Raw genomic sequence first — 70705 nt, forward strand, 5'->3', positions numbered from 1 at the left:
TTCTTCACCACATTTGCTTATGCACCCATTTGTCTTCAGTGATCGTCTCATGGAAATGAACAAACAATGATATGATATTTTGTTCTTTGATGCCTGATAACTGATCCCTTCAACACCTCGTGACTGTACAGGCTGGTGTGCTTCTTCCATGTGGTCTTTGTTGCTTCTGAGCTAGATGACCGCTTATTTACCTTCAAGCCTTTAAGATCCCAGATGCTATATCTTTTGATAGCCAGGCACCATCAGCTTTCTTCACCACAGTTGCTTATTCACCCACTTTATCTTCAGCAGTTGTGTTGGGAAGGTGAGCATCACAGAATGCCAATTTAATATAAGAAAGTATTCTTGCATTGAGGGAGTATTTGAGAGGCGGCACAATGTCCTCTGCTACCTTAATACTAAACCTATAAATATATGCTCATTGATCTATTTCCCCATCCTGCTATATAAATATATTTGCATATGTACATGTCTTTATCTAGACCTCTATAGATGCCCTTTGCCTCCCAACCCTTTCCTCTATTTCTCTTGACTTTCCTCTTGTTCCACTATCATGCTCAGTCCCCACCAAGGTTTCAGAAATTCTTCTTGGTTACATTACCCTTGATCATGCCCAACCAGGCCCCCCACACCCTCCTCACCACCAATTTGGATCACTTGTTGTTCCCTTGTCCCTGGGTTTGTTAACACCACTTCCTTTATCCCCACCTCCCCCTCTCCCATGTCCCCCTGGAACTGTCGGCCCTGTTGTTTTCTCCTCCAGATTGTTCATACAGCCTATCTTATTTAGACAAACCTGTGGAGATAATAACATGCACCAAAATAAGACAGAGCAAAACCAAACAACAATATACAACAAAACAACAACAACAATAAACCATTGACAAAATACAACACAACAAGAAAGAAAAGCTTGTAGTTAGTTAAAGGATCGTATGTTGGCCTTTAGGAGTGTTTTCCAGTCCAGCCTGTTGGGTCACCACGCCCTGGCCCCAAAGTCCACCTTCAGCATTCCCTTGAGACCTTGCCGCTCCATTCCCTTGTTGTTCTGTTGCACCCCCTTAGTGTTTTGCCTCAGTGTGGTAGGATCAGATCAGGTGCAATTCTCATTCTGTGTCTCTGATCTCCTGTAGGGCTATGAGTCAGTGAGGGGCGTCATGTCTCATAGTGGGGCCAGCCATGTGGTCCTTTCTATGGACTGGCTGCTCTAATTGGGAACATCATCCTCAAGGCCTGGTGGGCCAGGATGTGCTCCACTCTCTCCTCCTCCCCCTTCATCTGCTCCCGTGTGCTCTGATCAGATATGTCCCTCTCCCAGAGCTGAAGATTCAGTGCCGTCCTTTGAAATAAATTCTTCTGGGGGAGGGGCAGGTGTCCACTTAGTATTTGGGATTGGGGCCGATCCCCCAGACCTCTCCACTGGTTCCCTACTCCACGCCGGCATGTTGCATTCACATCTTAGTGCCCCCTCCCATTATTATGACAGGTTTTGATCTGAGATGATGTGGGAAATTTTCCCCTAACATCAACCCCCATGCTCAGTGTAGACAGAGCTGCATTAATTAATAAATTAATCTGTACAAAACAACAGCTTATAGATTGCAGCTCACAGTTGGACAATACTCGCATGAACTCCTCATATCAACAGTACCTTAAAGTCTAGGTCATTGGATAAATTATTGATGCTATCGATGACTTATAGCCTCAAGGGATGATGGACAGTATTTTTCTCTTTTGCTTCTTTTGTTTGTTTTGGGGGGTTGTGTTATGTTTCATTTGTTGTTGTTCCTGTTGGTTCTGGCTTTGGTTTCAGTTTTCATCATCATGTGACCTCCAAAGTAAACCAGAGCCATTCATACCCTGGGGACAAGCAGATGGATTCTGGGCTCACCAGGTAGCTCTAGTGCTAATCCAAAACCAGATAGTTCTTACAACACGGTCCTACTCAATACTCACCTTCATGAGGAGACCTTGAACATAAGAGTGCTACACCAAAGTGTGGTCAAGGAAACAGATGGTGCCCACCTGTCCATTGGCATAGTGTCTGGGATCTCAAAGTCTTGCATTCAAACAAGCAGCCATCTAAGGAAGACGTCAACTAAGTCCACATTTAAGAAGCACACCAGCCTGTGGGATCCAAAGATGACAATGCAAAATCCAAACGTGATGAAGGGAAAAGGATGAGAGATTAAATTGTGAACACCCAGTTTGTAGAAGACTATGGAGGATGGTGGGAACTCAAAATCCATCTGGAGAGTGTCCGGTCTGATTTGGCCTCTGGCAGATCCCCTCTAGTCACAGGCCAGGGGCTGGATCAGCTTTACTGCCGGGCAGAGATGATCGTAAACTTTTTTTTTTTACAATAATTTAATCACATGAAAAAGTCATACAATTATCGTCACTGTCGGTTTTTTCCTTGCACTCATTTTTATTCATGTATTTACTTAAAAAAACATTTTAATAGGGGCTCATACAACACTTATCACAATCCATACATATACATACATCAATTGTATAAAGCACATCTGTACATTCTTTGCCCTAATTATTTTCAAAGCATTTGCTCTCCACTTAAGCCCTTGGCATCAGGTCCTCCTTTTTTCCCCCTCCCTCCCCGCTCCCTCATGAGCCCTTGATAATTTATAGATTATTATTTTGGATGATCGTAAACTGGATGGTGAATTGAACCAGGTATAGCATGACACTTGGCCAGTTGGCCCCTCTCTTAACCCAACCTGAACTTGCTCTATGTTCAAATTTTTCCTAATTGTAGCAAAACAGAAATTTCTTCTCTGGATATTTAAATATTGCTAGTGCTATTTTCTTACATACTTAGTTACTTACTGTTTTTGTTGTTATCTTTATATTATTGTTGATTTCTTCTTTCTGGTTTGTGTTGTTTTCGTACCTGATTGTTTCTGTTAGGTCTTGCAGTGTAGGAAGCACAGAAGGAGTGGATGTACAGTGACAATAACTGATGCAAAGTTTCCTGGGTAGGCGGGGTGAGAGGGGGAAGAACTGGGTTGCCATCAGTGGATGTAGAAGGTGGGAGGGAGCATTAGGGCAGATTGTGATAATGTATATAAAACTCTTTAAAAGAGGCTTAATGATGGACGTGCATGAGATGTGAATGTTTTATCAGGAAAACTGCTAATAAAAGAAAAGGAAGGAAGCGTCTTTGCTAAGGGAGCACTGCGTTCATTTAGATGGTGGTGGGACAATTCCGAGAGGGATAAAAGTAATGGTTGTACAACACGAACAGTGCAATCGAAGGCACTGAGTTATGTACACGTAGAAGCTGCAAAATTGGGGAATGTTTTGTCGTGTATGTTTTTGCTGAAATTGAAAAAATGTATGAATAACAATGAATAAGGGGGAAAAGATACTGTTCTAAAGTTGATGGTGGTAAAGACTACACTTCTTCTTGGTATGGTTGAACTATTGAATTGTCTGGCATGTGGATGAAGTGCCAATAAAATTGTTAAAAAGGAAAAAACTAGCACTGGATGATTTCTGAGTTTACCTCCTTAATTATCTCAGCACACCCGGGTGTATCCAGATGCTCTTATCAATGGAATTGAATTTCTCTTTCAGATATCTTTTTGAATCTGTCCACTTGTTGTTTCTCTTGCTAAGAAGAGCACCACTCACCCTGCACCAATGGAACGGTTTCTGTGTGTGCAGTTCAGAGACACCGACTATGTTCTTGGAGTTGTGCAGCATTCTCGCCTGCCTTCCTTGAGGAGTTAGGCCACCATGAACATGAACTCAATGGCTTGGGATCCTGGATGGGCAGTTCTTGAAGGAGCATACTGCTCAAGGCTGACACTCTTTACTAGTTAAACTAAACTCTTGCTTGGCTTTAGGGGATAATTTTGGTTTACGATTTCAAGATTACTTTAGAGCAGTCGTTTCAGGGATTCACTCTGTCTTTGTGGTCCTGGAAAGTCTAGAGTCTGAGAATGTGAAATTCTATTCTATATTTCCCGCCTTTTCATCAGGATTCTTCAATAAAAATCTTCTATCAAAATGTTCAGTAGTGGTTAAAACAAAAACACTCACTGCCATGGAGTCCATTCCATCTCATTGACTCTACAGGGCGGAGCAGAACTCCTTAGGGTATCCAAGACTGGGCAGACAGCCACATCTTTCTTCCAGGGAGCAGTGAGTGGGCTTGAACTGCAGACCTTATGATTAGAAGTCCATTGTCTAATCCACAATACCACCAAGGCTCCTTCTAGTTAATGGTAGCAAGACACAATCCAGTTCTTCAGGAACTACTCTGCCGCCAGTCCCATAATTCATTAGAAAGAACTCAAATCTGAAAGAGACACCTAAGAAATGCACCCAGTGCTTCTCCTCTTAGAACTTCAGGGTCACTTGCTCAGAGATTGCCTTTTGGCCACTGCACACAGTCTCTGAGTGACACAAACAGGTAAGCACTCAGCTACTGGCTGAAAGGTGGAAGGCTTAAGCCTACTCTGGGGCACCTTCAAAGGCAGGCCTGGCAGTCTGCTTCCCAGAGGCCACCGCTTAGAAAAACCCTATGGAGCATCTGTCCTCATGGCAAGTAACAACATGAACAACAACAAAGTCCCTGAACACACCAGGAAAGACTCTAAGAGTGAACCTGAGGCTCCCCCTCCCCTTGGGGAGCTCTTTCTAGCCCTTTGCCCTGTAATATATCTTTGGCGTATCACAATTGTCAAACAATTGAATTTCCCTGATTGAGATCCCTTTAAATACAAATGCTTTGGGGGGCGGGGAGCTCCTGGGGTAGGGTATCTTCTGATCTGTCTGTTCTGCTTGCCTTGACCACTCCTTTTTTTTAAATTGTTTTATTAGGGGCTCATTCAACGCTTATCACGATCCATACATACATCAATTGTGTAAAGCACATTTGTACATTCATTGCCCTCATCATTCTCAAAACATTTGCTCTCCACTTAAGCCCCTGGCATCAGCTCCTCGTGTTTCCCCCTCCATCTCCCCTCCCTCATGAACCCTTGATAATTTATAAATGATTATTTTGTCATATCTTGCCCTGTCCAACGTTTCCTTTCACCTACTTCCCTGTTGTCTGTCCCCAGGGAGGAGGTCACATGTAGATCCTTGTACTCGGTTTCCCCTTTCCAACCCATCCTCCCTCTACCCTCCCAGTATCGCCACTCACACCGCTGGTCCTGAAGGAACAATCTGCCCCAGACTCCCTGCGCTCCCAGCTCCTGTCTGCACCAGTATATATACTCTGATCTAGCCAGACTTGTAAGGTAGAATTGGGATCATGATAGTGGTGGGGGGTGGGGGTGGGTGGGAAGCATTTAGGAACTAGAGGAAAATTGTATTTTTCATCATTGCTGCATCACACCCAGACTGGCTCGTCTCCTCCCTGAGCCCCTTCTGTAAGGGGGTCTCCAGTGGCCTACAAATGGGCTTTGGATCTCCACTCCGCACTCCCCCCACCTCATTCACTATGGTAAGATTTTTTGTTCTGATGATGCCTGATAACTGATCCCTTCAACACCTCGTGATCACACAGGCTGGTGTGCTTCTTCCATGTGGGCTTTGTTGCTTCTGAGCTAGATGGCCACTTGTTTACCTTCAAGCCTTTAAGACCCCAGATGCTATATCTTTGATAGCCGGCACCACTGGCTTTCTTCGCCACATTTGCTTATGCACCTGTTTGTCTTCAACAGCTGACACAATACTTCCTGATCTCCAGGCACCACTTGCTTTCCTCACCACAGCTGCTTATTCACCCACTTTGTCTTCAGTGGTTGTGTTGGGAAGGTGGGCATCATAGAATGCCAATTTAAGAGAAGAAAGTATTCTTGCATTAAGAGAGTACTTCAGTGGAGGCCCAATGTCCTTCTGCTACCTTAATCCTAAACCTATAAATATATGTATTGATCTATTTCACCATCCTCACATATAAATATATTTACATATGTATATGTCTTTATCTAGACCTCTATAACTGCCCTTTGCCTCCCAACTCTTTCCTCTATTTCCTTTGGCTTTCCTCCTGTCCCACTAACATGTTCCACCAGGGTTTCAGAAATTCCTCTTGGTTACGTTATCCCTGATCATGCCCTACCACTTGTTGTTCTCTTGTCCCTGGGTTTGTTAACACCACATCCTTTCCTCCCACCTCCACCTCTCCCATATCCCCCTGGAACTGTCGGTCCCGTTGTTTTCTCCTCCAGATTGTTCATCCAGTCTATCTTACTTAGACAGACCTGCGGAGATAATAACATGCACAAAAACAAGCCAGAGCAAAACCAAGCAATAATATACAACAAAACAAAAGCAACAACAAACCAATAACCAAAAAAAAACACAATAAGAAAGAAAAGCTTGTCGTTAGTTCAAAGATTGTTTGCTGCCCTTTAGGAATGTTTTCCAGTCCAGTTTGTTGAGTCACCACACTCTGGCCGCAAAGTCTACCTTCAGCATTCCCTGGGGACCTCGCCACTCCATTCCCTTGCTGTTCTGTTGCACCCCCTTAGTGTTTTGCCTCGGTGTGGTGGGATCAGATTGGGTGCAATTCCCACACCATGTCTCTGGTGTTGTCCTCTGTAGAACTATGGGTCAGTGAGGGGCATCATGTCTCATAATGGGGTCAGCCATGTTGTCCTCTCTGTGGACTGGCTGCTCTAATCAGGAACATCATCCTCACAGCCTGGTGGGCCAGGAGGTGCTCCACTCTCTCCTCCTCCCCCTTCATCTACTCCCGTGTGGTCTGATCAGATATGGCCCTCTCCCGGAATTGCAGATTCAATGGCGTCCTTTGAAACAAAATTCTTCTGGGGGCAGGGGCAGGTGTCCACTTAGTAGCTGGGATTGCGGCCAGCCCACCAGCCTTGACCACTTCTTGAGCGCATGGGCTGTGTCGGTTCTTTTCCATATACCCAATTTGGGTAGTATAGGACTACTTGTTCTGAATTTTTTAAAAATCATTTTATTGGGGGCTCATACAGCTCTTATCACAATCTGTGCATGCATCTATTATGTCAAGCACATTTATACATTGTTGCTATCATCATTTTAAAAACATTTTCTTTCTATTGGAGCCCTTGGCATCTATTGCTTATTTTTTTCACCTCCCTCCTCCTCCCTCCCTCATGAACCCTTGATAATTTATAGTTTTTCATGTTTTATACTGACCAATGTCACCCTTTACCCACTTTTGTGTTGTCCATACCCCTGAGTGGGGGTTATATGTAGATCCTTGTGATAGGTTCCCCCTTTCTCTCCCCACCTTCCCCTTACCCTCCTGGTATCCTACTCTCATTATTGGTCCTGCAGGGTTTATCTGTCTTGAATTCTTGATTTTCCAGCTCTAATACGTACCATGTACATGTTCTGGAATTTTTATAAGTCCATATTAACTCATTATGCCACCAGGGTTCCTACCAAAGGAAAATGAGGTTACCTGGGAACTTCTAACACCTGAGCTTTGCTGCTGGCGTAGCAGCCCTCGGGTTTTTGGGTCCATCAGTCCGTCCATCCAGCCTGCATCACTATCCAGCAACTGGGTCAATGTCAGTAACCCCCCGGCACCACCCTCTTCCCAAGTGCGGAGATGTGGTTTCTGCATGACACAGGGCTGCAGATGTGGGGAGGTTGAGTGGAATCAGATTAGGGTCTGTGGAGGAGTCAGGAGGCAAGTCTGTTGCTGTGGCAGCCGAGAGAGACAGGAGAGTGGGAGAAGAAACAGGAAGGAGAATGCAGGGACTGTCCATCTGGCGAGGAGGAGAGGCAGAGACAGCCAAGCCTGAGAGGGCTGGACAAACAGGCTGCAAACTGCCAGAGAGTGGAGGTGGGGAGCCAAGGAGGCCATCAGACAGGAGCCCGGTTGGAGGAGGACTTTAGTGAGGTGGCTGCGTCGAGACAGGACATGTCAGATGGGGTGACTTTAAGGCAGCTTTTCAAATTAAGGCAAGTGCTCTTTGATTGGATTCTGAAGAGGGGTCCTAAGGCTGAGGGAATGTAAGCGAGCCTGCTGACAGTTGGAAGGGGCCCCGTAAGGCAGAATTACCAGTCCATCTCCTGTCAAGCCAACCCTGACTCATGGAGACTCCATAAGTATCAGAACAAACGGTGCTCCAAGCGACTCTCGAGAGCAGATTATCACAAGCAGACTTCTAGCTTTCTCTCAAGGTGTCTCTGAGATTCAAACCTCCAACCTTTTAGTACGCAGCTGAAGGCTAACTTATTTGCACCAATTAAGGAATTTCTCATTCTTTAGTGCTGGAGTAGTAAGTACCACGTTGGGATGCTAACCACGAGGCTAACAGTGCAAAACCACCAGCCACTCTGGGAGTGAAAGATGAGGCTTTTTACTCCAGTAAAGAGTTCCAGTCTCAGAAACTCACAGGGGCAGTTCTACTCTGTCCTATAGGATCTCTATGAGTCTGAATTGACTTGATGGCAGTGAGTTTGTTGTTAGTCCAGGTAGACGAGAGAAACAAATCCATAGACACTCATATGTACATAGGAAAGAACTTTATATAAAGAGTAATTGTATATTAAGAAAATATCCCAGCCCAGTCCAGATCAATCCCATAAGTCCACTATTAGCCCATATGTCTGATACTAGCCCATAAACTCTTCTTCAGACTCACACAACACATGCAATGATGCCAAGTGCAGGGAGATCACAGGGCAGTGGGTGGAAAGTCTTGTGGATCCAATGGCAGTGGATGCATCTTTGTGCTGGTGTAGATCTCCATGTGGCTCCTCCAATTCCAAGGTCTGGCTGCCATCAGCGTAGCTCCATGTGGCTTGTCAGCAGGAATATCTTGCAGGGAGTGAGTGTATTTGGCCTCCAGTGAGCTATTTAGCTCCTTAGCACATCCAAATGCGGTCATTAAGTTGTGACCTGATTGACAGGCTAAACTCCACCCTTGATAGTCTCATGTTGACAACAGATTATGCAACCACCAGTTTGATTTGGTTTTTCCTCTGTTCTCTGTTCAAGGCTTAGCCCAGCTCCATGTCCATTGCCTAGGCCCTACTGCTAGTCTCCATATTCTCTAGAGAGCTCCTCTTCCCCATCTGCTGACAGGGAGAAGAAAATCTTGAGGGTGCTCATGCCAAGAAAGTCATGGCAGAGGGCTGAGCACTGTGGCCCTGGGGAGAGCCTCTGCAAAACCCTGCAAGAGATTTTCCATTCAAAAATTTTTTGACACCATTTTGGGCAAAAGGAAGATGCTTCCTTGAAATCTTTCTGATTCAGTGAAACTGTGTGTGTGTGTGTGTGTGTGTGTGTGTGTGTGTTCAGCTACAGTTCTCTTGAGAAATCACTCGAGAGGCTGTGTGAGATTTTTAGACGAGCCTATGGGAGCATCTAGGGCCCTCGTGAAAAGTTCTGTTTTAAGGGAGCCCATCCCTTAAAGTACATGCTTGCTATGACCCCCATCTTTGTTTAGAAGCAAAGCATCGCTGTTCTTTCTTCGTAGCAGCTCCTGTTCTTTCTTCGCAGCCCCATGGTGAAGGAAATGGCTTGGGGAGGCAGGCAGAGTGGGGAGCTGGGGTCACGATCTGGCAGCCCACAGCAGCTCTGTGACCTTGGAGACAGAATGTGAAGTCTCTCCCCCTCATTTCCATGCTGCTAAAAGGAGGAGGCAGGGCCCGGTTATTTCTGGTACCGAATTCTCAATCCCTAAACTCAGTCCTCTGTAAAAACCCCAGCTGGTTGTGAGCAAGATTGCTATCCGATGCTTAGGGCCCCTCCCAACTCAACACGCCAATGGTGCCTGAGGACGACACCTCATTGCAGAGAAACGGGACTCTATGAAAAAGACGGGGGCTTATGTAAGACCACCCAGGCCTAGAGATGTTCTCTTCCCCTAACCAGGTCCTAGCCCACTGGCCCTCTTGACAGCTGTTTTGTCTAGGTAGGTGAATGGGCTGTGTCCATTGGCCAGACTGCCCTAGCAGGAGAGCAGCACACCAACGCCCTGGCTTCAGACTGCCTGGTCTGTGGAAACAAGGCTGAGCCAGGACTCTGGTTGCTAGGCGCTTGCTGCCGAGTGCACTCGAACTCAACAGTGCTGCGCTGCGGCCTTCCTGCTCTGTGATTGTTGCTGAAGCAGATCGCCAGGGCTTTTCTTCCGCTGCTGGTGAGTTGGAGCCACTGACCTCGGAATGAGCCACCCAAGAGCAAGACAGCCCTCCCCCCTCCAGCTTGGCATTCCCTTCCAGGCTTGCCCACCCAGCTCTCCACGCTTTGAGGAGTGGGAACCCGGCAGCCTCTTGCATCCTCTAGGAGAGAGAGGTGATTTCAGTTATCTGTCTCCGAACAGGATGCCAAAGGGAAAAGGCTGTCCAGTTGTTTGTCTTGTCTTTTAGGAAGCATGTGGTTGGGAATAAACCAGCCCAACGATCACAGCTAGGATTCTAAGTTTTGGCAGCCGGAGAAGCCTGCCATGCATTGAGGTAACCTGATACGAAACGCCCTTCGCTGTTTAGAAATGAAGCCTTTCTGGCTGTTCTCGGAATGTGAGCCGGTGTTTAGAAGTCAATGCAGGACCTTAGCTGACACTTCCATACCTGCCAAGAGCTGCTGATGTGAACCAGGTGGCCTGCTCGAAGCAGAATTCAATTACCCAGATGGCAACTGTTTCTTAATTCAAAACTTTTAACAGCGCCCCCCCTCTCTTTTCCCCCCATTATGATAAATGAGAAGGGGGAGAGAATACAAGGCTTTCTGAGCACTTCTGGTTTATGAGATTAGAGGCAGGCGGTGGGGGCGGGATGAATGCCCAGCCTGCACCAGTCCCCCGCAGTCCAGCAGCAGCCTGAGCCTGCAGCCTGGCCTCAGGGACTCAGCTGCTTGTTCCGGGAATGGGAGGGGCGGTCTAGAAACAGCCTTCTCCTTGGGTCTGTTCGTAGGAAGCTGTAATAACGCTCCCTCTCTAATTAGTGATTGGGTTCGCATATGGTGTCTCTTTTTTATACTTTGAAGCGAAAAGGAAGGATTAAAAAAGGTGTGACGGGCTGTGAATTGCGTTCTTTCTCCCAAGGACGCTGTGCTGCGTCAGCCCCTGCAGTCTAGAGCTGGGCTGTGCAGACTTCTCGCTCGGCAGGTGCAAACCGCGGGCTCGCCTGAAGTCCACCCTCTTACTGGCTGCATTTCCCAGTGTTCCCTGCGTTTCATGGGGTCTCGCTGCCATCCAGTCAATTCCGACTCACAAGGACACTGAGTGGCACGTATGGCTCACGCTCAATGACTAAGCTAAACGTTGCTAGTTTGAACCCACCCAGGAGCCCTGGTTGAGCAATGGGCTGCTAACCACAAGGTCTTCAGTTCAAAACCACCAGCCACTCCTTGGGAGAAAGATGGGGCTTTTTAATTCCAGGAAGAAGCTGCAGTCTTGGGATCCCCCAGGGGTAGTTCTACCCTGTCCTCTGGGATCACTATGAATCAGAATCGACCTGAGGGTGTGAGTCTTGGGTTGTCTTTTTTTTTTAAGTTTTTGGGTAGTGCCACAAAAGAAAGGCCCAGGAACCTGCTTCTATAAACATTGCCTTTGTGATGCTTGCTGGCTGGAGTAAACCTGACGCAGAGGCGCCATGTGGCTGTGTGGAGTTGTCCCATGGGGTTTCCTAGGCTCCCACGTGGCCGGCGCCTCCTCTTCCTACCTGCAGGAAGTCGTGGGCTCGAACTCCAGACCCTTTCCTTAGAAGACGGCCAAGAATCGCTGCGAAGCAGCTCACCTCTCTACCACCGGGCTTGCCGTGAGTCAGAATGGACATGGCCCCAACATGTCCCGTTTTTCTCCCAGGGTTTGGTGACAGCCAAGACAGCTAGGACAGGTGGTGTGTGGGCCACACTCCCTCCACCTACCTCTGTGCCCTTGGCTGGCCGATGTCAGCACACACGAGCCTCTAGCAGACTGAGGAGGCTGGCGGGAGAAGAGGACAGCCGGCATGGGGCACATTCTGTTCTCACGATTCTCACTGTGAGACATATTTGTGTGGACCTATTAATTTATGTGAGAAGGGAAATGCTGTCGATTGGAGATTATGTGTTTGAGATCCTGCTATTTGATCAATGTTCCCAACTCCACCCCTGTTACTACGTTCCTACCACCTCTACCACCACCACCATAACTTCCACCACCTCCACCTCCACCACCACCACCTCCACCACCACCACCTCCACCGCCACCACCTCCACCGCCACCCCCCCCACCCCCCCAACACCACCAACACCACCAACACCACCAACACCACCAACACCACCAACACCACCACCAACACCACCACCAACACCACCACCAACACCACCACCAACACCACCACCACCACCAACACCACCACCAACACCAACACCAACACCAACACCAACACCAACACCAACACCAACACCAACACCAACACCAACACCAACACCAACACCAACACCAACACCAACACCACCACCATAAAAACTCATTACTGTCAAGTTGATTCTTAGTCATACTAGCCCTGAAGGACACAGTAGAACTGCTCTATAGGATTTCCAAGGCTATATAATCAATATAGACTACTAGCTTTCTTTGATGGAGCTGCTGGTGGGCTCGAACCACCAGCCTTTCAGTTAACAGCCTAACACTTAGCCACAGTGCTGCTAGGGATCCTACCACCTCTTACACCAGTTATCAAATGTCAAACTGACAACAGCTTGTCAAAAAACCAAGGAGCTAAGATTTGTTGGCATGTGAGTTCATTGTGCCAACCTGGCTGAAAAACACATGTGGGGTTAATTGAAGGGCAGAGACATAAGTGGCTCAATGAGCCTCGCCTTTCTAGTTCGCGGGTCTCTTGCTTTCTGTTGGTCAGACCAGGATGCAGCTGCCTTAGCCAGTTCCCTGCTTTAGCTGGCAAGGCTCACTTCCTACAAGACATCCCTGAGGAGAAGCCACATGGACCTAGCCTGATGCAGCCCTGGGTGCTGAGATGTTTATATATTCACTGACCTCGGCTTTCCTCCTGCACTTGGCATGGTTGTATCTGTTTTTTGAGATGGAGGAAGACTTTGTGAATTGGTGTTGGAAATATAGGTTAATGGGTTAATGTCGGACTTGGGCAGCACTGGGTTGGGATGTTTTCTTGATGTGCACTTACCCTTTAAATAAAACTCTCTCTTAAACACGAGTTTCCGTGGATTTGTTTCTCTAAAGTACCCAGACTAACACAGCATGGGAACAACTTCCATTTTAACTATCTGGACACTTGAGGCTAAAGTATTCATTAGTTTGACTTCTTCCTCTTTTATCTTTAGAAGTGCGATTGGGAGTCAGGTGAGTAAATGTTGCTTCAGTCAAAGGGACTGCACCATAGTTCTTTCTGAGAAGTGGAAGCCAAGAAGGTCCTGTGTCTGTCTGGGATTTGACAAAGACAAAGAAAAAGAAAGTGTGTGTGTGTGTGTGTGTGTGTGTGTGTGTGTTATTAGGTGCCATTGAGTCAATTCCAACCCATAGCAACCTTATGGACAACAGAATGAAACAGTGCCCAGTCCTGCGCCATCCTTACAATTGTCCCTGTGCCTACGCCCATGGATAGCAGCCATGGTGTCAATCCATCTCCTGGGGGCCTTCCTCTCCTTCACTGCCTCTCCGTCCTACCTAACATGATGTCTTTCTCATACACACACGTGTGTATGCATATGCAAATATTCACACACACACATATGAAATGGAATAAAAGACCTGAGGCTTCCCAGTGATTTAAGCCATTCTGGGGTACCAGGGAGTTGTATGTTAATAAATTCTTTAAATGATGTCCAAAGTCCAGTTCTTTTTCATCCTATCCAGCAATATGAAATTCATTGTTTAAGCAAACTCTATTGGATGAGAGAGATATGTGCATTAAAAAAAACAAAAAAACACAGTGAGTCTGCTCTCTGAAGGCCCTACTGGGGAAGCACGGATCTTTGAGATACTGATTTTGTGACCTGATCAGATGAACTTTGGCACATGTACTGGCTGGGAAGCCGTGTCTCAGGGTCCTGGTGCCGTCTGGGAAAACTTTCCACCGAACAGAGCTGACCATGCTCCTCCTGGGCTCCAAGCCCTGCCGTGTCTTCCTGTGGCCTCCAGGATAAAGTCCAAGCCCTCAGATTGGCATCCAGGTCCTGCACAATCTGGACCCTGCTCCCTCTCCAGCTTCTCGCCTGCTGCTGGCCCTCTCACCACCTGAACTCTGGCCAGACCTCCAGTGGGCAGGCTGTTTAGCTTATGGGTCTGAAGACTGCAAAATCTTGTTCGTGCAAAATCTTGTTCTGTATCACTCCTCTGTAACCCGGGCCACATACTCACATACGCATGCTGCCGGACTTGAACTCACGGGGAGAGCTGCCCATGTCTGCGTGCCCCCACCAGGCTCTACACAGAAGCCACACCCCCCACGGTGAGGAGCCATCTCTCTCCCCTTGTCTCCTTTTACATCAGGGAGGGGGCCTTTCAAGGGTAGAGAATGTGGCTTGGTCACATTGATATGCCAGCGCCGCACACCGTGGTAGGTGCCCCATCATGGTAGCTTCATTTATTTGCCAGAATCAAAGAGTGTGGAGTACCAGAGATAGGGCTTGGGAGGGTTCTTTTCGGAGGAGAAGGAGGCAGGAAACGGTTCTTATGGTCTTATCTGTCAGAGTCCAAGTGTGGAGGTCACTCATCAACCAAAATGGCAGCCTCCGGAGTAAAAATAACACAAAAAACTATTAAAAATGAATTGAGCTGGTTACTATTTTTGTGCCTGACCTACTTTGGGGGTGCTTCCTACTGCTGTCACCATAAACGCCCTGACTGTTGAAAATGAACTGAATCACTTCTCCCTGCGCCTGTGCTTGCTCCTCCACAGGGATGGCTCTTCACTCCCGCCACCAAAAGGAAAATCAACCCAGTCCCTGCTCCTGGTTTCACTGCGAAGGCAGCATCTCTGAGAGCAGCTTCCACAGAACGTGCTCAATTGTTTTCCCATGGAAGCTTTGAAGGCCAAGAATAGCAAATCGGTCCATTCCAATGATGGCTTTTATTTCCTCCACGCTGCCCAGCCGTGGCAGCGGCCATCCTCCCAGGGACAGCCAGGCCTGGAGCAGTTCGCTCCTGCTCCTCTTCTGTGGCCCCCTCCCCCCCGCTGAAAGCAAGGGCTCCGGAGGCCGCAGCTGCTGTCTGGATGCAGACGGGGCTCTGGCATTAAAATGAGTTTCCATCCAAATCTCTTCTAAGTGCCTTGTGAGTTGTGGTTTGGGATGCCCCAATTGCTGTCGATTTGTAGGAAACGAATAGGGTGTTCGTCAAGGTGGGTCAGGGTTCTGAGGGGAGTAGAAGTTGGGGACAGAGTGCTAGAAGAGCAGAGGGAACGACAGAACTGAGTTCCACGTCATGATTCAGTGTCAAAACACACGGGAAGCCACTGAAGACTCCTTTTTGGTGCCTTGGCCTATCTGTGGGAGTCACCTAATCTGGTGTCAATGTAAGGATTAAGAATGTAGGGGTGGAGTCTAGGCTGTCAATCTGGAGATAACCAATGAGACTTCTGTGTGGGCACGGCCTTCTCCTGAGAATTCTGGGAAAGCTGGCAACTTCCTCCTTGGAGGCAGGAGAGACTCTCTCTCTGCTCACATCCTGGGAGACATAGGATCTGACAAGACACATGGACCTCTGCAGAGACCTCTGTCAGCTCTGTTTCCAATGACACTGGATCCAAAGACTTCCCGCCCACTGGCCGGTGATCTTCTACAGTCAACGTCATTGCATGTGTTCCTGAGTCTAAAGAGGACTTTATTGATTGGTATTGGACATATGGGCTAATAGCGGACTTATGGACTTGATCTGGACTGAGCTAGGATGTTTTATCCATGTTCAATTGCTCTTGTATATAAGCCTCTTTGTTATACACATATGTGTCCATGGATTTGTTTCTCTAGTCTACCCAGACTAACACACACAGCCTGCAAAGACAGCTCTTAGCAAGAGCCAACATGTTACATGGCCTTCATGCTAAAGAGAGGCTGAGTAGAAGCGCCTTGGTGGCGTTGTGGGTGGTAGTTGCCTACAACAGCCCCAATTAAACTGCTGACTTTCCCAAATTTCCAGAGGCCACGTGTAAAGTCTCTGCCAGACCTTTCTTCTGAGCCGCCTCTGGGTGTCCATCAACCACCAACCTTTCAGATAGTGTCCACCTGGTGGTGTTGTGAGGGTTGGTTGCTGACTCAGCCCCCCCCCCCCCCCCCATCAGCCAGGTGACAGAGTAGAGCTGCCCCACTGGGTTTGCTGGACTCTTACCATCACATATGGTCAGCTCTTTCTCCCGCAGCATCTGTCTCGGGATGTTTAAACCACCAACCGTTCCATGAGCAGCTGAGCGGCCAGTCATTGCTCAACCATCCATAAGGAGAGAAAGTAGGTTTAGAAGATTAGGGAGCATTCCAAGGGAATAAAGGGATGAGCGGAAAGGTCGCCTGGGAGGAACAGTGATTGGCATGGGAGCGAGTCAGCCCAAGGAAACAAAGGCATGCCATGTTCACGCTGCCTCCATTTGTTCCTGAATTCCAGGGCAGAGGAATCAGGTTCGAGCCTGCAGCTGGCACTATGGAAAAACCTCTGAACCACACTTCAGCTTTCCCAACATTTTTCTTTTAAGCATAATGTTTAGATAGGGTAGCTTCATGAAGGGCTTCGTGAAAATTAAATAAACAAGAACAAAAGAAACGGTGGATATGGAAGGACATGTTTTAGAATCAAACAAGTGCTAAGCCTATTACCAGTTGGCAGATTTTTGGGGGGGGTGTGTGCAGTCAATGACCTGCCGAGACCTGGCATTTTCAGCAGGGGGCAGTTGACCTCGCTGCTGAGCAGACTTCCATGGGGTGAATCGAAGTTGCTATGGGAAAACTGAGGTTTCATGCAGAAAGAGTAGCAAAGTACCTTCTGGGGAATAAGAACCCAAACCAAACTCACTGCCATCAAATCGATCCTGACTCACAGGGCCCTACAAGACAAGCAGACCTGCCCCTGCGGGTTTATGAGGCTGGCCGTCTTTAGGGGAGCAGAGAGTCTCCTCTTTCCCTGTCGGAGCTGCAGGTGGAAACCAATGACTGAACTTGAGGTTAGCCACCCACCTGGTGCCTCCCAATGCCACCAGGACCCCGTTCTGGGGAATAGACAGAGGATAGGATGTGTGCTTTAAGACTGTTTGCATGAAAGAGACTTCTGTCCTTCCAGGTCCCTAAGCTCATTGATCACTCCAAGAGTTGCTTCATATTGAAAATGCTAACCTGGTGGTAGACTCCCGAACTCACATTAGAAAGCCCTTAATTGCAATGGCATGTTTATTCAATTCAGCAAGTCCTTACTCAAAGTGCTGGCTTTCTTGGCTCAAAAGACTGACTTGCATCATCCTTTGCAGCCATCTGCTGACTGTTCAGGATAAATGAGCCAACCCTTCACAGTTGTGATCAAGTCCTCCTAGAAGCCGTCCACTCTTGGCAGCCCTGGCCTCCGGATATGCTGAGTCTCCAGGCCAATCAGTGTAATGGTGCCCAAACGAGGGGTTGAGAAAGGGTACAGAGAGTAAGGAGATCAAATAAGAGGGGCCGAACTTGTCACCCCCTTTCCCACCCCACCTCTCTTCTGGAAAGCCTGAAGTCCCCTGCAGTGGCCAGGGAGTAAGACCAAAGGCCTGCTACTACCCAGTGCCCCTTGGGCCTCATTGTATTCATAATAAGAAGAGAGGGCATTTCCACTCAAACATCTCTCATTAGAGGAGGGAAGAAATCTCTCACAAGAAGGCGGCTTTTTCCTCCTTAGCTACTCTGCCCCGAGGTGTCTCTCTTGCTTTGGAGTCCACTGCACCTCACTCCTGGCCATGCTGTCTCCTTTCTGAACGCCACAGGATCGTCCGGGGCTTCGGTTCATTACTTTCCCCGACTCAGGTGGATACAACTCCAGCTTCATTCTCCCACGCTGTTCGCTCGACCTCGGAAAATTGGTCCTTCACTTGGGGCCGGATTCTCATGAAGACGTCCTTGAAGACGAAGACGTCTCGGAAGTGCCGAAAGCAAGGGCCCTGAGCAAGAGGCTTAAAGAAAGACCCACCCCTGAGCAAGAGGCTTAAAGAAAGACCCACCTGGGGGTGGGGCTCAGTAGTGGAGTCCTTTCTGGCATGCAAATGTGTTTCTCTCAGTAGAAGTGAAATGGCAAGAGGCATTATCAGATCCCCAAAACAATGGAGCGGGATTTGGCTCCAGAGGCCGGATCAGGTGGGTTGGGAGGGATCACTGGAAAGGCATATCTATAGGTGTTCGCTTTAGCCTGATGATGGGTGGGACAGGTGTTCGCTTTAGCCTGATGAAGGATGGGAAGGAGAAAAGGCTCTCTTAAAGGTCTTGATTATTAAAGAGCCAGAGGCACGTGGAAATCTGCCCTTGTGAAGATAGCAATGGTGAAAACAACAATTCCTCCTTTCTACTCATCAGAGATCAAACTTTTAAGAGTAGAAAGAGGGTTCCCCTTGTGACCATTTGAGGCCAGTCTCCCCTGATGACCAGCTGAATGACCTTGGGAGATGCTCCCCTGAGCCTTCGTTCCCCATTCCGCACTATGCAGTAAAGTCCTCTACCCTGCAAACTGAGAATCCGAGAAAACCGCACACGCAAAGGTGCTTTGTGGAGAATGAGGCAAAAGAGAGATTGTAGTCTTCTATGTGTGTGGCCTTTCACCACCTGGGAGCACAGCTAGAAGTAGAGTCCTCTGGAACTTTGGGGTTCTCCTAAAGGTCTCTTCCTCAATTTTCAGCTGCTAAATGAAGAAAGTCAGAAGTCCCAAAGGGAAAGGCCTTGCGATTGTATTGATGACTGACAACTTTTCCTTTGAAGGCCACAAAAGAGATCAGCACAGCTGGAGGGCAGGAGAAATTTACATTGTTAAGACTTTTGCTTTCTACTTTCATTGTTACTATTGTGACCACGTTTTCACATCCTGCCCTGGGTCAGAAGACTAATTCCTCTTCAACAGGGGAAGGGATCTCTCAGGAAGCAAAATCTTTGTCTTACAAGTGAGCAGTAATGGGGCTGCACAAAACAAAACCGGAAAACCCCAAGCTCTTGTCATTGGTTCAGTACCCACTCTGGGTGACGCCACGTGTTACAGAGTACAAGAACTGATCTGGACTTTGCTTGGCTGTAGTGTTTGTGGAAACAGATGACCAGGCCTTTCTTCCGTGTGGATTCAAAACTCCAGCACTGAGGTTAGAAATGCAAACTGCTTGCATCGCCCAGGGACCTCTAGTGGGGGCTGTGGAGCAGGTAAATAAGACGTTTTCTGGAGCCTGGAAGACAAAAGCCCTGATAACACTCTGGAAGGATCTTCTGTTGAATTAGGAATATCAGGAACTCCGTTCTGAATTGGGGACTCTTCCTCCAGCACGCACGGTTGTGAGTTCAGTTCTACTCTCAGGGCCCGCATCGATTTAACCAAGTCTGTAGAGTAGACTGCTGGAAGGAGTCTTGGTGGTGTGGTGGTTACATGTCAGGCTGAGATCCCAAAGATCCAAAGTTCAAAACCACCAGCTCTTCCTGGGGAGTGGTGGTGCTGGTGGTGAAGGGATGGGAGAGGGAGTGGGGTGAGATGGGGCTTTCTAGTCCTCTCAACAGACTCACGGGGGCAGCTTTACCCTGTCCTATAGGGTAGCTAAGCGTAGCCAGCCACATATCCTCACAATGTACACTCCTAGGCAAGAGGAAAGAGACTCTTGTAAGAAATAAATTTAAAACACCAAACTCACAGCCATCAAGTCATAATGAGTCTCTAGGGCCGAGTAGAGCTGCCCCTGTGGAGTTTCCACACTGTAACTCTTTAGGAGATTAGAAAGCTTGATGTTTCTCCGGCAGGTCGCCTGGTGGCTTCAAACTGCTGGTATTGCGCTTGGCAGACTAAAGTGTAACCAACCCACTAGCCACCAGGGCTCCTGCCTAGAGAAATCATTTCCTCTAATGCGGGTTGAGAATGGCTGTAATGATAGAACTGGTACCACAATTGCTAGTTTCCACTCCAGTCTTTCCTTACTTCCTTCCCCCACTTCTTTCAAGTTGCCTATCATCCGTATTTGTTCATGTTAAATTATTACTTGGGGTTGATACGGCTGGCTTTTGCTTGCTTAGGAAGTTAATATTTTCTTCGTTTCTCTTAGGAATTCTCAGACGTGGAGTGACTTTCTCCTGCGGATCTCCGGTTTCCCAGCGTGTACTGGACTTCCTGAAAGCATTGTTATTGCGAATAATAATGTATCGTTAACTGTAGCAGCTACAGCTTCCTCTCAGAAGCCTTTTGAAGAAGGGGCGATGGGTACCTAGGCCTCTGAGAGCACCCAAGCCCAGTGGTAGGAAGCATTGCTCAGAGAGCTGGGGAGGCACCAAGCCAGTCAGTCCCCTTTAGAGAAAGCCCCTCATGTTAAGAGACGCTTCCCTGTCTAAAGCCGCCCACCCCAAATTGGACAATGCATTCACACAGTAGCATGAATGCATTCGCAGACCCCCCTTCCGATGGCCATTGGAGCTCTGAGTGGAGGGAGTAGGAGGGATTTCTGGCCAAACCGGCGCAGACCACCCATTCCTCCTGGGACTGAGCAGAAGGTGGACAGAGGGGCGCCCCGCTCGGATGTGCAGGAGGGCGCCTGCAGGCTGGCGGGGCCGAGTACAGGTGGATGCGGAGCTTGGGCCCCGGAGAGAACCGGAAGGAATCCTTCAGGCAGGCAGTGGCCGCAGTCACACCCGAGCCCCCCGGTGTGTCCGTTAGGGCCCGAGGAGCACCCAGACGCGCTGGACAAAGTCTACTCCGCGCTAGATTTTCGGTCCTTGGTCTGCGGAGATTCCGAGTACCCGCCCGACTGCGGACCCTGCACGTCCTACAAAGCAAGCCGGTCACGGCGGGCGGGCAGCGGGGGAGGGGGTGCCATGGCCCCCGGGTCCCCGCAGCCCGGCCAGTCGGCGCGTCCCGCACCCGCACAGCCGCGGCTCCCGGACCTTAGCCACGAACCCTCCCCCCTCCCCGCTGCAAGGCCCCGCAGTCTCCCGCCGGGAGCCCGGACTGGCCGCCGCCGGCGCGGCCCCGGGCGGGGACTGGGGTGGGGGTGGAGCCAGCTCGGGGCCGGTGTCAGGTTGCTCCGGTAACGGTGACGTGCCGCGGCGTGGGCGGGGCCAGCGAGCAGGTTCGTATTTTAGGAAGTGAGGAGGAGGCGCCGGCCGAGCTGCCGCGGGGTCTGGGGCGCAAGGCACCGGCGGGAGGAGGCGGACACGTGGCAGCAGCGGCGGCGGCGGCGGCAGCAGCGGTAGCAGCTTCGGCGGCGGCGGCTCGAGCCCCGGCCGCGCTCCTTCCCTCCCGCCCGAGGCAGCCCGAGCTCCCTGCCCTCGGCTCCCCCGGCCCCGCTCCTCGGCCGGGAGCTGCGCTTCCCCCTTCTGCTTGATTCTCGAGCGACCGGACTCGGCGCCGGACACCGACCACCGCCAGCATGGGGAAGGGGGTGAGTGGCGCGGGGGAGCCCCGGGTGGAGCCGGCGCACGAGGAAGTCTGGGGGGGGCGCGCGCGGCCAGGCTCGGCGGCGGCGCGCCGCAGAGGTTGGCAGCGCCGCGCGGCTTAAAAGACGACGCACTTCGGAAATGGAGGGAACGCGGTGCTGGGGGAGGGCGCGGGGCGGCGCGTGGACCCCACCGGGGCTGCGGGGCCCCGAGCCCAAGGGCGCGCGCAGCCGATGGGCGGCCCGGGGCCGGAGCCGGCGGCATCCCCAGCCGACTGCCCTCCCTCGTTCGGCGCGCACCTCCGATCTGCGCTCCTTCCTTTCTCCCTCCGCCCTCCGGACCCGGAGGGAAGGCGCGCTCCTCCCCTTCCCCTGGGGCCGGGCGTCCCGGCCCGGGGGCCCCGTGGGGGCTGCCGTTCCCGCGGCGGAGGCAGCCGCGGGGTCAAGGCTCCTTCTCGAGGTGCTGGGGCTCGGTCAGCACCCCGCAGAGGAGGCCGCCCTCCCCCAAAGGAAGAAAAAAAACCCCACAAAATTGGCTTCCCCTTACTGCGGAGCCGGTCGAGCGGGCTAGTGCCAGAAAGGGTGTGTCTTCGCCGCCCTAAGATGGCCTTTAAGGTATACTTTTGAGAGCTGTAATGAGCCACTTTCCATAAACACAGGATGTGCCCGGAACAACCGAGATGTCACCTGAAGCGCTTGACAATGGGGAGCGGTGTGTGGACGTTTTTTTTTTTTAAATAAGAAAGATGAGTCTTGGATAATAAGCTGACCCACCCGGGCCTCTGAGTACAATAAACCAAAAAGAAGACTGGAGGCCACGGGCACCTCCGGGTACTTCCTTTGTACTTGGTGGTAGGGCTGCTCCTGCCGGTTGCCATGGCCGCCTCCCCAAAGAGCGATCCCCAAAGGAAATGAGGGGTCTCCAGGGGAGGAGAGGGGCCTGAGAGCTGGGGGAAACGCCTTCCGTAGGAGTCCTGGTCACCAGTAGCCACTGCAAGAGGACACCCCCTCCCCTGACTTAGAGGTGGGGCACCAATATGAAAAACTTCAAACAGAATAGCCCCCGCAAGTATCCGTTTGTGGGATCAAAACCTATCAGATCTTGACAACCCAGCTGCCACCGAATCCCCTCTGTCATCCCACAGGTTTAGCACACTGCCTGGCGCCCTTGAGGGCCTGGAGGCCTGTCCTTCAGGGGCCCTTCTGGTGTGGATTGAGTGATGGGAGCAGGAGGGTACGTTCTTTGAGGACTAATTGGATTTTGAAGGAGGCAGTGGAGAATGTTTGGCCCTGCTAGGGAGAAGTGGGAATGCACTGCAGCACACCATGTTAAGAGCCAACAGGGATGAAGGAGCTTTAGGGCCAAGAACTGTGTTTGGGGGGCCCTCTGCTCCCATGTTACCCTGTGCTGCACATCCAACCCTAGTTTGTTTCTGTAAACAGGCTCTTTAAAGCCCATGTTCTTTTTTCTTCACCCCCTCAAAAAAGTTGTGTTTAACCTGAGGGGTCAAAATGACTTGGGGGGGGGGGGAGCTGGTGTGTGTGAAGAATAGAGTATAGATAGGTGCTTGAGGCCTGGGAAGGTGAAGAGACTTGCTCAAGGTCAAATGAGTGGCTAGTGACAGACCTGGCGTCCCTGGCTGCCTAACAGCTTGTGTTCTCTAGCCAGAATGTGCAGTTGACTCGTTCACTGTGTCTGATATGCAGAGATTCTAATATTATTATTCGGGTGAGTCCCTGGGATGTTTTCCGATGTTGAATTACTAGGCCAGGGTCATATTTGGACACCTAAGTTCTCTCTCTCCCTCCGTCTTTCATAGCCACACACATGCCCAGTAGTGGTATAGATAGCCATATACCAGGGTAAGTAGTTCAACCCAGGTGAATTACGGACCCTCAGACTCCCTCAAGACGTCTAATGACTAGCCAACACAAAACTGAATTAACAGTGGGTTAACCTGATAATGCTGTTTGTCTAGTGAGTTATCCATACGGATTCGGGATACCCTTATGCATTGCAGGCAAAGGTGTGTGTGTGTGCAAGCGCGTCTCCTGATTTTTCTGTCTAAAGGCCCTTTTGCGTGTGCCCCCCCCCCCTGTGATTTGCTGTGATAGTCAAAAACGTTCAGCAGGATATTTCATGCCGAAATGTTCGGATTTTTCCACATGGGGATTAAAATGTGGGCGGAGTGGTGACTAAAGCCCTGCTGATAATTGGTTAACCGGGAAGCTTGTCCCGGCAGCTGATTTTTAAGGTCATTGTTAATTGTCCACCGCCCCCCCACCCCCACCCTTTTCTTTCCACCCCTGTTTGTGGTCCAGGTTTTGATATTGTCAGATGATTTTGGGTCTCCTTTAAAAATCAAGTCCCTAAGCTTTCGGTGAGAAAAATGAAAGGCCAGCTCTTGCTGAATCATTCCTGGGTGAAAATAAAGGAGTTGTGTCTCCCCCTCCCCCTTTTTTCTCATGGGGTGTTTTTGCCAATGACTTGGCGGAAAACCTGCAGCTGGGCCTACGACCTACAGCTAGCTCACGGAAGGTGCACACGCACACCATAAGGAGTTTGAAATGCAGGAAGCGATTCTCTATTCTCAAGTTTGCCTTAAGCTGTGGGGGAAGGAGGGAAGCAAGCGTCCCCAGGTCCTGATCCTGTTTGAATATTAACTGGGTTACCTAGAAATAAGTCCCTATCTTGTAGGTCCAGATTTAAAGTGAGGGGGGCGGGGAGGGAGGGTGAAGGTTGTGTGAGGGGTGGCCCGGGACCCGGGTCAGCAGAAATCCTGTTGGTGTGGTCATGTTATCTACTGCCCTTTGGGAGCTCAACTTGAAAGTGACAGAAGAGCCTGGGACCGCCATAAAGGTGGTGAGTACTGTGGAGGAAAGCTCTGCTGAAAGGCAAGCCTCGGGGCCCGTGGCCCTGGGAACCAGCAGCAGGTAACTGGTGGAATGTTGGTGGAGAAGCTCCTGGCCAGCGCAAAGGGGCAGGGCTTAGGGTTGAGGTTGCAACACACCCTAGGGCTGGTAATTGTTCCCTGTGTTAAAAGTGTAACAGTTCTTTTTGTGCCCTTTTATAAGGGTGTATCCCCTTTGGGTAACTTGCTGTTGGTTAATTTATAGTGTTCTGTGCCAGTAAATTTGTAACACTACAGTGACTCACCTTTTGGTGGGAGGGCTGGCCTAGGGGAGGGCCAGCATCCCAAATCCGAGTGCGATGGAGGGAGCTGCAACCTAGGGCAGGGGTGAGAAGTAGGACTTTCAGTAGTAATCCAGTAAAATAAAGCCTTTAATTTGACTCCTGGGCTGTCATTCCTTAAGAGAAAAAGAAGTCAACTGCAACATTATGCAGCACCACAGGCCTGGTACGGAACCACGGCCCATTCCAGAACTTGTGTAAGTCCAATGCTTGAGGATCCTGCTCTCTGGCTATTTGAGCAACAAAATGAACCAACACACGACTCTCTGCTCTGATTAAGCTAATGTTCTCTTAAATACATCCGAATTCAAGCCTGAGCCAAAAACGGCCTCTAAAATGATTTTTTTTTCATGCATGGCTTTTGTATGAGAAATCGGCACAAGAAAGGAAAACGCTCCTGCAGCGTCAGTAGTTCTGACCCACCTCCTGGATAGAACTAGAGCATTGCTGCAGAGGCTCCAATGCAGTAACCTGTGCCCACGAGCGTGCGCGCAGCGCAGTGTCGGCTGCGGCCCTTCGGAAAGCAATCGGAAAGCAGATCACATCCTTACCATCGGGGGCTTGCGCTTCCTTGGTTAGTCTTGAGTTCCTTCAAAAGAAAAACTTGCTGTTGGCCTTGGAGGGAGGGGGCGGCATTAAGGCTTGAAAATCCTGGCAACTGCTATCACTTACTCGCCAGGGGACAGCCAGAGAGAAGTGTCACTGCTGATGCTTTCTTTGCTCAGCAGGCAGATCCCTCGAATTGCATCACAGAGCCTCACCTACTTTCACTTCTCAAGGAGAGGCTTTCCTAACAACCGGGTCTACGTTTTCCAAATGGGATAACGGGATGGTCAGCCTTTTTGTGACGGGAGGAGGCCGCCTAGACATTAGTGATCGGCCCTCCTGGCTCCCCAGGGCCCTCTGCCAGCCAGCAGGCCAGAAGAAGAAACACGGTGTCAGGTCAGATGGGCTCACGGTAATCAGAGTGACTGCATTTGGACAGCAAAACACTGGGCAGAACGTCTGTCCAGCGCTGCCCAGTTCTAGATTACGCTGGGAATACATGTCCATTGCATGGTGATGGGAGCTAGCGAGCTTTCCTCGGCTTACAGACTTTTGGAAGTGGGGCCAAAGCCAAGCTGGGTTTGAACTTTCTCACGTTGCGATGAATCGAGTGGATGAGAAGGACTTGTGTTCTTTGGCTGGACTCAGGGAGAGACTGTTCTTTGCATATGACTCACCTCATTAGTGAGCTAAGATCTGTTGTGTGAATCCTCAAGAAGTTCGTAACCACAGTTATTTGCCTGATTGACGTTGGGGCTCGCACATCCTGTAGCTAAGAAAAAAGACCCTCCGCCTTTCTTTGGGGTCAGAGGGCCAAGAGGCCAGTTGTAGACCTCATTCCCTGGGTCCTCTGGGCCTTGACAGTGAACCCTCATTGAGTAGCAACGGTGGGATAGTGGCTCCTGGTGACCCCAGCCTTGGTGGGCTGGCTGAGCGCTGTCTTTGGAACTTGGGTCCTTGGGAGGCCCTGGGGTAAGAATGGGAAGTCTGTGAGTCAACGGTCCTTGGTGTTTGTCATCAAGGAAGAACTAGACCCTGATCAGTCTTTGGGAGATTCCTTATGTTTTACCTTTCTCTTCCCTGCCATGGGCGGCTTCTTCAGGGGCACTGTAGTGTCCTGGGTTCGAATCCCATGGCATTTCTTTGAGGCCTGTGCAGCTGTACCGTCTTCTGGGGCAGGTTGAGGAGCGGCAGGTCTTTCGAGAAGGAGGCCTGCGCCAGCCAAGTGGGAAGGCAAACTGAAAATGGGCTGGGACCACAGCAAGTGGCACGTGGTGTTCACAGGACAGGCAGGCAGTCTTTGTTCTTCATGACCCAGGTGTCTCAATAGAGACGGGGGATACCCCAAGACAGAGTTACGATTTGGGTTTTTTGTTTTGTTTAACTGGGGAAACAAAGCCCATCATTAAGAGGTAGTAAATCTAAAGTACGTCTACTTGTTTAAGTGTCTTAGAATGAGCAAGGGGTGTGCTAATTATAGCTGGTGGGTGGGGTGCTTGGACCTTGCTTTTGGGGGGACGAGGGAAACCTGCTGGCTAGAGTAATGGCTAGGTTCTTCGTCTCCTACTGGCTGATGGGCTCCAACTGGACCAGGCTGCCAAGGGGGCCTGCTGCTTGGTGAACTGTTGTCCAGTGGGTTACAGGTCTGGGCCAGAGAGGCTTCGTGAAGACATAGAGTCACCCTTGGCTGGTAGCGAGCAGCTGTAGCATTATGCCTATTTCCTATGGCCCAGCCACGCCTTAGCCCTGTACCAGACTGGGAAAGGAAGTCGTTGCCCACGTGGGGTCATTTCAGAACAAGTAGAGGTGTGATGAATCAGACACCATCTTGCGGGAGGTGGGGTGGAGATGGAGCCGACCACAAGGATCAGCCTATAACCCCACCCAGGGGGATGGGCCACAGAAAAGGGGCTGAAGGGATGAAGGGAGACAGTGGTCTGTGTAAGACATGACAAAACCATAATAGTTTATAAATTATGAAGGACTTGAGGGAGGGAAGAAAAAGTGAGGAGCTGATGCCAAGGGCTCAAGTAGAAAAATGTTTTGAGAATGATGGCAACAAATGTGCTTGACACAGTGGATGGATATATGGATTGTGATAAGAGATGTACAAGCCCCAATAAAATGATTTTAAAAAACAAGAATTGGGCACCATTGTTCCTTGGTATGCATATTCTTTGATTTACTTGAAGAGCTAAAAAATTTTAAAACATCCCCAGTGAGTTTTTCACTTAAGATTTTAAAAGTTTTCTGTAAGGGAGGGCAGTAATTTTTGCTCATTGAAGCCAAGTTATAATCTTAGTCACATTTCTACAGAGCCCTTTATGGACATAATTGGGTTGGATAATTATTTTCTAATATGTAACCCAAGGAAATTAAGAAGCCACCCCCTCCTCCCCACTGAAACGGGTGTATGTGCTTGGAGGAGTGGGGTACTTAAAACAACCAGCTCTAGCACAGACCAGGCAGTGCCCAGGCCAAGGAGTCAAGAGAACAGCCGCAGCCCTCCCTGCAAAGGCTGGACTTGCCAAATGCAGTTCCACCTCCCTGGACAGCTCTGCAGCAGGCTGCTCCGAGGCCAGTGACTTCTTTGTCTCTTTGGGCCCTTGTTGCTAGGAGAAGCTTTCTGCTTGTTTGTTTGTTTGCTGTTGACAAGCTTTGGATGCTTCTCTCGGATCTCCTTGAGGTGCTGTTGTATCTTACTCATGGTCAACTGTGTACAATGGAGCAAAACACTGCCCCCTTCTGCCTCGTGTCCCCGAAAGAATGGATGCACACGGCACCAGGGTAGACCAGCGGAGGTTTATGGTTACATGGGTACACACACACACACACATCTATCTTACCTATCTCTCCATACATATTTATATACCAGGTGCAATTCCCATGTTTTGGATGAGGAAAGTGAGGTGATGTGGGCCTGGCCTAAAAACACTCAACGGCCCCTGTCAGAAGAGAGTGGGGGTCTTGACAGAGGTCTTGGGGGCCTTTGGGTACTCTTTAGGCTCCTTGAGCAGGAATCTCAGGAGGCTGAAGACCTTGTGGGCTTCCTGCTGGTCTCAGATCAGTGTGCTGATGCTGATGGGCTCTGAACCGTGGCCAGAAAAAAATCTTATCGTGCCCCATGGAGAGAGCCCACGAAGCTGCCCAGCTGGGCAGGAGGGAGGCTGAAGCGAGTTACTGGTGACAGCGGTGGTTTGATGAAACTCCAGGCAACATACTCGAAGAAGACAACTTCTCCCTTAAGCACAGGTGTTGATGGATTTGCTATGACTGCTTATTTTGAGAGAAATCCCGACACCTGGTGTACCTGTTCCCACCCCTACCCCACTCCACCCCCATCCTCCTATAAAACCTAGTTCTTGAAGAAAAGCTCTAAAGGACTCAAGTAGAACGAAAATGCTCAGAGAATGACGATGGCAGCAAATGTACAAATGTGCTTGACACGATGGATGGATTGTGATAAGAGTTGTATGAGCCCCCCATAAAATGGATTTTTAAAAAGAGAGAAGAGAAACACCAAACTGCCTGCTGCGGTGTCAATTCAGAGGAGGGAAGGGTCCTCTTAGCCCTCGCAGGTCTCACAGAAGGATTTGGTTTGTGTTTTTAGATGCGTCAGGCCTGTGACATGTTTTCAACCTGACAGTCACCTGGGAGGAGTTGTCTTAGGCCCCCTTTTCCTTCTCAGATGACGTGGCCGTGGAAACCCAGTGAATCTGAGGGATTGGGATCCTTGAGAAATGCAGGATGATGTCACGACACATCTTAAGCTGAGCCACCCTGCTGGGACTTCCCTGTTCTAACCAACGCCACTTCATTCTCATAAGTGGCCCTTGGAGAAAGGCATGATGGTAGATCCCTTGGGTCCCAGTGGCCAGGCTGCCATGTGGGACTTGGCTCCGTGTAACTGAGGATGACCATTTCACCTCACCGCTTGGAACCTGGACTGTGAATTTCCTGCCAGACTCAGCTGAAGCCACCTTCCTTTCCGCTCCCCCACTTCACCTCGCTGCCACAGGGGAAGGTAGCCCAAGCACTGATTCCCCCACCCGACACCCATGCCGGGGACTCCTCCCTCTCCTGTTACCGCTCACCATGTTTTCAAGATGATTCCCCCAACTCATCCCCTTGACAATTCCCAAGCCCCCTTGTTGACGTTCCCCGGGGCAGGGGCCGCCCTGGTCAAGGGCGGGCGTGCCCTAGGTACCATTAAGGTATGTGCATATGTCACTTGTTTCCCCCACCCACCCAGTGCCCTATCACCCAAGCATCTCTTGAGCCTTGCTAGGTGTCCCTTCCCCCTCCACCTTTAGGTCCCCATGAGAATCAGTCCAGAGCCTCTGCTCTTGACATTAAACGACACCTGCTAGTCACCCAAGTCCCTACCTATCAAAGAAGTATAGGGGGCCTGGTCATCTGGCATTGGTACTAGTCACCAGTCTTGCAAGTACCCCTGTTAAGGCTCCCCCTGACCACAGAGCCTGGAGCCAGATCGGAGCGTCCACTTCCCTACCCTGAGGGCAGCCCACCTTCAGGACACTGGCAGCCACTGCCCTGGTCTCAGGCCTCTGTGGGACCCAGCCCCTAGCCTTCTTTCACTACCCAGCACCCTGGGGGCTCGAGGCATTGGCCCGCTCCCTCCTGGCCAGTGAAGCACTAGGAACTGCCCTCCTTCCTGTGGGTGCACCCACCAGTGACTCCGCCTTCCTCATGACTGCTGGATGTGCACGTAGTCAATGCACCCCAAATATTCAGAGTTTTGGTTTTTTTCCCCCCTCTATTGTCATGAATGCAAGTAATTCAATAATCACCAGCAAGGTCAGGTGTGTTTGGGATATCCACTGTGCCTTTCTCAGTAGAGCACCCCAGGAATCAACGGCGCCCAGTCCTCTGTAGATGGGGAGGGATCGGAGTCTTCCAATTGAAAAACCAAGAGTCGGCACCCAGTGTTGGAAGGTACTGGGAGTCAGTGACATTAGCGGTTCCCCCTAATACTTTTATAAGAAAGAGTTGATAAAAACGCCCTTACCTGTTCTTGAACCTTGTTTTCACCCTTGCTCACTTGTCACACCTTCTAAACCCTGTCCCTGCCTCACTCCCAGCACACACACACACACACACACACACACACACACACACGGACCTCTTCTGCTTTGAGACTGAGGTCATTGAGGGTGGCTAGGGCTTCAGTCACCTTGCAAGATGAACTAGAACTGCTTTCTGGTGGGTGGAAGGACCAGATGCTTATAAGCTGCCTGTTTCTTCTAGCAAGCAAGCATTGCCTAGTGAAAAATCAGCGTCTTTGAAGAGATTTCGCATGTTCATTCTCCCCATGTGTTTTCCACAAGTAGCCTCGTTTGAAACCGTGCCTTATGGATGTCGCGGGACTGGATGAGGAAAGGGAAGCGTTGAGGAAATCTGAAGCCCTAAATACCTGCTGTGGATCACTGGGAAGCTGCAGCAAGCCTGGTTTGTGAGTGGGGATGAGACTCTGGAAGGTGTCCAAGCCTTCACGGCTTCAATCGTTTCCTCCCCTCTATTGAAGTGGGAAACATTGGAGAATCATCGGCGCATACAGATGGTGAAGCAGGGAGGCAGGCGTTCACGCCAGGTTGTCCATCTTTAAATTAAGTATATTTTAATCCTGCCCCACTTGCTTAAAGGGGATTTATGAACTTCCACTTTAAAAATCAATGCACACCAGCCACATTGGTCCGTCCGCAGCCCTTCACCGATGCTTTAAAGAGAGCTTTGGCGTGTGGTGCTTCCCTCCTCAGTAGCTGAGGGAGCCACCACTCTGGCCTGTGGCTTCCCCTGTGTGGGAGGCCGGTCTGTCTGTCTGTGGCTTTCCGGGTGCACGGTTGTTTTCCATTTTCAGCCTGGCACCGCGGGCTGTGTGCAGAGGCACTCCCCCGTGTGCCTGCGCCGCCGTGCAGAGAATGTCGGGACCGGCCACGAGCTCTAGAGCTGCTTCGTTCTCCGATCAGACAGAGCTGCTCAAGTAACGGCCACCACAGATGTGGCCATGAAAGTGGGTGACCACGACTGATGTTGGAACGGCGGTCCTATCTGGACTCTAGGGTCTTTTCGACTGCAAGGTGCATCTGTGTTTACTCAGCAGCCGCATCAATTGGCCTGCGTCTATCCGGGCACACCATGACTTGAAGGATCCGAATCTAAGAATGCCTCGTTTTTGCTTTGGTGGCGGGCAATGTGCTCTGGGAAGTTCAAAGTGGCCAAAGGGGAGCTGAGAGAGAATGCCTCTTCAGGAGACGTCCAGGGGGCTAGCGCCGCATGTCACCCAAATTGACATGCCCTTCTTAGAGTGTCCTGTTGTGGGGGGAGCCCCCTCATTGGAGGGGTGTCTGGTGAGGGCCTCTCAGTCTCCGCTCCCCTGTCTGCGCTCCGGGCCACCACGTTCTGACGGAGGCACGCATTTTCAACGGGCGGAGGGAGTGGAACAATCTAAATTTAAACTATGGAATCGTTTTCTTAAAAAAATTGTTCCAGTTTCCAAGAGGCGTGGGTGGCTCCTGTGAATTGTGTGATACGGCACATGCTCTTCCTGCGTCCTGCTGATGTCAAAACATTTCACCTCCTTTCACTGGGGGCTTTTAGCTCCGGGCTGCAGATCGGGGTGGGGGCTCTCTCTTGTGTTGTTGAAGGCATTTTAAAGACCCGTTACTTGTTTTCTCTATTTTTGAAAAAAGATGAAAGGGCCTTAAGCGAGGACTAGAGATGTTTGGGTGTGAACTGCCTTTGCAGAGCTGCCGATGAAACCAGTCCCAGCCCCTTCCCTGGGTTATTGAGGGAAAGAAAGATGGGCTCACTCTCTCTGGGGAGTGGGTAGGGTGGGGAGGGCTCTTCGCTGGCCTGGGGGACTCGGCCCTGGCAGGGCCCAGCCCCAGGCCTGTGTGACTTTCCCACTGGGCCGAACGCCCTTGAGTGGGGACAGTGGTATTAATAGTCAAGTGCATTGGTGAGTGTGAAGCATGCGCACATACATTCCTCTTGAGTGGCCCCAGGGACCGTCCTGAAGGCTGGCTGCCCTAAACACCACTCATATCTGTTGTTCCCAGACCTTCGGTTTGAGATGTGATGTGTCATTTACAGTCTACCCCTCCCCACATTCCTCCTGCAGGTCGGACGTGACAAATATGAACCTGCGGCGGTTTCAGAGCAAGGTGACAAGAAGAAGGCCAAGAAAGAGAGGGACATGGATGAGCTGAAGAAAGAAGTGTCTATGGTGCGTACTGAGCGGGGAGGTGTGCTTTTTTGGGGTGTCACATTTTTGAGGATAAGATAGCTCCCTCTATAGTCTTCAGCCAGGGACTTGCTTTATTTTTAAAAACAGAGGCCTTGGCAGGCAGCTAAGAGGAGGTATAGATGGCTGCTGAAAGGAATTCAGCTCAGAAGCTGCTAAAAAACTCTGTGACTGAGTAGATTCCGACTCATTCGCCCTCTGTAGGAATTTCAGGGTTGTAGACCTGTGTATATATAGCCTCTATATAGCCTCTTCTGCTCTCAGGGTGTAGCTGGTGGGTTTGAAGTACCGGACTACAGACTAATGACCAAACACCTAACCCACACTGCCACCAGGCCTCCTTGAGGAGCTGCTCGGGGGGTAAGGGGTGGGAAGGTTATTCGACAGCTGTGGCCATCACCAAAAACCCACAGAAGGAATGCTGATGGTTTGCCCACTGACCGCATCATGCTGAAAACGGGAACTTCACAGGTTTAACCTGTTGCAAGTCTACCTGGTGGCCTTAGAGCGGAAAAGCGGCTTTCCGGGATTTCAAATATGTCTGTGCTTCACTGAAGTGATGGGACAGGTAACCATGGACGCCTGTCACAGAGGCCAGCCATCCCAGTGAAAAGCCTGCCCACTTCTGCATGAAGAAAAACATTACTGATAATGTTATGAAAAGACTGGTGAAATAATATTCCTAGCATTAACTATAGCATTGCATGTTAGGCTGCACTGTTTAATTTCTCCTCTTGATGTTTTTTGTTTTCACTTAGGATGACCATAAACTTAGCCTTGATGAACTTCATCGCAAATATGGAACAGACTTGAGCCGAGTATGTGTGGACGTCAGACCCTCTCTACAGAGCCCCGCTATGCGCCTATCACAGGAGGACTCAAAAAATCCACTGTTGGTTGAGTCGATGCCGACTCACGGCAACCCTATAGGACAGGGCAGAAACTGCCCTGTGGGTTTCCCAGACCGCAACTCTTGACGGGACTAGGGAACCTGATCTCTCTCCTATGGAGTGGACGGTGGTTTTGAACACTACCCTTGTGGTTAGCAGCCCAGCGTGTAACCCGCTACACTACCGAGGTTCACAGGAGGCCCTGGGAGGGGATCATGACAGCAGCCAGCTGAGTACCTGCTCTGTTGGGCACAGAGCTAGGACCCCTAACTTTCTCGGTCCCCGCCTTCAAGAACCTAGAATCGCAGTGCAGGAGTAGGGTCTAAATGGGTCCGTGACCTTTGGTGGACACATCCCTTCATTTTCCTACACCTGCTACATTGTGGAGTGTTTCAGTTCTTTGAATCGTAAGAGCATTCCTGTGTTCTTCATTGTGAGTGAATGGTTTCGGCGACAATTCACAGAGCCGGTCGTTCATTGTACTCGCAGCTGTGCATTCACATACCCACTGCAGTGGCCTCAGTGTACCCCCACTTCGCACCCTGCCTCCCCCATGTTTCTGGTTTCCATTCCCCTCCTCTCCTAGCCCTCTGAACTTTGCCATTGGGTACATGAGGGGTTATCATCCTAACAAGGTGAGGTCAGCTCCAGACTAGGAGGGGGATTCAAGGCCAGTAGTCTGGGGGGGCTACCAGTCTTTAAGCCTCGTCTCTTTAGGATTTTGTGTTAGGGTCCTCGTTTCCCTGCCACTCTGTCCGGGCCCTAGTGTGCTCCTTTGCAGAGCTAGTCGGTAGCCAGGCACCATCCAGTTCTTTGGTCTCAGGGTGATGGAGATGTTTCCATATCTTTCTGTTTCATCCCTCATCTCTCCCATAAGAGACAGGCCAGTAACCCCCTAGATGACTGCCCACAAGCTTTCAGATCTGTCTTTAGCTCCATCCCAGTGCCTTTGTGAATATATCACCCCGATTGACCCAGGCCTATGATCCCGATCCCCCACGCCCCGGGACTCAGACCCTCAATGTGTTTGGTTGTCTTAGAAGGTTTCATAACTTCCCCCATATGCTCCCACATTTCCATGGGCATATTTGCAGCAAAGGTAAATGCATCTATACAAGTATACCCTGTCGAATGTATATATCTCTTTGGGTGTACTCCCTCTCATACGTGTTCAGCCTGTGTCTTTCCCAGCCTCCACTCAGATGCCCACTGCGGGAAGACTGGCTAGCTAGAAGTATTTGCCTCTGTTGCCTTTGAACCCTTGAAAACTTCCCAGTGTCTTCCCCTGCCGCGCTCATTGTCTGCCAAGCTCCTCATTGCACACGGCCTGCCCTTCACCGGAGGGAACATGGATCCACCTTCCCCTCCCTCATGGATCCACATGGATCCACCTTCCCCTCCCTCCCTCGCTCATTGACACTTGCAGTGTTTGCCTTTTCTCCAGCTATATTATTAGAGTAGGTCAGACATTGGTTTGTTTGTTTTGAAACTTGTTTTGCACAAAATGCTGGGAACTTGTAATAGGGTCGTGTTACATACATTTACCTAAGGGATTTCCATATTAAATTTGCTTAAACAGCATAAAATAGAGATGGGATCCATTCCTTCTATATCCTTGCTAACACTCGAGCGCTGAGCATATACATTAGCAGCCAGATGAAGCATCCAGAGTTTCTGAGGGGACAGGCCGCCTGGAGAACTGCAGTCTAAGAGGAGACCCTGACTACTTGGGGTGGGGTGGGGGGGCAGAGTAACTGTTCCTCTCCTGGCCTGCCTGCCCACCCGGCAGCTCCGAGCACTTCACTGGCATCCCGTCCCTGGGCTTCGACTAGACTCCTGAAATTTGCTCCTTTGTGACCCCACACCTACCCACATGCTGAGAGTCTGCCCAGCGAGCGCTGTCTGACAACTGAAAGTGTTACAGCCCAGAGTCCACGAAGATCAGCTTCCAGCAGCCAGTGTGGTCTTTACTGGGGTAGCCTGGCAGGAACTTGAGGCAGCCGACGGCCCCTAAGTCCTTGTTTCCCCCCTTTCCTCCTAGCCCACAGTCCTCGCCAGCATTAAAAATGTACTTAGGGGCCAAGTTCCTGGAAGCAAATCTTTCGGAGACAACTCCCCCCTGCCTTCCTCCAGTTGTCAGTTTTTCCCTGAGTTGAGTTGGTATTTTGATAGTATGAAAGAACATAATCATAGTTTTCCTCTTTTAGTGGGAGCCATATATCCAACTGCCTGCCATCCCCGGCTTTTTTTCCCTCTCCATACACCGCAAAACACACGCCAATTGAACTATTCTCACCTGGGCAGTGGGGTGATTGAGATTGCTTCCTTTGGCTTGGGCAGAGGCTCCTCTCCCACTCGCAGACACTGCTTGCTCCTGGGGCTCTCCTAGTGGATAGTTGGCCGCTGGCTCATCAGCAAATACTGAGGCCCTAGGCCAGGAGGATGTCCGTGAACACTCTTCTGAATTTTCAGGGGCACTGGGGCCCAGCAAGACCATGGTCCTCCCTCCCAGACAATTGATCTGAGGGGCATCTGACCCATTAGAGTGTTCTGCTTCCCCACGTGGCTGTTAATCCAATAGGTTGGGTTCCTTAAAAAGTTTTGCTCTGCTCTTCGTGGGTGCCCCCCCCAAACCCTTATTTTGAGATAATGAGTTTTGGATTTAAACTATTCATCCTTCTGGCAACAGAGCACTTGAGCCAAAGGTCAAGAAGAGATCCAAATGTGTCTGTTTCGTTTTCATTGGTTCTCCGTGGGCTCCTCAGCACATCTGGCCTCGCTGGTTGGCAGGGCCCTCAGCAGAACTGCTCAGGGAGGAATGAGCTTCCGTTCTTGAGCTTGGGGGAGGACGGCTCCCCCTCAGCCACCTTGCTGCAGCTCACCAGCGCCCAGGGAGGGATGTTCGTGGCAGGCGATGGCTGGTGTGTGTGCGCAGTGTCTCACGAACGCTCCTCTGCTTCTCAGGGCTTGACCCCCGCGCGGGCAGCAGAGATCCTGGCCCGGGACGGTCCCAACGCCCTCACCCCACCTCCCACCACCCCTGAGTGGGTCAAATTCTGCCGGCAGCTCTTTGGGGGCTTCTCAATGTTGCTGTGGATTGGAGCTATTCTCTGCTTCTTGGCTTATGGCATCCAGGCTGCCACGGAAGAGGATCCTCAAAACGATAATGTGAGTTTTGTCCTTCCTAATTTGGGCTGTTGGGGACCCTCAAGGCAGCGCCCAGTCTTCGGTGCTGCCCTTTGTTTTCGACGGCCACTGCGCTGATGGGAGTGCGGGCAGCTGTAGCTTCCAGACTGCACCTCGTTTCTTGCCCCGCTGTCCCGGCCGCTGGGGAGGTGGTGAGCGGAGCCCGGCTCCTGTCTCTGTCCCTGACGCTGCAGAGCCCCGTTCAGGTCGGCGCAGGATGCCTGTCCAGAGATGAGTGGTAGGCCTTCTGAGGCACGTGCTTTCTGGAAAATATCCTTATTTTAATGCCCAAAGCAAGGAAAATGGCACATTTGCAGGCTCTCAGGAGGCAGTGGCCACGTGCCTTCGTGCCTGCCCCAGTCTCTGACCTGCCTGCGTGTCCGGGCTCTCGACTGAGCACTGTGACAGCCTGAGCGAGCTCTGTATTTGTGACGCTCCACCTCGGTAACAGTTCTGCTCTGGGTTCCGTCGGGCGTTAACCGCTTGCTCCCGCTCTTTGGAGAGCCAGCCCCCTCTGACCGCCTGTTCCCTTGTAGCTCTATCTCGGTGTGGTCCTGTCCGCTGTGGTCATCATAACTGGCTGCTTCTCCTACTATCAAGAAGCTAAAAGCTCAAAGATCATGGAGTCCTTCAAGAACATGGTTCCTCAGGTACCAAGCACCCTGTCTTTGCTCAGGGGGCTGGGGCGGGACTTGAGTTGGTGGGGATGTGGAGATGTTTTTCCAAGTATTGACCCATCAGAGAGAGGATTTGTGCTGGTTTTTTTTTTTTACACACACCTCACTCCAACCCAGCCCCATGTTGAAAGCCTTCATTTTGAGCAAAAGCTCTGGAAGAGGGGGCCACACAGTGAGAGGTCTGCCTGTCAGAGCGCTGACGGGCCCGTGGCACAGGCTTTTTGTGACTTAGGTTGCCCCAAGGGTGACCAGTGGTGTCTCTGCCGAGTATCCAGGTAATTTAGGTGTTAGATTCTTTCTTACCCTGACACCACCCTCTTCTGCATGCTGAGATCTGGTCGCATCCTGTTTAACAGTGAAAAAAACCTCTTTCCCTCCCAAAGCAAGCCCTCGTGATCCGGAACGGTGAGAAAATGAGCATCAACGCTGAAGACGTGGTCGTCGGGGACCTGGTGGAGGTGAAGGGAGGAGACCGGATCCCTGCCGATCTGAGAATCATCTCGGCAAACGGCTGCAAGGTGAGGCGCGTTTGAGCAGTAGCTCGGCTGTGGACCCGAGCGGGCCAGGAGTGGGCGCTCACGCGCTGGCTTTTCTCCCATCTGCAGGTGGACAACTCCTCCCTCACCGGAGAATCAGAACCCCAGACCAGGTCTCCGGACTTCACCAACGAAAACCCCTTGGAGACGAGGAACATCGCCTTCTTCTCCACCAACTGCGTGGAAGGTAGACCCCCTTACGACAGTTGTCACGGTGGCCTCCGACCTCTGTCTTGGGCACTAGTGGGAGAAACAGAAAAAGGACATGGCTCCTCTGGAACCGATCCCGCCCTTGCTGCAGCTGGGGAGATGCGCCCCCGCTTCAGAGCCGTGTCTGAACCAGACACACACAGTTCGCTTGTTTCATTGGCTCCGGATTGTCATTGCTCCAGGGCAGCACAGAGCAGGGCTGCTGGGTCACTGTTGGCAGGGAAACCCAGGGAAGCCGGTGGCGGGGCCTTCCTCATCCCTCCACTTCCCGTGGGCATGCCAGCCCAGCTCCAACATGGGAACTGCTGGCTTCTGACGATGGCTCAGAAACCCTTTGCCAAAGTCTCCGTTTAAGACAGACATCATAAACAGCCAGGGAGCTGGCCCCTAACTGTGTGTGTGTCGCCTCTTTAAAACCGAGGCTGTGGGGCGGCACATGTTCTGTGGCTTCTCCGGTTCACAGTGGCCCCTCCCTCCTTCCCTCCCTCCCGCGTGTTCCAGGCACCGCACGTGGCATTGTTGTGTACACGGGGGACCGCACCGTCATGGGGCGGATCGCCACGCTGGCTTCTGGACTGGAAGGGGGTCAGACGCCCATCGCTGCAGAGATCGAGCATTTCATCCACATCATCACGGGCGTGGCTGTCTTCCTCGGCGTGTCCTTCTTCATCCTGTCCCTGATCCTGGAGTACACCTGGCTCGAGGCCGTCATCTTCCTCATCGGCATCATTGTAGCCAATGTGCCAGAAGGCTTGTTGGCCACTGTCACGGTAAGGCCTGGGGAAGGCCCTGTGACCAGCCCTCAGTCAGATCCGCCCCCGTCACTGTCCGTCTCCTCCACCCCTCCTGTCGTCTTCTGATGGGACGCCAGCCCAGGGTTTGGCCGACACTCTCTGGGCAGTGAGGAACCCACAGCCAGCTGCTCTAGGGAGGCAGCAGTCCTGGAGAAAGGGGAGGAGCCTCAGAGCCGGGCTGGAAGGGAGACAAAGGATGTCGTCAGTCCCGGCTCTGAGGGGAGGGCTAAAGCCCCATAGTGTATTTGGACGTTGTTTCCTCAGAGTGTGGAGAAAGGGTAGAGAGAATTTAGACTTCTTCTCCAGGGGTGTGGTGGTAAGGGGGGAGGTATGTGTTGTGTCGGTTTCCAGCCTGGCTAAGGTGAAAGCCACCTTGTTCCTGGCGTGTTTTTTTTTCAGGTGTGCCTGACCCTCACCGCTAAGCGCATGGCAAGGAAAAACTGCCTAGTGAAGAACCTGGAGGCCGTGGAGACTTTGGGGTCCACATCCACCATCTGTTCGGACAAAACTGGCACACTGACCCAGAATCGGATGACAGTGGCCCACATGTGGTTTGACAATCAAATCCATGAAGCTGATACCACAGAGAACCAGAGTGGTAAGACCAGGGGTAGACCTCAGACCTGAGCCTTAACTTCCCACCACCTTTCCTCTAAAGAAATAAGCTCAGTTCAGCGTATGGTAATTGGGGGAGAACCGAGGGGCGGGGGGAGGGTCTGTTTTTTATCATTAGGTAAAGGGTTAGAGGTACTTGTTTTCGATTTGTTCATTATATACATAGATGTCCATGGAGATTAATTGGCCCTGTAAAAATAATTGGCGGGAATTCTGAAAAATTGAGTTTTAGTACAGTTTTAAATGAAGTAGATCATCTCACGGTGTGGAGAATTCACCTCTGTTGTGATAGAGAATGTACACAGAGCCAAAGCCTGGGCCAGTTCTCCGGTCACCGTACAGCTGTGCTCACCTGCCTTTAGCTGGTCCCCCCCAAGGTAAACCACCGGCTGTCCCCCCTGCAGCGCCTCTGCTCCTCCGGCTCCCTTCAGAGGGCAGATGCACCAAGCCGGCCTTCTTTCCTGGTTCGCCTTCCACCACTGTTTGGTTTTAAGAAGGCTTCAGAGGGTGTTTTTGGCTTGGAGTTTGAACATGATCCCGGTGACAGTGGGTCCTTTCGGATTTTTATGAGACTTCAATTAGAGGGCTGAGGACATAGACTTCCAAGCGGAATCTGGGTAGTTGACATTTCCTGCATTGTTTTCCTATCTTCTCACCACCCCCAGGTGTCTCGTTCGACAAGACTTCGGCTACCTGGATGGCTCTGTCCAGAATCGCAGGTCTTTGTAACAGGGCGGTGTTTCAGGCAAACCAGGAAAATGTGCCTATCCTGAAGGTAAGCTAGTCCTGGAACGTGTTCACTGTTACCTTGACCCAAGAGCGGACTCTCACCTGAGTAGTCTTTTTTCTTAAGCACATTACTTTTGTAACCTTGCAGTAACTGTAGGACATTGTGACGGGTGTGGGGCACACTGTTACCGTGTTTCACTTCAGTTGTGTGGTCTGGCGTCCCAGAGTACTTAAAACATCTCCAGGGCTGTGGTGGTGGGAGAGAGAAGATAAGAGTGAAAACTGGCCAGAGCAGGAGGAGGGGAACGGAAGGCCCGCTTTATTGGCGAAAATCTCATTGATAAAATCTGTGAGAGCTTTAAGAAAAAATCTGTGGGAACCCTGGTGGTGTAGTGGTTACGCGTTGGGCTGCTAATCTTGGGGTCAGCAGTTTGACACCACCAGCAACTGTGGGAGAAAAATGAGGCTTCTCCCATAAAGAACTACAGTCTTGGGAATTCACAGGGGGCACTACTACCCTGTCCCACAGGGTCGTTCTGAGTCTGCACTGACTTGATGGCAGTGAGTGGGGTCACGAGGTGCCCAAGGTCCTTCGGAAGGAGGAAGAGAAGAGCCCAGCCCCTGGGGCCCCCACTTCCCTCCTTCCTCCCAAGTGATGAAGCTGTCTGCCACTGCCTCTGGGTGGGGACTGAGTGGCCCAGGGAGCTACGGCCTGGATGCTCTGAGCTAGCCCTTGACCCTGAGGATAGGAACCTTTTCTGCTTGAAGGGAGGTTTTCTTGCCACTGGATTTCTGTTGACTTGAGGGCAGTGCTGTTTATCTTGGAGAGAAAGCTGGAGAGACCTCCGTGTTTTACTTTGCCTCCGTGGAAATTTCCCAGGCTCTTCAAGTCAGGACCCACAGCCTTTCCTCTACACCTTCACACCCCACCCCACCCCCGTGTTTGGCACCCCGGGAAGGGCGTCGCAGGGCAGTGGGGTCTCAGTCTCTCAGGGTTGGGCCACACCAGTGGCATTATTGCGGATGCAATGCCCTGAACCCCAAGCCAACTTCTCAGAAATCCGGAGTTTCTTCTCGCGGCCTTGGACACCGTTTGACAGGGAAGATTTTCAGAATATTGGTGTACGAACGTACTACTTGGAGTTGGGGCTTTACCTGAAATGCTGTCTGACTCTACTCCTGGAAGGCGGTATTAGCTTCCCGTTCCCGACCTTTAGGCCCAGAGTCACTCACTACCACTGAATTGGGTTGGGAATAGGAAGTCCATTCCTCTGCCCTGGACTCGGGCAGTGTGGCTCTGGTCCCGGGACCCCGGGCATTTTTAGTTGTCGGGTAGCAAAGCCACAGCAAATGACTTGCTCGGTCAGGACGCTCAGATTCTTCTCCTGAAATAGGAGGTGGTTGGGAATGGCGCTGTCTGGAGGCTGCCCAGGCTGGGATCGGTTCGAAGGGTGGGAGCATTCTCCCTGGGTGAGCGGGAGTGCTTCACCCGGCCGTGCGGTGCCAGGAGCTAGTCCGGCGTGAGAAGGCTGGCAGCCGGCACTAGGCTGGTCTTGGAGCCTCGGTGCTGCCAGAGCAGTGGCTCCGGGCTGTAAGTCACTCCTGTCGGGGTCCTGGCGGGCGTGTGTTTCCTCCTGGTCGGCTCAGTGAGCCTTTCTCAGGGCCACTGACAGGAACGTGTGTTCACAGCGCGCAGTAGCCGGAGACGCCTCTGAGTCGGCCCTCTTGAAGTGCATCGAGCTGTGCTGCGGCTCCGTGAAGCAGATGCGCGAGCAGTACACCAAGATCGTGGAGATCCCCTTCAACTCCACCAACAAGTACCAGGTCTGCGGGCTGGGAGGGACACGGCCCGCGGCCCCGCTGCGTGCGGCAAGCTCAAAGGCCTCATCAGGTCCACGTGGCACACTGCTGCACACATCCGGAGGCTCCTTTGCGGGGGGGGGGGGGTGTCGGAGGGTGCAGACATACATGCCCCCGAGCTCTTTGTTCTCCGATTTTCCTCTGCGGACGTTAGTATGCGAGCGCGTGTCACAAATGGATGGAGCAGGTCATCATCGTCATCACACGTTTTTGTTATGTTGTTAGGGGTCTTTTTTGTTCAGTGGTGGTTTCTGTTGCGTTCAAAGTATCAGCAGACAGTTCAAAGCTCAGGCAGAAGGAAGCTGGCTCTGCCTGTAACACCTGAGATGGTCAGGGCTGCTTTGTGTTCCCCGGGTCAATATTTACACCTGCTCGGTCTCTTACAGTTGTCCATTCATAAGAACCCCAACACCTCTGAGCCCCGGCACCTGCTGGTGATGAAGGGAGCCCCAGAACGGATCCTGGACCGCTGCAGCTCCATCCTGCTCCACGGCAAGGAGCAGCCGCTGGACGAGGAGCTGAAGGACGCCTTTCAGAACGCCTACCTGGAGCTGGGCGGCCTCGGAGAGCGAGTGCTAGGTACACAGGAGCAGGGCGGGCGGTGCCCGGGCATGCTGCATTTTGAGTCCTCTCGCCCATTTTGACCTCCATGTCCCGCTTGCCCTCCTACCCGCCTTTCTGCGGGGAGGCATGGTGGTGTAGTGGTTAAACCAGTGTTACTCCCATAAAGACTACGGCCCGGGAAACGCTAGGGGGCTCCTCTCCTTGTCCTATATGGTCATTATAGTCAGCGCCGTCTCCACGGCAACAGGCTTTCAGGATAGGCTTTGCTTCCTAGTGCTTTGAAAACAGTGGGTGTTACAGGAATTTGGCAATTCCCCAGGCTTGCTTCTGAACTGGTGCTCATGTGGTCAGCTGTGTGTGTGTGTGTGTGTGTGTGTGTGTGTGTGTGTGTGTGTGTGTGTGTGTGTAATATGGAGCAAGGGGGAAGGAAGTTTTGTCCTCGCACATGAGCTGCTATTGGCCATGATCTGCAAGCTTAATGAAAATGGAGTTGAAGGTGTTTGTCTTAGTACATCCAGAGTGGGGTCGTTTCTTGTCAGCGAATGTCTAGCAGAACTCATGCAGTCAGCTCCTAAGTTTGCAACAGCATCGACCTGCCCTGCACACCTACCGGTTATACTTTGTAGGGAAGCATTTAAGTTCTTTAAAGACTTCTTTCTGCCTGTTCTCCTTCGCATAGACGGGCTGGCCCCTACTTGGGGGTGACACCTCTCTCTCCAAGGGGAGGTGCAGATAAAAACGATTCTCTTCCTAACTGTTTGGGGTCCTTCCACAGTGGGAGCTCTTCATTCACTCTGAACGGAAAAGGGCCCTTGACCCCCACTTCATACACTTACCACTGGCAGGCCTACTTGAGTTCGCTGCAGTACTAGACGGCGGTCCACCCCTCCCGGGGCAGACCTGTCTGACATCCCCCGCTTCCCCATCCTCTCAGTACTCACCTGCTCCACACAGGGGCTCAGAGATACTTCATCCAGTGAACAAGTGAGCCAAGGTGCTGGCCTCAATTTTCCCCCAACGGGCGCTGAGACCAGTAGCACCAACGGCCCGCGCTGAGAAACCTGTCTCAGTGCAGGTCTTAGTCCTGAGCTGAAGCCTCAGCGCTCTCTTACCCGGCCTTCACAGCAAACGCTTCCTTTTCCTCCTTGTCAAGAACTGTCACCTGTAAGCGGTAATCGCTGTCACTGCTAACCGCGCAGTAAGAGGTGGGCCCAGTGGGCACTTGGCCCCGCACTGGCCCTCACGGGCCCCTGCCCACCGCCCTCCCCGCAGGGTTCTGCCACCTGTTCCTGCCCGATGAGCAGTTTCCCGAAGGCTTCCAGTTCGACACCGACGACGTGAACTTCCCCGTCGACAACCTCTGCTTCGTGGGGCTCATCTCCATGATCGACCCTCCTCGCGCTGCCGTCCCCGACGCCGTGGGCAAGTGCCGCAGCGCTGGGATCAAGGTAGTGCCCGCCACCCTGGCTCGGGTGCATGGCTGTTTCTCTCCGGGAATGTTTGTTTCTCATCCCCTGCTGCTTCGTTGTCACCAGAATAAAAAACCTTAGCTGGTATTAAAATGTTGAAGACCACAGTGAGGCGAAGTGGGGCGAAGCAAAGCAGTGTGAGCCCACTAAAAGGGGGTCAGACTTGGTGTGCGTCTGAGTTTTCAGAGGCCCAGATTCTTTGAAGTCCCCGCCCTTCACACAGTGCGTGGCACGTTTCCCATGCTTTCGGTGTTTGGGTTCATTGCTAAGTAAGATGCCTGGTGCCTGGCCTGAGAAGCTTTGTACAAGGGACACCCCACTGCTCGGGTGATTCCTTCAGGAAGGCCTTCTCCTGAGGATGGCGTTGGTTCGGAAAGAGCCGTCACAGGCTCAGGATGGGTGTAACCACCTGGCCCTCGTCCCCAAATTCAGGCCACTTTGATCATACCTGGCGGCTGGGAGGCCACCTGGAGCCCGCCTGCCGGGGTTGCTTTATCATTCTTTGCTGGCATCAGTAAAGATCAGACGCGAAGGTGGCCTCTTGGCGACTTGCAGGCAGACTCATCCTTAACTTCTCTTTAGGTGGTGGGGGCTTCATGGAGTTTACAGGGCACACAGAATGAAAAGACCCTGAGAGCGGCATTTCTTTTTCTCTTCCAAAAAACGTTTTGAATGCCCCACGTGTCGAGCGCGCTTCATGATCATTGTGCCTGGCGGTTGCATGCAGTCGATTGCCCACCTCTTGTTACAGGTCATCATGGTCACAGGGGACCACCCAATCACAGCGAAAGCCATCGCCAAAGGTGTGGGCATCATCTCAGAGGGCAACGAAACCGTGGAAGACATTGCTGCTCGCCTCAACATCCCAGTGAGCCAGGTCAACCCCAGGTACGGCCGGCCCCCGAGTGCGGCTCGTCACTGGCAGCTGGGAGCAGAACCAGTACTGCCAGAGGCGCCGGTCGTTCCTAGGGAAGGGTTCAGTACAAGAGTAGTAAACTGTATGAACCAACCCCTAGGGTGGTACTCTTTCTTCTAGCACCTGGTATGTTGACCTGTGACGCAAGTGTTCTCCCTTTTCCGGGCAGAGATGCCAAGGGCTAGATCGGATCAAAGTGCTTTAGAAGTGGTGGAGTCAGACAAGGCGTCTGATCCCTGCTGTTAGCTGCTGCGCTGCTTAGCCGTGTCAGTCTGCGGGTCCACGGGAGACAGACACCGAGAGGAAGGACAGTTGCTGAAGTAGTTCAGGCCGTGCAGGCGGCTCCCTCGCCCTGCGTGGGTGATCGGGATGGGGGAGGCTTAGCTCTTTATCAGCGCTCCACTTTGTACAAGGTGGCCTGCTATTTCCACGTGATGGGAGATGCTGGGCCAGGCCTGCCTTGAAGGAGATGGTCTACCTAGAACATTCGCTACACAGATCACTCCTCCTCCTTCCGCCTTTGCTCCGTGGGTCACGAAACACACTCCCCTGGTGAGGGCGAGCCTTGTGCTAATGGAGTCACGGGGGATCACTTTGCTGTCTTCACTCTAGAGATGCTAAGGCCTGCGTGGTGCATGGAAGTGACCTGAAGGACATGACGTCCGAGCAGCTGGATGACATTTTGAAGTACCACACGGAGATTGTGTTTGCCAGGACCTCCCCTCAGCAGAAGCTCATCATTGTGGAAGGCTGCCAGAGACAGGTCAGGGCCCAGCCACTCACTGTCGACCCCCGAGGTTGTGGCGTGCCAATGAAAACGGCGAGGGAAGCAGAAGCCAGCCTCCTCCCAGGGGTGCAGTGAGATGGCTGGCTGAGTGGTCACGGTTGAGTAGAGAGAGAACTTCTAGTCCAGATCGCCAAAGTGGCTGGAGGGTGGGGGTGGGGCCTCAGTTATACACTGGAGATGTGACTGGCTGGTCTAGACTCTTGTCCCCTTCCTGGCCTTGAAAATCTGAGCTGTACGGACAGGGAAGAGCTCCACTCACCAAGCAGATCATTACTCTGCACAGTCCTTCTCAGTGATGGGAAACGATGCTGGGTGTCGCTTCTCAATCCTGTTGCGTGGTAGGAACAGTGCAGGTCCTAAGGAAGCCTGGTGGCACTGTAGGTGAAGCTTGGTTGGACTCTCACCACAGGCCCAGCCCTTCAAATCCCCCAGTCCCACCCCTTGCCTATTCTGCAGACAATGAGGCTGTCTCGGAAAGCTTAAGGAGCTGTCCTCTCCAGTCCCTTGGAGTCACCTCGATGGCAGTGGGTGGGGAGAGCCAGCTCTCAGACTGCACACGGGGCAGTGACTGAGCAGGAGAGGCGTGCACACACTTGTCTCGGCACCCAGCGCCTCTTCCTAACCCTTCTCCCTTCCCCGGGCAGGGTGCTATCGTGGCCGTCACTGGTGACGGTGTCAATGACTCTCCGGCTCTGAAGAAAGCAGACATTGGGGTTGCTATGGGCATCGCCGGCTCTGACGTGTCGAAGCAGGCTGCTGACATGATTCTTCTGGACGACAACTTTGCCTCCATTGTGACTGGAGTAGAGGAAGGTGAGGGGGCGGGGTGTGTTTCTTGCTGTCTGGGACCTGGTTGGGTTGACTTCCTGGTATGGGAAGAGCCGTCTCTCCAGCCAGGCAAGTAGATGGAACATCTTCCTCTCCTAGGTCGTCTGATCTTTGATAACTTGAAGAAATCCATCGCTTACACCCTGACCAGTAACATTCCAGAGATCACCCCCTTCCTGATATTTATTATTGCGAACATTCCACTGCCGCTGGGGACCGTCACCATCCTCTGCATTGACTTGGGCACTGACATGGTGAGTGGACGTCTCCGCCCACGGCGGGCAGTGGGGAGATGTGCGCCGAGACCTCGTCAGCTGGCGTCAGGGCACTGCTGCATTGAGGCATACGTAGGACAAGACGTTCCCGGTGGCAACAACATCCCGTCTGTGTCCCTACCTCTTCAGCGGGGGGGGACGGACCATTTTTCCTGCTGAAGGCCCTTTTGAATATTCATAACATCGTCTCAGGCCGTAGAAAACCATCTGCTTGACAGTCGGACCCTGGCTGAGTTCACTCGCTCCCGATGGGATGGCTGCAGTCTGCCATGAGCTGCTGTCGGAGGTTTCACGGGCCTGACGCCCCACCCTGCTCTCCAGCGTCAGTCAGACGCCGCTATTCCTCGAGGCTTCCTCCGTGGAACCCTGTCTCATCAGCTGGGACTCTCTCCCTTTGTAGAGATGGGGTTTTTCTCGTTTTAAGAACCAGCCATGGTGTCCCTGAATGAGTCAGAAATGATTCGGTAACGGTGGGTTTGATTTGGGTTTTATAATTACTCTGTCCAAGACGAGGAACAGGAGGAATCTTGTCACGGAGGCTCAAAGCATCCGTGCCCCTGTTCCCTGGTGACCAGTCCATCCCTTCTCACTCCTCTCCCCCAGGTTCCTGCCATCTCTCTGGCTTATGAGCAAGCTGAGAGTGACATCATGAAGAGGCAGCCCAGAAACCCCAAAACGGACAAGCTGGTGAACGAGCGGCTCATCAGTATGGCCTACGGGCAGATTGGTAAGCCGCAGGGGCCGTGGTGCTGTCTCAGGCATTGGAATCTCATGTGGGCCATCACGCGCAGGGCCTCCTGTAGATTATCTTCCATGTGAGGAGCAATGCTTTGCAGTCCAGTTAACACTGTGGAAACTAGCTGTTTAGACTCGGCACCCTGCGACTGGGCTCAGTTTCTCTGAGACACAGGATGCCCCTCCTCCTGAAGATTGCACACTAGCAGCCTGGGCCCATCCAAAGGCGTCTCGGAGCTGGGCCTCTTGCGTGCAGTTCCTGGGAGAGGGGAGGCGACCGGCATCCATGCTCCCTGGGGATGCACCGCAGCCCACAAATTGGGCTAGAGAAGGAAGCACCGGAGATGCCAGGATTTGAAGGTCCAGCCGCAGGTCACACCGACAGATGGTGACAGTGCAGCCCGCTTCCCCTCAGTGCTGGATTTCAGCTGCACCCGTTGAGTATAGCCACTCACCAGGTGGGCAGTCCCACAAAGCAGCTTGCTCCAAGAGCACTGCTGGTCTCCCATGGAGAGCCAGGGAACTTGTTCTGTGGACTGGCAGTGCATGGCAGTGCACTGGAGTGATGCTGAGCACATGGAAGCTAGACTCAGGAGTGGTCTGACCTCTGCAGCCAGCCAGGGAATTGGTGGGTAGCCCATCATGAAGTACTGTACCCTCCACCCCATCCCCCTCCCCCCCAAAAGCTCATCCTGGGATGGAGACTGGTCCAGAGCATAAGATAGCACAGTGTGATTGGATCAGTCGCCGGGGTGGGGGGTGCAGAGGGTCCTGTGATCCCTTCCACTGACGGCATCCCCCACGGAATCAAATGCCCAGGAAGGCTGCCAATTGGCAAGGTGTAAGCAGTCTGAAAGATGGAGGGGCGTCAGGTTTCTCAGAGACTGAAAGAAGGGCATAGTAAAGCCACTCCTCACTCCCTCTCACAAGAGTAGCACGTGGGGAAGGCGTGCAGGTGGGTATTAAAGGGCAAGACAGCTGCGTCCTTCCAGCCCTAAAATGACCCAAAACATAGAGGGGCAGGGCAGAATCCCTGACCTGAAAGCTGGCCCTAGGGCTAGTTGAGTGACTGGGCCCCCCGCTGTGCCACTAGAGGCCACCTTAGCCTGCCCACAGACCTGCTGCAGGGGTGAGGTCGAGTCATCTCTCCAACTCCTTAGGTATGATCCAGGCCCTGGGTGGCTTCTTCACCTACTTTGTGATCCTGGCTGAGAACGGCTTCCTGCCCCTTCACCTGCTGGGCATCCGAGTGGACTGGGATGACCGCTGGATCAACGATGTGGAGGACAGCTACGGGCAGCAGTGGGTGAGTGAGGGAGGGCTTCTCTCCTGCCCAGTACCAGAGGACGGTGGCTGTGCCTCCTGCAGCCACACGGGCAGAGCCCGGGCTCATGTGTGTGCCTCCCACGTTGCAGACCTATGAGCAGAGGAAGATCGTGGAGTTCACCTGCCACACCGCCTTCTTCGTCAGCATCGTGGTGGTGCAGTGGGCTGACCTGGTCATCTGCAAGACCAGGAGGAATTCCGTCTTCCAGCAGGGGATGAAGTAAGTCCCAGAGGGCCCAGCACACCCCTAGACCGGCTTCAGAGAAGCACCTGGTGGTTTCAGCCCCACAGAGTTCTTGGATGGATTGTTGGAGCCAGGAACCCCGGTGGTAGGGTGATTCGGAGTTCGGCTGTGATCCAGCTGGTCAGCAGTCCCTCAGGAGAAAGGCGGGGCTTTCTTTTACTCCCGTGAGCAGTTAAGGGTCTCAGAAACCCACAGGGGCATCGTTACGAGTCAGCATTGACTCGATGGCAGTGAGTTTGGTTTTTTGTTCAGTGTTGAAGCCCTGGTGGCTTAGTGGGTTACACGCTGGGCTGCTGACCGCAGGTCAGCAGTTCAAACCCCACTGGTCACCCCATGGAAGAAAGATGAGCCTTTCGGCTCCCGTAAAGTTACACCCTCAGAAGCCCACGGGCAGTTTTACCCTGTCCCTGTGTGGCCGTGAGTTTGCTCTTAGTGCCCAACTACAACCAGGCTCAGAAGGCATTGGCCTGCCCCTCTTCCCGTGCATCGTGTTGGAGGGCCCGCTCCACCTACTTGGGTGTCAGGGCACGGCCCTCAGGTTGCATTTTGTCAGCCTCTCTTCTTAACCCCTTCATTTCAGGAACAAGATCCTAATTTTTGGCCTCTTTGAAGAGACTGCCCTTGCTGCTTTCCTGTCTTACTGCCCTGGCATGGGTGTCGCCCTGAGGATGTACCCCCTCAAGTAAGTCACTTCCTGTGCCTCCACACGGCAGCGTGCTGCCCGGTGCCTTTTGCCCCGTGACCTGCATCAATAGTTCCTGTTTCCAGAACTTGGATGAATGTGTACAAGGGTTCCTGTGGGTGGGGGAGTGTAGGAAAGGCGGGATGGTCATTAAACCAGAGAAACAGCTAGAGGTGGGTCTCCTTCCTGCCTGTGCTTGGGATGTGGTCTAAGATAATACTGCCAGGCAGGCTCCAGCACCTTGGTCAGGTGGGGGCGGGGGCGGGGGGTCAGGTGTTCAGGTGATGGCAGGAGGCTTTGAAGGCCCTCCACGGCTGTGGACAGACTGCCCCTCTAGGTCAGTTGGGCCTGGGTTCAAAACTGAATGTGTTTCCCTAGTCACTGCTGGTCCTGTGTTGAGCTGTGGGGGAGGACTCTGCGCCCACTGCTCAAAGGAAGAAAGTTAACCTCGGAGCTTAAAGGGGGTAGACCAGGAGTCTTCCGTTAGAACTAGACTTTGCCATCTTTGCTAGCATGATGTCTCTCACAAACACACATTGTCATCCTTAAACTCATTGAAAACCACGGCCTCTGTCTGACCTCCTAGTGGACGTGTGTAGATACGGCCTGACATTTGGAAGCTCTCCCAGGCTTGCCCTAGCCTGTCCCTGTACCCATCCAATTCAGCGTGCTCTCTGCTGCCAGTGTGAACAGCAAGGCCCCTGGCTGCCCTCTGGCATCTGGACCTGTGCCGTTAACACGGCTTCTTCCTTCACATGCTGCTCCCTCCTTGATTCGCATCTTTAAGGGGGAGGCTCGGGGCGGCCACAGGCTTTCTGGGGGTACGAAATGGGGGGAAATTGCATTGAGATGGAGTAGCCCCTCAGAACAGGATGCACCCTCTGGCATCTTGGCTGGGCCTGGGGGGCTGGTTGCTGATGGGTTCCACCCAGCTTGAGAGCTAGACTAGGCAACTGCCAGGGCTATGCCAACTGAGGTCGTGCTGGCTGGCGCTGTTGGGGACAGGAAGAGGTCGTATGGCCAGGCACGGCCGGCCTCGCCTGTTTATCTCGAGAGCGCAATCTCCAGGTTGGAGACTCTGGGGTGGCTGCCCAAATGCCCCTGGGCTCAGCTTTTCCCCCCTTCATTCCCCTAGCCTAGGCCGCCGAACACGCAGCTTTAGGGGTGAATAAGCGGGTTTGGGCCTAGCTTATTCTCCAGGCACACACCCTGGAGAGTGTTCAGACCCTGCCCGCCCAGTGGGGAGAGAGCGCTCTTCTCACCTACGTGTATACATACACACACACACACACACACACACACACAACGATTCTCAGCAACACAAACTAATTGTGGGGGGACGGGTCCCCTCTGGGGCCCACGCGTCTTCACTCAGTAGTTGAGCCGCAACCGCGGCTGGCGTCACCGAAGCGGCTGCCTCGGCATGGCTTCACGTGCGCTTCCGCACTTCTGTTTGCAGGCCGACCTGGTGGTTCTGTGCCTTCCCCTACTCACTCCTCATCTTCGTGTACGACGAAGTCCGGAAGCTCATCATCAGGCGGAGCCCTGGCGGTGAGTGCGGGCCCAGCGTCCCGGGAGCGGGAGGGGCGGAGGGTGGACGCCAGCGACAAGTAGAGGCAGGCTCCCTTTCTGGTCCACCCGGACAGCCCACGGCCCCTGAACCAGGGGGCTGCCCACCAGTTCCAATCAAGCGCCCATCACCAGCATCCCTCTCTTAGGTAGACTTTAAAAAGCCAGGGTAGGTTGTAGGGGAAGATGTCATCGAGATTGAAACCATCTCCCCTGGTCCCCCCTGTCCCCTCCCAACCGTGGGGCAGGCATTCCTCAATGCCTGTCAGTACATACGCCTGAGGGCCTGTGGGCACAGTCCCCGCACCGCCGGTGTGGCTGGACTCGGGGGGCTCACGCGGGCCGTGTCTTTCTGTCTGTCCATAGGCTGGGTGGAGAAGGAGACCTACTACTAGCCCCGCCCTGCACGCCGCGAAGCATCTGCCGCACACACTGCACCCATCACCCCCACCCCCCCTCTGTGTACTTCAGTCTCGGAATTCAGAACTCTACCCTGGTAGGACAGCACCGAAGCATGTGGGGGAAGCGAGACGTCCCGGAATGAGCATGTAGCTACGCGGGGGGTGGGGGGTGGGGGGGAGGGCTGCCTGAAAAACATCTGTCTGTGGGAACGACGAGCGGGCAAGGTTTTTATGTGCCTTTTTTGTTTTTGTAAAAAAGGAAAACCTGGAAGACTGAAAGCATAACATTTTATATCTGGATTTTTACAAATAAAAGATGGCTATTATAGTGGAAGCGTGCTTGGGCCCCCGTCACTTCTTGGCTCCCGGGTGCGGGTCCCGTTAGTTTCAGACACACTCTGCCCCACCACACTGGAGAGCTGCCCCTCCAGGGACAGGCACCTCGCCGGGAGCGGCCCCTAGGTCAGAAGCTGGGCACAGAGTAGACTCTTGGGGTCATGGGCCTTCCCGCTCCTTTGGGCAGAGGTCACAGCCCAACTGATGTCACAGCTGCAGAGCGAGGGCCACTTGGTGAGGGTGGTTCTCTTGCCTGGAGCCGGTTCCTGATTCAGCTTCAAACACACCATTTCAGGAAAGGGGGCGAGCCAGAAGGCACCGAGGAAAAAAGGTGAACGAGATCTGTATTACACACACACACACACACAGTCCACCTGGTCAGGTCGGGGAGCCCCGGTTTTGAATGGTGTAGAGGCTCCTCTCGGTGCCGTGGCTGGCTTGCGTGACACCGAGTGCTCATAACTCACCACGCTGCAGCTGCCCCAGCCGCCCAGCAAACCACAGGGAACCATATCCCCCACCCCCAGGCCCCTTGTCACTGGTCCTGAGCTACCAGGCGATGAGGGAACCGAGCAGGCTCTTTTTCGAAAAGCACTCCTGCGGGATGGTACTCTCTCCCAAGCTGTGTGGGGCACAGGGAGGGCAGACAGCTAGCAGTCAAGGGCCAGTCCAGGTGGTTCTGGGCCCCGCTGCCCTGCCCTGGGCCTCTAGGTTGGCTGGGGGTCTGTGACTTCCTGGTCTGTCTTACCCACCAGTTGTCCCCACCTTACTTGGGGTACTTTTCTCTAGCATGGTAACTGCACTGGGGTGTGTGTGTGTGGGGGTGGGGAGGCTGCTCTTTAAAAAGCCATTTGTTCAGACTGACTTTCCAAAGAAGGCAGGGTGGGGCCTGGCGGGTTGACGAAATTCTCAGAAGCACAGGGTGACGAGGCAGCGGGGAGAGTCCTGCTCCACTCACTCCTGTGTGGACAAGATGTGGCCGCTGCCCACCCCAGGGCGGGGCTCAGACTGGCTCACACATACACACACACATCTGCTTTCTGGTCCCCTGGGTGCCCCTGGAGAGTGGCCCGCTGACTCCTAGATAGCTCCACAGCCAGAGTCTGCGGGACACTGCTCTGGGCTGCCACCCCAGGAATGGAGTTCTCAGCTATGTCACACAGCCCCGTCAGCTAAACTTCACTGCAGGATAATGGCCACGGCTCCTGAACCATGGCCCTAGCCTCTGCCCATGCCCTGCAGACAGACGGCTGCCACTCAATCTTCCCTCAATGTCTGTCTGAACACCCTCCCAGTCCTCTGGCTGAGCAGGTCATTGCCCCTTGGGCCCCCTCAGGATCTGAGCTCGTGTGGGTCACCAGCTACCTCCTGACTGGCTGCTGCTTAGCCTGGAGTCTCATCATCCTGCCGGCTCCTGTCCACCTTGTCCTTAGCCGACACGCATCCCTTCTCCCCATCCTGGAGCCGTCCTCAGAATAGTGACCCCACTTTGGCTGGCTCGCCTCAGCTTCCTCTTCCCACCAGCCCAAGTCCGTGGCCCTGGCCACGTCACCGCTCACCCGACCCCCTGCGTTATGGAGCCCAGAGGGGCCCTCTTGTCCTTCCCCCACCTCTGCAGCCCTCGGCCCATTGATGAGCCTTGTCTGTGTGGTGCCTTGTCTCTCTGGCTCCTTAGCTGCCCCTCCACTTGTTCCCTCCTTGATTCTCTTCTCTCCCCACCTCCCATTGTTAGAGTATTACCCAGGCCTCACAGCAGTCTCTGATCTTAACCGCTCTCCTTAGCCCAAGGCCCATGGATCCACTTGACCGGTTATATCTGCTCAGCAGCAGGAGATGCCACAGGAGAGATTCAACCCTCATGATAGAGATTTAAGGGTGAGGTCCCTCAAGTGTGCATACCCCAGGCCCAGTTTGGGGAAGCTTTTTTTTTGCCAACTTTGATATTTAATGTCAGGGCCTTCGACAGCCCGTGGTCTGAACATTCCCCACCTCTCTTGTGGGCCGTGGCCTGTCACCCGGTTGTAGAAGCCAGGAAGCTGGAAGTCATGAGACTTGGTACCACCCCTCTGCCATCCACCAGAAACCCGCTGCCATCAGGCAGGGCCGTCACAGTAAATGGACCCCTAGTAAATGGAGTCGATCTGCCCCTTGAGGTAGTCCAAAGCTGTAAATATTTACAAGAGCAGAAAGCCCTGTCTTTTTCCCACTGGTTGGAAATGAACTGTTGACCTTGCAGTTAGCCCAGTGTGTAACCCACCAGACCACCAGGATTCCTTCATCCTCCACCGTGACTGACTCCTGAGTAGTGAAGGCTGAGAAGCCTGGGCAGTGTGTTTCTGGATCACTTGGGCAGATGCCCAGTCACCGGGTGACATGGGCACATCACTTAACCTCTTTCTGCACTTCATCTGCTCGAGGGAGCGTGCTTCAGGGTCGTAGGGATTACGTGAGATGACATGGAGACTGGCGTTCCCTCCATCCTCTCCCTCCACAGCCCTGCTCTGCAACCAGCCTCTGGCTGGCCTCCCTCTTCCGCTCTAACCCCACGGTTTCTCAAAAGTGCCATCCCTGGACCAGCAGCAACGGCATCCTCCATTGGGGGCATGCTGGAGGCGCACACATCCGACTCCCTCAAGCCAGCTGAATCGGGGGGCCAGCAATCGAGCTCATTCACCCTTCCAGAGGCTTGTTCATGGAGACAAAACACAAGGGCCACCACCTTCCACGCTCCATGGAGTCCTCCTAGCCACCATCTATCTTGTTTCTGCCCCACAGAAGCCCACCTCTGCTCTGCCATGCTAACTTTCTGGGGCACCACACACCACGCCTCAGCCATCTGGGCAGTCCCAACCCGCCGCCTTACCCCCTCCATCCACCTGCCTAAGGGATTCACCTTTCTGCGTGCTACTCATGCCCGTCCTTGGGAGACACTCATCCAGTCCTTGTTTGTGTAGCAGCAATGATGCCTGGGTTAGGGTGGGGGGGGGAAGGGGGTTCCCCTAATAGAGCACTATTGAGTCTCCCCAACATCTGTGTACATTATTGAAGATGGCACAGGACCACGTGGGGTTTCATTCTCTTGTGTACAAGGTTACTATGGGCCAGGCCCAACTCATCCACCCCTACCACCATCATGTATTAGTCTGGGACGACTAGAGAAACAAATCCAGAGACACTCATGTATGGAAAAGAGAACTTTATATAAAAAAGTAATTGTATCTTAAGAAAACAGTCCAGATCAAGTCCATAAGTCCAATATTAGCCCATATGTCTGATACCAATCTATAAATTCCTCTTCAGACTCATGCAACATACGCAATGCGGGAAGATCACAGGCCAATGGGTGGTACGTCTTGTGGATCCAGTGGCGGTGGGAGCGTCTCAGCGCTGGTGTGGGTTTCTGTGGCTTCTCCAGCTCCCGGGCTCTGGCTCCATCAGTATAACTGGCTCGTCCACAGGAATGTCTCGCAGGGAAAGGGTATGTCCCGCCTCCAGGGAGGAAGACAAGCTCTGGGGAACGTTGGCTGTGGTAGAAAGGCAGTGAGGCGAGCCAAGGATGGGAGAAGGGCAATGTGTTCACGAACACCATTAAGCAGGGAAAGTGGGCATTAGCGTTACAGTGTAAGATCATGGATATTAGTGTCTTGAATATTAGGTGCTTGTTGTGGAAGACTTACGCCACTGAGGCTGCAACTTGCTTCACTGGGAAGCAGAGGCTGTGAGCCAAGGCAAGCTCCGGGTTGCCTCTCCCATTCCACTAAGGGGCAGACCCATTCCCCAAGCCTCAGCTGTCTGGACAGGGCTACAGGTCCTGCAGGCTCTGGGAACTGGCAGGTGGTCCCTCCCCTCTGGCCAGCTGCAGACATGCCCTCTTGGCACCAACGATGGCTCTTTAGGGGTCAGGCTTGAAGCCCTTGCCCTCCTCACCCAAGCTCTGAGAAGGCAGGCTCCTTCCTACACGGCAAGCTCTGACTCATCTATGCAGAAGAAAGCAGAACTGTTCTTTGGGGATGTGATGCATCTCTGCAGTATGAATAAGCATCTGCATATTTAAATGGGCGGTTTTAAACTGCTTACATTTTTCTTAAAAGGACAAACGTGTAGGCATTTTTGTCAACTAAATGTTATCCCAGAAATGTAATTCCTGACAATGAGAGGTCTCTGTGTGCGTGTTTGGGGGGATGGGAGGGGAGGGAATGTCCCATCCTAAGGAAGAGCCCATTTCCATCCCACAGGTGGGTGCCAGGACAATTGAGGCACCAGGGGAGGTGCCTGATGGCCTTGCAGAGCCGCCCCACTCCCAGGTGCTAACCGGGCAGGGCCTCTAAGAACCAGGGAGGGGCATTCATCAGTGAGGCCCATGGACCTGCAGCACTCTCTGTTGGGGCAGTGTGATTACTTTATATAACGCCTCTCCTGTAGATAGATAGAAGTCCCTCCTTACAGAGGGGAAACAGGCGCAGAGGGTTTAATAGGTGGTGGTCAGTGGCTGGGCCAGGGGTGGGGACACAGATATTAAAACAGCAGGTTTTGCCTCCCCTAACAACGCTGTGCTGTTATTACGGAGTTCTAGTGGTGCTGTGGGTTAGGCAGTGGACTGAAAACCACAAGGTTGGAGGTTCAAACCCACCAGACGCTCCATGGGAGAAAGATTGTCTGCCCTGGGGATTATTTACCTCCTTGAAAACCTGAAGGAGCCTCGATCTGCTCTTACAGGGTCCCTACGAGTTAGAATGGACTGGATGGCAGTGGGTTTGGTTGGGTTTGAGAAGCTGTCATTGGTGGTTTTTCCCCTTGGGACACTTGCCCTGAGCCTGAGACATCCTCACCCGACCTAACGCAGACCAGGGAGAGTGGAGGGGCCATTTGCGGGTCGATCGAGATGCCTCTCTCCTGGCACATCAATAAGCAGGACAGTAGAACAGCGTACAGCCAGTTGCTCTACCAACCATACCCTCTCCTCTGCACCCAGCGGGGCCGCACTGACCAGCTACTGTGGTCAAGGGGCAGCCACCTGACCCCCTGGACAACCAAAGGTACGCTGATGTGATAGATCGCTTCCAGGCTACAGCGGGGATGGCACCTATCTTGGGCACCACTGAGCTGTTTCTATTTGCCATGAAAGATTCACCAGCTTTGAGAGTTCACTTAGCAGCTGAGAACGAATTGTCACAGGTGCTGTTTTCCATAGATCCATCCGCCTCTGCTTGCAGGCCTGGTCTGTAACCCTGTCACGGAAAACCCCCTCTAAACCACCAGTTGAATTAAAACAGCCCAGCCCTGAACCGCGGTCCTCATCTCAGCGGCACGCCGAGACGGCTTCTCACTCACTGCCATTGATTCGACGCCCACTCACAGCAACCCTATGGGGCAGGGTAGAACCGGCCCTGTGACTTTCCCCAAAGGCCTCCCTTTCTCCCACCTAGGAGCTTTTAAAAAGCCCTCCAAGCCAGGCTGCCCTCCAGGCCAATTACAGTAGGAGCTCTGGAAGCGGGGTCCGGCACCCAGCTCTATTAAGGCTTTTCCAGGTGCTTCAAAAGGGCTGTCCACGCTCAGAGCCTTTGTTCTAGAATAGTGCTTCTCAGATGTGTCCCTCGCCGGCAGCAGCAGCATCTCCTGGGAATTTAGGAGGTAGGCCCCAGCCCTCCTGAACCAGGTCCTCGGGGGACTCATTTCAGCTAGCTCTCCCAGGGACTCTGCTGCTCATGAGGGGCCAGGAAGGAGGCAGGGTAAAGGAGCCTGGGTCCTACTGCTCCTTGGAAGAAGGCTATATGTCTCAGGAATGGCACCCTGGTGAATTGTCCTGGGCACGCACCTGGGCGGCCTGAGAGAAGGTGAAAGGCTAGCCCATGGGACTGAACTGTTGGAGCTGGCTCGTAAGGCGTGAGAGCTGACTGCTGTTTTTCCCGGAATTCTGCTAGCCAGTTGACTTCACGTTGGCACCTTGAAATTGGCCATGGTGGGGAAGATTTCTTTCAAGATCACCCAGTGTTGTAAAAACCGGGGCCTGTTTTCCCAAGAGAACATCACACCAGCACGACAGACAGACGCAGTCAGAGGGTGGGACAGCAGGAAGAGGCAGCGCCCTACATCAAAAGAAATGTCACCTTGGGAAGCTCTCCAGGCCCAGGCTTCTCTTTAGAGTACCCTGCTCAGTCCTTGTCTTGAGAGTGTCCAGAAGCTGACAGAAGGGTTGGGGAGCCTGGGGTGTGGGTGGAGGGAGGAGGAAACAGGGAAGTGAATGGTCAGGAGAGCTCTGTAAGAACAGTTGATGGCTTTAGATCAGGGATGCTATTGACGTTAAGCTGTTGACGTTTGGGCCTGGATCATTCTTTGTCATGGCAGGCTGCCCTTTGCCTGCTGTGCTTAGCAGAATCCCTGGCCTCCACCCACTAGATAACAGGACCCCTCCACCCCCCACACTCTAGTTATGACAACCAAGAATGTCTGTGATTGTTGGGTGTCATCGAGTCAATTCGGACTCCTAGCGACCCTCTCTGTCACAGGAGAAGGTCCCCAGAAGATCCTCTGGGGTGTTAAGCGGCAGTCGCAAACAGCTCAGTCTTTTCTCCAATATGGCTGCTGGGTGGGCTTCCACCCCATCTTTCTGATTAGTCACTGAACGTCTATCTTCAGATTTCCTTAGAATCTCTCTCCACGTGGCCAAATATCCCTGTGGACAAGATCACCAGGGTTAGAAACCACTGACTTGCAACTGCCTAGAAGGGAAGCAGCAGTCAGGAGATGGAATGGTGCTCCGCGTGGGTGAATCCGCTGCACAAGAGCATTTTAAATTGTTGAAAAGCAAGAATGTTACTTTGAGGACGAAGGTGCGCCAGACCCAAGTCATGGAGTTTCCCATCGCCTCCTATGCACGTGAATGTTAGCCGTCAAATCAGGAAGACCGAGGCGTGTCAGTGCATTTGCATGAATGGTGTTGCCAAAGAATATCAGAAGTACCGTGTTGTGCTTCTGGTCGCTATGGATCAGAGCCTAACAACAACAACAACAATGGACTGTCCAAAGAACAGACACAGCCGCCTCGGAACAAGTACAGAGTGCTCCCTCCAGGCGAGGAAGTGGAGATGTCATCACACATGCTTTGGACATGTTCTTGGGAGAGACCAGGTTGTCCTCGGGAGCAGCACATCATGCTTGGTAAAGTGGAGGGGCAGCGGTCAACAAGAAGGCCTTCCAGAAGGCTGATTGACACCGTGGCCTTGACAATGGCTCCAACGTAAGAGCAATCGTAAGGATGACGCAGGACGGCTGGCAGGGCGTGTGTTGTGCATTGGGTTGCTGTGAGCTGGAACAAGCAGGGGAGAGAGGCTTGGGAGTCGGCCTGCCATGCTGCTCGGGTCTGCTGTGGCTGCTCCTGTCAGTCTCTGTTCCTCGCTTCCCATCCTCCCTGACACCCTTCCCTTCTCAGCCACACAGCACCCTCCCCGGCTGTGTTAGTCTGAGTACTTTAGAGAAACAAAGCCTCAGAAATTCATGTATAAGAGAGAGTTTTAAATAAAGGTTAAGTGCACCTCAAGAAAACACCCCAACCCAGTGCTGCCCAAGCCCACAAGTCAAACATTAACCCATATGTCCAACACCAATCCACAAAGTCCTCCTCCATCCCACAAAACAGACGCAAAGATGCCTACTGCAGGAGGAAAGTCAAATCAGTGAACGAGTAAGCTCCACGCAGCTGCTCCAGCACCCAGGGCTGCATCGGGGTAGGTCTATGTGGCTTCTCCTCAGGGATGTCTTGCAGGAAGGGAGCCTTGCCAGCTGAAGCAGGGAACTAGCTAAGGCAGCTGCACCCTGGTCTGACCATCACAAAGCAAGAGACCTGAGAACTCAAAAGGCGAGGCTCACTGAGCCATTTGTCCCTCCATCCTTCAATTAACCCCACATATGTTAATCGGCCAGGTTGGCACAATAAACTTTATCTCACCAGCAGCACATTTGGATCTTCAGTGGGGTGCCCAATGGTCTCCCCAAGTGCTCAGGTGTGAGCTCCCCGCAGCCCCATTGACCCCAAAACGGTGGTGCAGTGAGTGAGCGCACCGTTCACTGGTGCACTGGTTCACTTCAGTCGTGCGTCTTCGGGCCGGTTATTTAACCCCACGGAGCCTCCCTTTCCTGATCCAACAAGCGGGAAGGTGCGCCTGCCTGGAGTTGTTTCGAGGACAAAATGAGATCATGCTCACGCAGCACTGGCTGCTGCTCCTTATGAGACAGATTATGGAGAGAGTGTGCCGACGGTGGGCCAAACGCTATGGAGGCAAACACAGCCCCGGTCCGTCCCCATGACTCACAGTCGAGTGGGTGAGGTGAGAGAGGGCCAGGGATGGGAACATTCCAGTGAGTAGGTCATTCGGAGGCTTGGCAGTAAGGGCTGGAAGAGGAAAAAACCCAGGATGCTGCAGAACCCCATGGGAAGGGGCCCCACCAACCGTGGGGACTCGGGAGGAGCGGGTGGAGGTCGTGAAGGCGGAGCAGCGTGGGGAGTCCCCGGGTTGACTGACAGCAGACGCATACCCCCTCCCCACCCCTGACCCACTCAGCTCCGGTGGGCCTCTCCTGGGGGTGCTGGGCCTGCTTGGTAGGACACGAGAAATCTTTTTCTCTAGTTCATCATTCTGGTTCTTACATTTTGCCATACCTCACTCAGGTACTTATCCCCCACCCATCTCCTTGGCAACCATTTTAATGTGTGTATCTTTAGGGGAAATGTATGATTGCAAAATGTGTATTATTTGGTGTGCCTGCATTTCTTTTTCTTTTAATCATTTTATTGGGGGCTCATACAACTCTTATCATAATCCATATATACATCAATTGTATAAAGCACATTTATACATTTGTTACCTCATCATTTTCTCATTTGCTCTCCATAAGCCCCTCCCTCCGTGATCCCCTCTCCCTCATCAACCCTTGATAATTTATAAATTATTTTGTCATACCTTACACTGTTTAATGTCTCCCTTCACCCACTTTTCTGCTGTCTGTCCCCCAGGAAGGAGGTTATATGTAGATCCTTCTAATCGGTTCTCCCTCTTTACCTGACTCTCACCACTCTCACCACTGGTCCTGAAGGGATCATCTGTCCTGGATTCCCTGTGCTTCCAGTTCCTATCTGTACCAGTGTGCATTCTCTGGTCTAGCCAGATTTGTAAAGTAGAATTGGGATCATGATAGTGGGTGGGGAGGAAGCATTTAGGAGCTAGAGGAAAGTTGTATGTCTCATTGTTGCTACACAGCACACTGACTGGCTCGTCTCCTCCCTAAGACCCTTCCCTAAGGGGATGTCCAGTTGCCTACAGATGGACTTTGGGTCCCCACTCCCCTTCATTCACAATGATATGATTTTTGTTCTTTGATGCCTGATACCTGATCCCATCGACACCTCATGATCACACAGACTGGTGTGCTTCTTCCATGTGGGCTTTGTTGCATCTCAGCTAGATAACTGCTTGTTTACCTTCAAGTCTTTAAGACCCCAGATGCTGTATCTTTTGATAGCCAGGCACCATCAGCTTTCTTCACATTTGCTTATGCACTCATTTGTCTTCAGTGAGTGCCTGATTTCTAAAAGGGTACTGTGGAGCATTTCCAAGGAATATAACACAGGGCTAATGCTATAAATACTTCTAGGTACCCATCGCCTGGCTTCAGCAATTACCAACACTTGGACAGTTTTATTTCATCTGTCGCCCTGCCCCATTTCCCACCTCCCCACCACCAGTAGACAACCCCTAGACATCACGTCATTCCATGAACACATCAGCGTGGCTCTCTAACAGAAAAGGACCTTAAAAAAAAAAAGCCAGGAAACCAGGGCGGTGCTTCCTAAAATGAATGGGCATCCCAATACCTGTGTTGCTGCCATCTCTGCTTGGTATGTACCCTGAAGAACTAAAGCACTAAACACGGACAGATGTGTACACACCCGTGTTTATGGCAGCAATTCCTGTAATAGCAAAAAGATGGAAACAATAAAAAGTGCCGTCCATGGAGGAATGGGTAAATAACCTCTGTACACACACACACAGCGGACTAGGACCACGGCGAGCCTGCCAACCCCCTCACGACATGGACAAAGATGGAAGGCACTGTGCTCAGCAAAGTTAGTCTCATAAAGATAAGTACTTCATGACTCCGTCGTTATAAAGGTGGGGAAAGTCAAGGAAGTGAAATGATTTTCACACCAAAGGAAAAGACTTTGGAGGCTGTGGGAAATGAGAAGAAGAGCCACCTACACTGGGTGGGTGGGTGGTGGTCACTGGAATATTGTTACTGCTTTGATGCAATAGGCTGGGCAACTCTGTAGAGCGTTTTTTTTCCCTAACATGCTTACTCTAAAAATAAAAGGGAAATAATAAATAAGTAAATGAATAAAATTTTAGAAAAGGAGAAGGGCCACGGCCTTAAAAGTCCTCCCGTTTTCTTACCCATCAGATGTAAACACTGGTCTGAGTAGTTGTAAAAGGAGGAAAAATAAAAATTGACAGGGACTCAGATGCTTTTGTGACATACAAGCTAGCCTTAAACCAACTAAGACAATGCCAAACACTAACAGACTCCCCCTCCTCCCTCCCTCCCCTCCCTAATGGCTGCACCCTCCAGTCTGACTCAGGACTGTCAGGTCACCACCAACTCTCCTTCACACACCAAGCCCAGTGGGCACTGTCACATGGGCAGCAGTCTTTGTAGTGTCTCCCTGGGACCAAACTTGCTGGGCCACTTGTCTCCAGTATGTGCATGAGAGTAAGGAGACCAAGAAGGCTGGGCTGCCCTCCAGAATGGCCACCCCCTTCCAGGTGCCCACTGCGGTGCAAGGGTTGCTCTGTCTCTGTCCTGGCAACCCTGGGAGTGCCCAGCTTCAGCTGCTGCCAGTCTAGTGCTGCCAGTACAGAGTGATGTCTCCCTGGATAAAGTCACATTTTTTTCTGGTGACTTGCCGTGCTTTGGGAGTGCCTGGTCCTATGTTTTTACAGCGAACACGTCTCTATAAATTGCACGTACGGGTCTTTGGTCCATCTTCCTGCTGGGGCTGCTGACTTTTGCTGGTTTGTAAGACACTTTGTGTGTTAGTCTGAGTTCCTTGTCAGTGAGAGGTACTGCAAGCCTCTCCCCCGTCTGCCATGCTGTCTGTGCCCAGCAACTGACCACCCACCCGCAGCTCCAGGGTACCCTGCTCAGATCAGTCTCTTCATGGAGCTCATTGTCTCCATGCCAACAATGGGTTTAGAATGGGATTTTGACCCAGTCTGGCTTTGGAGCCATCAAGGGGTCGGCTCCCAGGAAGATGCCCTTCCTTTAGAAAAAAGAGAGACACTGGCCTCTCCTGTGTGGGCGGGCCTGCCTGGAGGCCGATAGAGGAGCAGTGTCTTGGTTCCTAAGACCATCAGAAATATGTTTTCCGATGGTCTTAGGTGACCCCTGAGAAAGGGTCGTTTGACCCCCAAAGGGGTTGAGAACCGCTGATCTAGGGTAGCTGACATGCACAGTGAGGGCGCTAGGGGCATATGTAGCCACGGAGCTCGTAGCTTTCTCACTTTTTTCCCCACCTTACTTTTGACCATAATCACCAGTAAGCATCACTTTCAACAACATGATCCAACATCAATAAAGCAGCACTGGCCTTTTCTACACCTGACGCCCTTGGGTGGGTAGCATCTATCCTATTTTATCTTTTTCAACAAACATTGCACGTGACCCACTACATTGGCTAGGCAACGAGAAAATACTTTGGGTCTCAGCTCGCTGAACCAAGGCTTGAAGCAAATAAGTACATAATGAGCTTTAATCCCACGAGGTCGGGGTGGAAGGGCAGTGAGGAGCGCGTTTCTCCCAGAGGACACAGTGGTGTGACCTGGGAAGAAAGGGCATCTGACACTACCCCCCCTCCCAGGAGGGCCACACAGCCTGGAGCCCCAAGCAGCCTCCTCCGCTGGCTGTATTACATGTCCCCTCCCACATCTCCCCTCTTCCCAGGATGCCTTTCTGCAGCCTGTTCTGTGAATAGAGCAGGCGAAAGCTCTTCTCTCACCTCTGCCTGGCCTGCAGGGCGCTGTGGTCCCTGCTAATTAGAGATGGCTGGGAGGATTACCCCGCCCTGGTCTGGCAGCAGGGCCCAGCTCTGAATTCAATGGCCAGTGACCCACAGCGTCAGGGCTCACCTGGCTAACCCCGAGACAAAGGCTGGTGACAGGCACCGTTTGTTCTCAGCAGAGCCCGCACTAGCTGAATGCCGGTTTTGTCTGGGTCCAAGGCTGGGAACATTCCCTGGCTGGACACACTTGGGCCCTCAAGGTCGGTCTTCCCTCAGCTCTCCTCTTTGCGAGCCGTCTCCCATGGCTGGCCCTGCTCCTATCTCCTGACTCGGGGGCCAGTTATATAACCCACAAGAAGCCCTAGAAACGCACGCATATGGTGTCTTCATTCCCAGCACAGACGGGCCGCTTCACATTTGTAGCTGGTGCTGAGAGACTGGCGTTCACACGCCCAAGTGCACCGGTCCCGACACCTCTCTGACTCAGACCCACAACGCTCGCTGCAGTGTGGCAGGAATCCTCTCTGTAAAAACCACCACCACCACCCAGCATCTGGAGCCGCACAAAGGTGGCGGCATAGGTCATTTTGTCCCAGGCACTCGTGTGGGAAAGGGAAGCGCTTTCATTAGAACCGTTGGACAGAAAGGTCTTTAAGGGACATCCCATGGAGGGAGGCCACCCTGTGCCGCCTCTTGGTAGGCTTGACCGCCAGAGGGTGGTTTCCAGCTGAATTCCCTAACAAAAGTCTGCTACGAATGCACACACAGAGTCAGCCTCACAAAACCAGCCCACATTTATGTGACCACAAGGTTCGCAAGGAGGCCTGGGCTGGGGTGGAGGAAGGGGAACCTAGAGTTGTGTGTTGCAAAATGCTTTGCTAGAAGACCCTGAAGATTACGGGAAGCATTGCTTTTCATTATTATTATTTACGCTTTTATTGACACTTCATCCACATGTCGTACGATTCAATAATCCAGTCATATCACGGAGAGTGGTGCCATCATCACCACCATCAAATCATTTTTAACAAAATGTTCTTCTTCCTTGTACTCATTGTTATTCGTTAATTACTTTTTCTAATTGTGACAAAAACATATGCAGCAAAACGTTCTCCAATTCAAACACTTCTACCTGTATAGTTCAGTGCCACCGAGTACTCTCTTCGTGTTGTGCAAACATTACTGATGTTCTTTTCCAAATTGCTCCACCACCGTTAAGATACCCTCAATGCCCTCCTAAGCAAAAACCCTTCCTCCTTCACCCATGGTAACCGCTGGTCAAGCTTGGTTTCTTTTTCCTTTTAAGTAGTTTTCTGGTGGAGGGAGGGTGGGGTAGAAAGGGGGAACCGATTACAAGGATCTATATGTAACTTCCTCTCTGGGGGATGGACAACAGAAAAGTGGGTGAAGGGCAACGTCGGACAGTGTAAGACATGACAAAAGAATGATAATTTATAAATTATCAAGGGGTCATGAGGGAGGAGGGAGTGGGGAGGGAGGAGGAAAAATGAGGAGCTGATGCCTAGGGCTCAAGTAGAAAGCAAATGTTTTGAGAATGATGATGGCAACAAATGTACAAATGGACGGATTGTGATGAGCTGTACGAGCCCCTAATAAAATGATTAAATTTTTTAAAAAGTCATTTTCTGGATATAATATTCACTTATCATACACTTCCATAGTCACATTGCTTTTAAAAAGAGTTGTTTATACATCATCACAATCACTCATAGTGTCTCTACCCCTCCCGCATTCATTATTTGCTCCCCAAATCCCTTCTCTCCCCATCCCCCACGTCCCAGATAACCCAATGTATCAGTTCTTGTCTCTATACATCCACTCCTTCTGTGCTTCACAAACTGGGAAACCCAACTAAAACAATCAAAAACAAAAACAAAATGAAACAAATAATAATAGTATAAAATACTGAGTGAGAAAGAAAAAACCCACCAAAAATATTTTAGAAGCCAGAGAAGAAATTTCTGTCACGGAACAAGTGAGAAGTATTTGAGCACAGAGCAAATTCGAGTTGGGTGAAGAGGGAGGTCACCTGACCAAGTGTCATATTACACCGTGGTTTACAATACTCTCTGATAGTAAAGCTGTCCCCGTCCCTGAGGCCAGAGGCTTCATCGGACTAGATACTCTGCAGATGGATGCTGGGCTCCCACCGTCCTCCCCGGCTTTCTACAAATCGCGTGTTCATGACTTAAGCTCTGGCACTTTTCCCTTCTTCATATTTGGATTTTGTTATCGTTACCTTTGGATCACACAGGCAGGTGTGCTTCTTCCAGGTGAACTTAGTGGATGCCTTGCTTAGATGGCTGCTTGTTGGAATACAAGCCTTTAACACCCTGGACCCTGTTCCACTTGAAAGCCACGCACCATCTGTTGGCTTCATCGCACTTGGCTGTAGCACCCTGATCTTCAGTGATCTCTTCAGGAAGGCGCGCGCATTCAGGCAGGGCCATGTTATAAGAACTAACTGTCCTTGGATTGGGGCTAGAATTACATAGGCGCCCAGAATCCTTCTGCTGGTCCACAGGTTGTAAAGACTCTGGTAGACTTTGGCGGTCATATTATGACAAAAACCCAAATCAACCAGAATAACAACAACAACAAAACCAAAAATGAATAAACAAAAAGGCAGAAAAATTAGGGATCACAAAGGAAAAACATTGTCAATCAATCCCCTGGGGTATGAGGTGATTGCATTGATAACATCAATAATTTTTCCAATGGCATAAGATTCAAGATACTGTTGCTTTGAAGAGTTTATGGGAGTATAGTCCAACTACAAGCAACAATCTATGCATTGTTGCTTTGTACAGACTGATTTCTTAATTGTTTGAGCTCTGTTTACACTGAGCATGGGGGTTGGTGCTAAGGGAAATTGTCCTGTATAATTCTTACAAGTGCAGAGCCTTGCCTATTAGATGAAAGCCTGTCATATTAATGCGAGGGGAGCATTGAGGTATTAAATGTATGGTGGTTCTGGGTCCCCTTTCACTGAACACCCACTAAGCTAGGGGTCCCTCCCTAGGTCCAACGACCGCCATTTCCACAGTCTTGGGGTGGCCATCCTTTGCCTCCTCTCCCATCAGAATATTTCAGTCCTAAGTCCAAGGGTTCACATACTTTTAAGGTAGGCCCAGTTCATCCAGTCTGGGCAAGCTTCGTATTTAAAGAAGAAAATATGGGTGAATAATAACAGGGGTGTAGTTGTGAAGTGCACCCTGTTTTGTCAAGTTCACCCTAGGTTCACATTCCGGCTCCGCCAGCTGCTCACTAGCTGTGACCTGTGGCCAATCACTCTTAATCTCTGGGGCTTAGTTTTCTGATTGTTAAAGTGGATAAAGCAGGGGGGCAGTGTGATGTGTGAGGGCTAAACGAGATTACAGAGAATTGAGGACAGGGACTTGGCAGAGAATGGGCTCTAGTAATGTAGCTGGAACTACAATTCACTTTAAATTCAAGGAAACCGCCCTTCATCTAGACAATGGAATAAAGGCTGAGTTGATTTCCTTTTTTCTTTCTCTTTATAAAGTCTCACTTACCCCAGAGGAGGGATTAGAAAATTAACCTCAAAAGCTCACATCCACTGGACACCGGGTTGGCTTTTAGGGGTGCTACTATTGGTCTAAAGACCCCTGGTGGGACAGTATGTGAGTGCTGGACTGCTGACCACAACGACAGTGTTTAAATCTATTGCCCCCCCCCCTTGTGGGAGAAAGATAGGTTTTCTGCTTGTGGTAGTTACATAACCTGGTGTCAATTTGCGATGATTACGAGTGAAGGGGTGGAATCTGGCCTGTCAATCAAGATATAACCAATGAGGCCTCTGTGTGAACATGGCCTTCTCCTGAGAATTCTGGGAACTACTGTTTAGCAAGAGACACTTGTCTCTCTCGGCTGACTACCTGAGAGATGCTCTACTAACAATATACATGACACTACGCCCTGGGAGCTGGAGAAGCCACATGGACCTACCCTGATGCGACCAGACCTCTGGAGTCGGAGACACCACAAAGAGATCCCTGCCAGCGCTGAGATGTTTACACCGCCACTGGGTCCACAAGACTTCCAGCTCACTGGCCTGTGATCGTCCTGCATGCGGCATCATTGCAGGTGTTTCATGAGTCTGAAGAGGACTTTATAGACTAATATTGGGAATTTGGGCTTATATTAGACTTAAGGACTTGATCTGGACTGAGCTGGGACATTTTCTCAATATTCAATTGTTCTTGTATATAAACCTCTTTCTTATATACATATGTTTCTCTAGTCTACCTGGACTAACACACTGCTGCCCCCCTGAAGATTTGTGATGTTGGTTGTGAGGTGCCATCGAATGAGTTCCAAACCACCGCAACCGGGTGCAAACAGAACGAAACACTGCCTGGTCCATGCGCCATCCTCACAGTTGTTCCTGTGCCTGAGTCCACTGATGCAGCCACTGTGCCCATCCAGCTCATTGCGGGCTTTCCTCCACAGAAGAAAGACTGGGCTTTCTACTCCTGTAAACAGTTAGTCTTGAAAACCCCCAGGGGATCACTGAGTGTCAGCAATGACTCCATGTCAGTGAGAGTTTTTTGCTACTTTACCAAGCATGATGTCACTCTCCTTCTCCAGGCCTGGTTTCTCCTGACAACATGTGCAAAGTATGTAAGATGAAGTCTTACCACCCTTGCCTCTAAGGTGCACTCTGGTTGTACTTCTTCCAAGACAGATCATGTTACTGTCAGTACTTCAAGTGCACAGATTCTTCTACGGTCTTCCTTCTTCCAGGCCCACCTTTCACACCCATCTGAGGCAACGGGAAATACCATGGTCTGGGTAAGGAGCAGCCTCAGAAACAGTTCTCTGCCCTACAGGGGCACCGGAACTCCGTGGGTGGCCTACTGGTGTGTGTGGCTCTGGTTTGCTCAATCAGAACAAGCCTGATTTTGCTCTTGGGCTCAGAGACCAGGTGTGGGACCTGATGGGTAATGCCACCAGCATGGCAGGACAGGGCACCGAGGCATGGAAGAAAGCCTCATCGAGGGCGTACTGGCTGCCTGGGCTTGGGTGGTTCTCCTCACACAGCATCTGCCTTCTCTCGGCCCACCTGTAAGAGGAAGAACCTGGTGCTAACAGTCTGCAATGAAGAGTTGTTACCACATGCCATGTCCTAATGCCAGCTTCTTTATGGGCATTTTCTCGGTCTGCGTGACAGATAGGAGCCGGCGACTGTCATCTCCTGTTTATAAATGAGACCCACCCGGAGGCTGTTGCAGGCACCCAACTGTGCAGGGTAGGGGAGAGAGAGGCAATGCTTTACTGAGCGCCCTTTATCTGTAAGCTCCCTTCATCCTTTCAAAGCCTCTGAAGCCGCGGCCTCACCCTGACGCGAACCTAAAAGGATTTGAGAATTTCTCTGCGGAATGCGCACTGGCCTTGCCCGGTGCCAGGAACGCTGACTTCAACTGTTGCACGGACGTCGTCTCCCAGAGCAAGAGTCATCTGGAACTCGCTCTGTGGGTCGCGGAGGGTCCCTGAACTTACGGGCAATCCCGGGGGACTGGGCACACCCATCACCCCGTGCGACGCTCACCCCAGACCACCGCGGAGGCATCACCATCACCAGCGGCGGAGTCGCCCTCCTCCAGAGGCACCGCGCCGCCGGTGGGCGGGACCAGGTAGGCCTCCAATCGGAAGGCGGTAACCTTGGAAACGCGGGGGCGGGGCGGTGAGGAACCGCGCGACGGCGGCCGCCGAGGGTCACCGCGCACGGCCCCGGGAGCCCGCGCTGCCTGTCGGGTTCTCGGCCCCCGTGGCTGCGCGCGGCTCCCCTTGACCCCCAAACCCATCTGCTCCTCGGGCCTCCTGCTGGCGGGGAGCCTTTCCTCGCGCCACGCGACGCTCGTGACCATCCCGCCCGTGTCCGGAGTCGTCCTGCGAGCGCCTCTCATTCGGTCGCCAAGGAAACCATTGTTCGCATCTGCACACGGTTCACTCCGGTCTCCGCCGCGTAGGCACGCACACGCGTGGATATCGTTAGGGGCCGCCGAATCAAGATTTAACTCAGCGATCCCGTGTGACAGCGGGGAGCGGTCCCATTGGGGTTTCTAGCTACTAGGGAAGCAGATCTCAGGTCTTTGTACCAAGAGCCAACCGCTGGGTGGGCTCACAGTGCCCACGTGTGCGTGGGTCGCTTAGCGCCCAAAGAGGGCCCCTCCCGGGTCAATGGGAATTTCTTGGTCGCGATTATAACATGCACAGATCAGTGTGACTCCAGGGTTATTCTTTTAACAAAAAACATTACTACCCTGTGATTATAAACGCTTCCTAACTGTCATTTTTAACATCATTTCATTGACCGCATCATATACGTGAGCGCTTTCCAAATGGCTTATAGTCGCGTGTTTCAACATTATGATTATGCTGTGATAACAACGTCGTGTACCAAGTCCTCCTAGTATTCCAGCCCATTTCCTTAGGTTCTAGAAGCCTGCAGGAGTGGAATGACTACGCCTAAGGT

At 52.1% G+C, this 70705-nt stretch overlaps 1 protein-coding gene across 1 annotated transcript; it reads left to right on the top strand.

Annotated features, from left to right (window-relative positions):
* The first annotated feature begins 21222 nt into the window (after positions 1-21222).
* On the top strand, positions 21223-52134 carry ATP1A1 (ATPase Na+/K+ transporting subunit alpha 1). The gene is made up of 23 exons (XM_075559890.1): positions 21223-21510; positions 32385-32489; positions 33266-33325; positions 36362-36565; positions 37120-37233; positions 37644-37778; positions 37866-37983; positions 38508-38776; positions 39200-39398; positions 40081-40190; positions 41834-41968; positions 42391-42583; positions 43841-44016; positions 44789-44925; positions 45566-45716; positions 46385-46553; positions 46668-46822; positions 47447-47570; positions 48739-48884; positions 48994-49124; positions 49729-49830; positions 51290-51381; positions 51766-52134. Exons 1-23 carry the CDS (start codon positions 21499-21501, stop codon positions 51792-51794), a joined length of 3066 nt encoding a protein of 1021 aa, XP_075416005.1. The 5' UTR covers positions 21223-21498; the 3' UTR covers positions 51795-52134.
* Positions 52135-70705: the final 18571 nt, after the last annotated feature.

The sequence above is a fragment of the Tenrec ecaudatus genome, chromosome 1 (genome assembly GCF_050624435.1).
Source record: "Tenrec ecaudatus isolate mTenEca1 chromosome 1, mTenEca1.hap1, whole genome shotgun sequence".
Lineage (NCBI taxonomy): Eukaryota > Metazoa > Chordata > Mammalia > Afrosoricida > Tenrecidae > Tenrec > Tenrec ecaudatus.

Bases quoted from the DNA above. Each gene is read 5' to 3' on its own strand.
- ATP1A1 (XM_075559890.1), top strand. The intron at 44,926-45,565 runs GTACGGCCGGCC...TCTTCACTCTAG, and splicing joins GTGAGCCAGGTCAACCCCAG to AGATGCTAAGGCCTGCGTGG. The intron at 48,885-48,993 runs GTGAGTGAGGGA...CCCACGTTGCAG, and splicing joins ACAGCTACGGGCAGCAGTGG to ACCTATGAGCAGAGGAAGAT.